Source organism: Aegilops tauschii, chromosome 1 (genome assembly GCF_002575655.3).
Source record: "Aegilops tauschii subsp. strangulata cultivar AL8/78 chromosome 1, Aet v6.0, whole genome shotgun sequence".
Taxonomy (NCBI): domain Eukaryota; kingdom Viridiplantae; phylum Streptophyta; class Magnoliopsida; order Poales; family Poaceae; genus Aegilops; species Aegilops tauschii.
In genome coordinates, this window is record NC_053035.3 from 71,136,995 (window position 1) to 71,209,083 (window position 72,089).

A 72,089-nucleotide genomic window follows, 5' to 3' on the forward strand; every position below is an offset into this window, starting at 1 on the left:
TGGCCACAGAGGTTTCCGTACTGCCGACGAGGTCTCGCACGGGTAGCAGCATGACCTTGAATTCGTCGGCGCCATCGTGCCCCCCTCCCCCAGCCGGAGCCGGAGGTCAACAGCAACTCCGGCAACAACTGCGACTCCGACGGAAAACCGGTCAGTTACCTACATATATGTTTGTACCTTTTTTCTTCCTGATCTTGAGAATTGATTTCGAATGTCCTACATGTTATGCCATTTTTTTCTTTCAGATTGGTATGTACACAGATGAGGCTCCGACCAGCGCCACCGCCCGATGTAGATCTTGGACCCGGCTGTGCGGCCAGAAGCGCCCCCCTGGACCTGAGGAACTAGTAGAATCTCCGGCGGACCGCATCAGCGATCTCCCGAATGGAATCCTTGGGGAGATCATCTCCCTTCTCCCCACCAAGGATGGTTGCCGCACACAAGTCCTCGCATCTCGGTGGCGCACTCTATGGCGCACCACGCCTCTTAATCTCGACCGTCGTCAGCTATCTGTCGATGATGATTCTGAACTCCCCGGAGCCATCATCTCCTCCCACAGGGGCTCCGTTCAACGCATCTGCATCCCGGCATGCTACCTGCTGGACATACCCTGCACGGTGGCCGCCTGGCTGACATCCTGTCAATTCGATAAACTCCAGCAGCTTGAGTTCTACCATTACAGCGATAGGTTACCACCAAGAGTTGCATCTGTGCCCTCACCACTGATGCCCATCTCTGTGTTTTCCTCCTCTCTCCACACCGCCACCTTGACCCGATGCCATCTAGCAGACTATCTGGTACAAATGCTTCAACTACCAGTGCTGAAAAAACTTGCGCTTGTGTTGGTTGATCTGTCGTTGGCCTCACTCCACGGCATCATCCACTCTAGCTGCCCTACACTGCAACGTTTGGTGCTTGTTTTTGGAATAGGAATACATATCCCTTGTCTCAAAATAAAGTCGTCTCACCTGGTAAGCATTGGAATTCATTTTGAAGGATAGGAGCTCATCATCGAAGACGCCCCTTCACTTCAAAGGTTGCTCCTTAATTGTTGTTATAAACCTTCACAAATAACTGTGGTCTCTGCGCCTGAACTGGAGACCTTGGTGCAATTAGTGATCCGTTTGAATGGTTCGAGATGGTGTTTGCCTCCACACCTATTGTGGTACTGTATATTATTCATGTACACTTTTGTAATTTGCATTTTTCATTTGTGCGCATAAGTTAAGTATCATCTTGGAGTACACTTTCAGTGCTAATATTATGTTCTATGCTCAATGAAGCGCTTGTCCATCCTATCAGTGGTGGTGGATTCTGTCAAGACCTTATATATAATGTGGTGTTTTGATCTCAACATCATTATTGCCTTGCTGCAATGCTTTTCATGTCTGGAGAATTTGTATATGAAGGTGATGATTTCACGCACATTGAAAGCCCATATATAATGTACTATAATTAATCGTTCAGCTATCACTCTTTCAACATAATCTTTTTTATACATTAACTGTTTTCAATCTTCATCTCTATTTAGGCACTAACACATGGAGAAAAAGGTATATCCAATCGATGGTTCAAGAAGCACCGGGATTTTCTCAGATCTCACGATATTCGTTTGAAGACAGTAACACTGGAAGGATATGCATCCAACAATGCAAACACTAGCTTTGTCACATTCTTCATGTTGAATGCGAGGGCACTATTGTCCGTGAGGATTAAGTTTTTCAACAAGAAATTCTTACGGCTGCAGGTGTTGAACAACATAAAAAGAAGTTTCATGTGGACCTAAGGGCTTCTGATCATGCTCGGCTTCTATTTACAACAGCTTGTCATCATGGACCAGTAGAATTTCTAGCCGTTGATCTTGATTTTATGGATCAGACCGATCCATTTGATTATGACTGCCGAAAACTTTGGTTGAGTTAGATGTTATTGTCATGTTCAATCTGGATTTTGTCTAAACCTGATGAGCAATTAATCCTTGTGCTTTTGTACTGTTTGTTAGCTGGAGTTAGATATTGTTGCCCTTTTCAACTCGGCTTTGACCCATATTTTATTTCATACTGGGCCAATGGCTTGCCATTTCTTTAATTAAGACATAAATATTATAAGCATTCACAACATAGGCAAAGAACATCACTCTCGTGGGATCCTTGAGATCTTTGTTCATTACAGAACCGCAAGTTTTTAGTGCCCACCAGCACCCACAAACTTATTTTCAGCTTGCACACCAAGGACTGTAATTCTTAATAAGAAAAGTTGCATGGTAGTCACAGATTTGGATTTATCATTTGGGACCCACGAGGAAAAAGCCTATCCAGGGTGGTGCCGACTCGATAGTAGACATTGAGAAACCTGGTTTTAAAATGACTGTAAATCCAAAACTCGCCTCAAAATCATGAAACTTGGCATGGTGTCATGTCATAGCACCAACATGTTGTGGTAAAGAATTAGTCCAATTTGGGACAAGTTTTGGTACAATCTTCTTGCAAACTGGAGCTTCTCTCAAAAAGGCTCATGGTTCCGAGAGGGACCTTGTCACCTATGTGTGCGAAATGACATACGATGTCTCTTCCCGCCTTGATTTATTTTACAGAGGCAACATGCAACTATATATAGTAGCGTCATCCTAAAAATATGAAATTAATCACGGTTCGTTTTGCCTTTTTATGCATTATTTGAGTTTCATAGGCATTTTGGAACGTACTTTCGTGTGTGCAAAGGTCATGTGTGTACTAGCCACATATGTAATTCGATGTTCAATCTGTTTATAGAATCAAGTCCTTATACATGTTATTCTTCTGTAGACAGAGCAAATCACACGGCTTATTAGCAGCAATCGTCTATGTTATTATTGGTCTTTGCACACATTTATGATTACGGACCTGTTTGCCACGTATCACACACATCTTGTTCAGTTGAACCGTTTCCATTGTGTTGCCTCATCACACACAGTTCATCCTAGTGAAATGTATGCTGTATATCGCACACACCTTCATCTGGCTGCCTGTTTCTTTTGTTCCTCATCATTGCGAATAGTTAATTGAACTGAACCGTATGCCCTGCATCGCGCATGCAACTAAAATCTGAACTGTGTTTTATGCATCCTCCATCGCAAACATTTTGCACCTTTATTGACGGGTTTTTTACACCACCGTTTGTGATTATTGCATCGCACACAGTTTCGTCGAAGGGTCTCTGATCGTAGTGTCGCGTTAGCAGCATCCTGCAGTAGTGGCAGTATATATGCATGCGAACTAGAAAGACCCCCCCCCCCACACACACACAAAGAGAGAGAAAGAGATGGAGGGAGAGGGAGAGGGACCAACAAGGTTTGTGTGTTGGATGCGTGCGACAGAATTGAAGATTGTCGGCGAGAGAAAGAGAGAGAGAGAGAGAGAGAGAGAGAGAGAGAGCAGGAGTCCAGGAGAGGGGGAGGTCGCGTTTTATGCATCAAAGACTGATATAAACCATGTTTCGGTATAAACTTGCATTCAAATCAAATATTTAAATTGGAGAACATGTTGTCTGCAATCCACACATGAACAGAGATATGCGTATATCAAACAAGTTCATTAATTTGACTTTCAACATGTTCATGGAGTACTATAATACTGTACAACATGCTACTCGATTGAGGTGTTCAATTTTGGATTTAGTTCACTATTTTGACCTGGTGAACGAGCTATTTCATTGAATCGAGATATTTCATTTTGTGTGATTCCCATTTTTGAGTGGGTCAACTATTTGTCATATAGTAAATCGCTAGCAACGAGCATGTAAAAACACATTACTCCCGAGCATCATCTCTCCATCTAAAAAAGAAGTGGCAAGCTAATATTTCAAAATTTGATTCGAATCGACTTGGTAAGGTAGACGTGGATGCTCGTTCTCCCAAAATTTGAACGAACCGTTAAACACCCTCTGCTCGGTGGAATTCGCCCGAGCAAATAAATGGGAGACGCGAAATTACCGGCCTATGTGGGACACGCATCAATTGGCCCGTTGTACATCGAGGGTAGGTTCGTAACTTCATCCAAGCGCGCCTTCTCCTCGGCCGAAATGACATGTGCTGAATAATTCATAAACCATGGTCGGCAAAACACCCTCTCCTCGCCTGAAATAGCTCGCACCCACTATTTCAAAACACGCTCTCCTCGCCCGAAATCGCTCGCGCCCACTATATTTCAAAACACGCCCTCCTCGCCCGAAATCTCTCGCGCCCACTATATTTCAAAACACGCCCTCCTCGCCCAAAATCGCTCATGCCCACATTTGGGAGAAGCAAAGTTACTCTACTATCCCCGACCCTCAGTACACAGACCCAAGCCGAGAAGCCTAAAGGCAGGGGTAGAACTGTAACTCCCCCCCACATTTCAGACAAATGCGTACATAAGACATGGTTCCACTCCCCTCCCAATTCCCCATTCATACCTCGTGGGCGCCAAATCACCTTCTCCCCGGAAGCTCCCTTCTCCCGAGCCGTGAAACCTCAGCCCCTCCTCCATGGCGCCCCCATCGCACCAAATTCACAGCCGCCCTCCTCCCTAATGCCGGAGACGATGTCCATTTGTCGTCGTGCACTGGGCCGTGTGTCTCTTACTCCGTGCTGCTGGAGCTGCCTCAACGACGGCCGCGTGAACAGTACCGGAGCCGACTCACCCCCGCCATTGTTCACGGCGCCGGAGCGGCTCCAACTTCGGATCCGTCTAGAGCCCCGGTGCTGCTTGATACGTCTCCAACGTATCTATAATTTTTAATTGTTCCATGATATTATATTATCTGTTTTGGATGTTTATGGGCTTTATTATACACTTTTATATTTTTTTGGGACTAACCAATTAACCGGAGGCCCAGCCCAAATTGCTGTTTTCTTGCCTATTTCAGTGTTTCAAAGAAAAGGAATATCAAATGGAGTCCAAACGGAATGAAACCTTCGGGAGAGTTATTTTTGGAACGGAAGCAATCCAGGAGACTTGGAGTAGACGTCAGGGAAGCTTCGAGGTGGCCACGAGGCAGGGAGGCGCGCCTGCCCCCTGGGCGCGCCCCCCACCCTCGTGGGCCCCTCATGGCTCCCCTGATCGACTTCTTTCGCCTATATATGTCCATATACCCTAAAAACATCGAGGAACAGAAGAGATCGGGAGTTCCGCCACCGCAAGCCTCTGTAGCCACAAAAAAAACCAATCGGGACCCTGTTCCGGCACCCAGTCGGAGGGGGGATCCCTCACCGGTGGCCATGTTCATCATCCCGGCGCTCTCCATGACGAGGAGGGAGTAGTTCACCCTCGGGGCTGAGGGTATGTACCAGTAGCTATGTGTTTGATCTCTCTCTCTCTCTCGTGTTCTTGAGGTGCTACGATCTTGATGTATCGCGAGCTTTGCTATTATAGTTGGATCTTATGATGTTTCTCCCCCTCTACTCTCTTGTAATGGGTTGAGTTTTCCCTTTGAAGTTATCTTATCGGATTGAGTCTTTAAGGATTTGAGAACACTTGATGTATGTCTTGCATGTGCTTATCTGTGGTGACAATGGGATATTCACGTGATCCACTTGATGTATGTTTTGGTGATCAACTTGCGGGTTCCGTTTGTGAACTTATGCATAGGGGTTGGCACACGTTTTCGTATTGACTCTCTGGTAGAAACTTTGGGGCACTCTTTGAAGTACTTTGTGTTGGTTTGAATAGATGAATCTGAGATTGTGTGATGCATATCGTATAATCATACCCACGGATACTTGAGGTGACATTGGAGTATCTAGGTGACATCAGGGTTTTGGTTGATTTGTATCTTAAGGTGTTATTCTAGTACGAACTCTATGATAGATCGAACGAAAAGAATAGCTTTGTGTTATTTTACTACGGACTCTTGAATAGATCGATCAGAAAGGATAACTTTGAGGTGGTTTCTTACCCTACCATAATCTCTTCGTTTGTTCTCCGCTATTAGTGTCTTTGGAGTGACTCTTTGTTGCATGTTGAAGGATAGTTATATGATCCAATTATGTTATTATTGTTGAGAGAACTTGCACTAGTGAAAGTATGAACCTTAGGCCTTGTTTCCTAGCATTGCAATACCGTTTGTGCTCACTTTTATCATTAGTTACCTTGCTGTTTTTATATTTTCAGATTACAAAAACCTATATCTACCATCCATATTGCACTTGTATCACCATCTCTTCACCAAACTAGTGCACCTATACAATTTACCATTGTATTGGGTGTGTTGGGGACACAAGAGACTCTTTGTTATTTGGTTGCAGGGTTGTTTGAGAGAGACCATGTTCATCCTACACCTCCCACGGATTGATAAACCTTAGGTCATCCACTTGAGGGAAATTTGCTACTGTCCTACAAACCTCTGCACTTGGAGGCCCAACAACGTCTACAAGGAGAAGGTTGCGTAGTAGACATCACTGCTTCCCCATAGCCATCGATCGTCGCGACATCTCTGCTTCCCTGCCGCTGGTAGCCACCGCAACCACGCCGGCCTCACTAACTCGACAGCTGGAGCTGCCTACTTCACCGGGCCGCCAGATAGGTCGCACCCTCATCTCAAATCACTTTATTTAGGCGTCAGTTGTCTGAATTTTTATTATGGGCCAATCGATTCCCAATGGGAAGCAGTGCCCTTCGAGGCGGTGGAGCTCCTAGGCTGTCGGTTGGCTGGTGTCTAACGTAAGGGTGTGGGGGCGCAAGTTCGCCATGGAAGCAGCGCTTAGATGGCTATCTTAGAGTTGCATGGGTTGAAGGTACTGCCGTTCCCGGATCTGGATGACGGCGAGTCTTTGTGGATTGGCCCGGGGGCGGCGCAACCACGGCAGTGCAGTGGGGTGGAGAGCAGGGTTTTGGTCGGGGCCACGGACGGCGGGGGCAGACTACTCTGCCGGTGGTCGCTGGCTCTTCGGGGAAGATTCCGAACAGTGTCAGCCGGGAGGCACAAGACGGCCATCAAGCCATCCGGCGTAGATCGGAGAGTACCAAAATTAAATTAAATCGTGTGACCCCAATTTAGTCTTCAGTCAATAGACGTGTGACCACTCTCGTACCTTGTTGTTGATCTCTTAGGGTATTTCTTCAGATTAGAGAAATGTGTCGTTCTTAACATTATGCGTTTTTTGCATCTTCAGCCACACCGTCTTCCGACTCACCGCAGCTGCTCCAACAAGGGAAGCATACACCAGAAGGGAGCTATAGTCCCCACTCAATAGTTCCCTGCATCGAATGCGCGTGCCCGACATGGACAGCCACAACAACTGCAGGGCGATCGACAAGTCAGCACATGATGCTCGCTCCTATGGATGGCGGCTAGATAGGTTGTACCCTCATCTTACTTTTGTGCAACATTTATGGCTTTGTTATTCATCTAAGCATGGAAAATAGATTATCACATTTCACTGTATATTCATGCTGATCTCTTACGGGTCTTGTTCAGGAGTTAACGTTGTTCCACAGTTCAGCTAAGAGACTTGTTCTTTAGGTAACGATGTTCCATAGTTATCATCCATCAGCCAATGCTATCCCACGGGCTGGTGATTATAGTATTATACCACTTCTAGTATTATCTATGTTGTTCTTTAATACTTTTGTGTGCCATCTAGTTAATCTTGAGTACAAACGATACATATTCTGTAGCTTTCATCTGTGTTCTCCCTTTAGTTTTTGAGACCTGTTGCTGCTAGTTAACCCCAGTCCTACTATTTATGTCGTCTCCTACAGGCACTCATTACATAAATCTAACTACTAGTTGTCTTCCATGCATGTCCGATATAATTGCACTTAATGATTTATCCACAAGAACCTCACGGAGCAATGTAACGGCCAACAAACTTGACGTCAATGATACCCAATATGATGGGACATGTAAAGGCAGTTCTTCACAAGACTTGCAGAAAGATGATGAATCCTATTCACCCCACAAGGTCCTTTCTCTAACTTGGCCCTTGATATGGGTACAGGATGCATATAATGTCCTGGAGTGCATCTACTCTTTTGCAATGCCTTGTGCTTAGCCTGCTGATCATGCATGTAAATATGGCATGCCTTCCTGTTTTTCAGTACCTGTCCCATTCATGATAACATGTTTTCAAATTCAAGTACTGTCATTCTACTCTATCGCAATGCCATCTTCTTAGTTTGGACATCATGCTTCTGAATATCTTATGCATTGTTATTCATCAGTATGTACTTCATCTATCTACCATACCATGTTTTTTTTACATTGAAGTGTTGTTCTAGTGGTATCTTGCAATGCCATCTTAGTTTCCCAATCATACACGCATATGTTGCCTTAGTGTTTTTCTGTATGTATTCCACTAGCATACAGTTTTACATTCAAGTAGTGTTTTTTTACACTTTGTCCTGTTGTATCCCTAGCTCCTACATCATACTTCCTCCGTCCGGATTACATGTCGTAGAAATGGATAAAACTGGATGTATCTAGAACTGAAATACGCCTAGACCCATCCATTTATTTCCGGATGGAGGGAATACATGTCAATATGTCATGCCTTTCTATTCTTCAGTACCTATTCCATCTCTGGTGTAGCATGTTTTATAATTGAAGCACCATTCTTCTATATAAGGCATGCAAGGGGAAGACGGCTATGTTAAAATCTGAAGGGTTACAAACCAGGTCTTTGCAAAAGATCCAAACGCCAGGAGATAATAAACCAACTCCAGTTTTCATAGATACTGCTCCAGCACAGAGAAACCCAACTCCCACTGATAATAAGCAGATTCCAGTGGCCAAAGAACTAGTCCGCTCCAGTCCAGCAAAAATATGTCAACTCCATTCTAAGAAGCATGTGCCTATCCTCGCATCATGAAATTTTATAGCATTCCGATCATATTTTCTACATGTTTCTTACCCATCTCTCTTTTAGAAAATAAGCTTAAAGGATAGAAGACTTTCTATACTGGGATCATATTCGAGGAAAGTATCTTGCGGGAATTCTCTGTGCTCCAATGCTGATGTAAGTACCTGTTGTATATCCTTTATTTTTACATCGGCATGTCTTTTGTTAATCGGTGTGAATCCAACCTTTATCTGATCTAAATTCAGTTGTAGCAAAATGTTAAAGGTGACAATGTTGATTTTTGTAAGGAAAACTTCCTGGTAGTTTTGCATACTGAGATGCATGAGTGTACTATCTCATATCATGCACCTTACTGAATTGTAGTGCTGCTCTGGTTGCCCATTCATTCATTATGTCAATGTTGCTTTCGTATTACCTTACCTGGCTGATGATAGATGTGCCATATATATTGTGTTAATTTGGTGTAGGCTGGTGTGGTCTGGTTGCCCAAACGTTCGTTGTGTCAATGTTGCTTTCCTATTATCTGACCTGGCCAATGATAGCAATGCTAGTGTGTTAATTTGGTGCATGCTGCTGAAGATAAGAAGACAAACTCTGAAAACAGCAAGGCAACCACATTGTTTCTTTCCAATAAATCTAGGCCAGGTAATATGGCAATAACTCTTGATTAATTTGTTCGGTTCCCCTCCTAATTTATGTTATAATGCAGTGGTTGAGACACTCTCCACTGTCAATAATACAAGCCTGCCAAAACCGCCATCTGAATCTGTTCAGTTTCTCTGTCTCGAATGCAACGGAAAAAATGTATGTTTGTGAACCAATTAATGGCTGAAGCAATGATGGAAATGGTAGAGTAATTAGAGGTGCACATCGTGCGCAACAACAACTGATCAATGTTTTCAGAGACAGTGTAGCAAAGCAGCAAGAACTTGCCCACATGCTTGTGGGCATCATCCGCGCTGAGGTTACAGATTGTGACGTTGTAGATCGTTAGGTTCTATTCATTTATTTGCACTGGCATCAATCTTTGATTGCCTAGTGGATGTAATTTCCTGTAATATATGCTGGATGTGCAACGTTTTTCCTTGTATGCCGTACCTTTGCTTGATCAGTTTTGGTCTTGTGCATAATTGCTCGTCGTAATGGGCTCAAATTATCTAATTGGGCCTAAAGACATGTACGAACGTTACTGGGCCCATTAAGTTAATGGGCCGTTACCAGGCCGAAAGTTAATGGTCATCCCTCTTACCTCTCGGGTCATTAACAGGCCAACATTGAAGCGGGCAACAGGTGGGCCCATTTGATTTCACGGGCCGTTAACAAGCCGATACTAAGTTCCAGCTACATATGGCCCAACTATAGTGTGGGCCTTTAGCAGGCCGAAAGAGACAGCGGGCTCGTACTGGACCATGAAGAGCATGGGCCGCTAAGAGGCTGAAAGTCAGGTCGTACTGTAAATGGCCCAACTGTGTTGTGGGCCTTTAGCAGGCCGAAAGAGAAACCGGACTGGTATTGGACCATGAAGAGCATGGGCCGTTAAAAGGCCAAAACTCAGGTCCGATGGCAAATGGCCCAACTCACTTATGGGCCATCAACTGGCTGAAAGACACACCGGGCCAAAAATTGGCCCAACACTTAAATGGTCGCTAAAAGGCCGAAAGATGTACATCCTGAAAATTGGCCCATCCCTTGAATGGGCCGTTAACAGGCCGAAACCACATCAGGCCGATATTGAGCCCAAATATATAGCGGGCTGTTAACGAGCTCGAACTAATGATGGGCTACAATGGTGTCAAAACGTTAACGGGTCGTTGATGGGCCGAATAGGCACATCTCGTATGGGCCATGGGCTTAAATGGACCTGACACAAGTAGGCCTTATATGGGCCTGCATGCTAATTCTTACTGGGCCGGCCTTTTTCACCGGAATGGGCCACTGTTCGGCCATGCCACGTGTCGATCTATCATAGGCGCCTCCTGTCCAATGAGTGGATGACATCTGTCCCAATAGTGAGCCGACACGTGGTTCCTCCGGCCAATGAGAATTTTACACGTGGAAAATCCCCACTGGTCCGGGCTGTTAACGGGTTATCGGATCCAAACCAGAACCCGATAGCTTAACGGTGACCCGTTACAGTGGATGCCACGTGTTGGTCACCCTTGACGAAAGCACTTCTATGACACGCGATTTATCGTCATGGAAGTGGACACTTCCGTGATGACAATTTTGGTAATGTCATGGAACACTTCTACGACAGCACAGGTATGACTATCTTGATTCTGTCATAAAATCCTCATGGATGTACATGCATGACAGAAAACGTGACCTACTGTGACAAACACATATCATCACGGAAGTGTATTTTTTTGTAGTGCATATTGACCCCTATACCCACACGACTGAATATTCGAGTGAACCTCCAGTTGTCGTGTGCTATTCCTGTTGCTTCGCGATATGTTACAAATACCTGAGGTGAGATTTACTTGCATCCCCATGGATCAACAACTTGTCCACTATGCTAGTTACCTCGTTACCGGTTTTGTTCTCTTTTCTTGTTTCCGTGTTCCGGCATCCCTGTGATCAAATCACACTGTGTCTGGCCAGACGATGATGGATACCGTAACACCGAGATGGCCCGAGAATATCTCTCCATCGTCGGAGGAGCAAATCCCAATCTTGAGCTATCAAGTTACTTGACACACTTTTCCATGAACCCGTAAGCGCCGTAATAGCTACCCATTTATGGATGACGTTTAACAAACCCCAAAGTTCATGAAGCAAGTATGAAGAAACTCGATACTCTCATGGTCTAAGGAATTATGCAAAAATTAACTATCTCTGTGTTATTAACCATTAACTTGTGACGAATGTATCTCATAGCAAAATATCAATTCGGGTCGATTCAACACAAATGTTCTTCTAACATTGTGCCCTCAAAGTTGCTGGCATAGACAAGCCCATGATTAGGAAAACAGAACCATCATGCAACACTTGTGCTAGTCTTAGAGGCCAGACTAGGAATACATTTTACCATTTATTATTCCACACGTGCATATGAGTCTTCCTTCGAGCCTCGTGGTTATTGTAGACTCGAGAACCACAACAGTTATAGCATGGAACATAAACATAATTATGAACAGGGAGATAATCAATAACATTTATTATTGCCTCTAGGGCATATCTCCTACAGACTCCCACTTGCACTAGAGTCAATAATCTAGTTAATGCTAATGCACTTTACACCCATGGCACACTGGTGTAAAATATGCTTCACATGTGGTATAGCCTGATGTCCAACGGATCTGACAACTTCAGCTCCGTGTGTATCTTTGCATATCCTCGCGTTTTCACGCGTCGACAAAATTCATATTTTGTGTGGACTTGGCTTTGTATATTTGTGAACCATTGGTCGAAACCTGATTCCTGAGACTGAGCGATGGAGCAACTATGTGCAATAGTGTCCCATTGACCAAAGCCTTCTTGGAACCATACTAAGTTCATGAATGAACTATATGATTCAACATCTTTGTCTTTGTCGCTTTTAAAGCGGCAACATACTTCGCCTCTGTTATAGAATTCGCCACAACAACTTGTTTGGAACAATTTCCAACTAACTGCGCCGCCATATTGTGTGTTACACAAAACCCTCAATTTAAATTGAAAATCGCATGGAGAAATGATGAAGACTGTATCGATGTAACCTTTTACAACGAACTCTTCATGATCTCCACTTGCGAGAAAACATGTCATCGGTGCTACTTTAGTACTCAATGACCTTTTTTCACTGTTGTCACATGATCAGTACTTTTGATCACTTTGGTATCTATACTCGCAACAGCTTGCGAGTATTGGACATATCTGGTTGTTTTACATACCATGGAATGCATGATTAATCCAAATAGAGGAGTGTGTGGAATCTCCATCATGTATTTTGCTCATCGGTGTTTTGGGACACCGATTCTTGCAAAAACTCTTTCCATGTGACTTCGGCAAGAATCACTCCTTGTCGTTCCTAGTGCTAAATGGTTTTAGCATCCTGTCAATATGTATTTTTGCTCAACCCCATTAGGTAAATCTATCTCCATAGATCATTATGCCTAATATCAAGGCTATTTAGCCCAAGCACTTCATCGAAAAACTATTTTCAAATCAAGTCCCAATTCATGTCAAGAAATTTATTTCCAATTAACAATGTGTCAAGCACACAAGGTTTTCAGAAATATTATTATGCTCCCACTTACTTTCTTGAAACCACAAGCATCTTCGTTACCCATTGATGAAGTCAAACCCCTTTGACCATTCAATCAAAAGCGAAGATTCCAACTCCATTTTGCTCTCTTCTGTCCATTGCTGGAACTCTGAAGTTTGCATACTTAATAGCATCCTCTGGACCGACAAAATACTTTGGATTGTATCACATACAAGTCCTAGGTTGTATTTCCATTTCATGGAAATTCTTTTGTCATCCATGTTTCATATCTCATGTTTGAAATATGTATTAATTGCTAGTTTAACCCAAACCTAATTTAAGCATTGCTACGGTGAGACAATCTCATTGTAGTCAACTCCTTGGACTTGTTATTGCAACAAGTAGAGCTTAATGGATAAAACATTTTTATCTGTATCAGTTTATAGTCCCATTACAATCCGTTAGACTCTAAGTCTTTCGGAGGGTTTATCAAGATTTAAATCTTGAATCATTTATGGAAACTATCTCGGATTATATTGGCATTTAGCCAATTCCGAAGTCAGGGCCCATCAACGCTTCCTTGTGTATCGTAGGTATACTGTTGTCTAACAACAATATCTCTTTTGTGCACCTGAGAGGTTTGCACGAGCTTTGCCTACGTTGTTCAGCTGCAAGTTCGACCGAAGTCCATACATCTCATGTAGAGGCTTCCATGTCAGTTGCAGTAGGAAACTCTGGAAACACTTCCAAGGTTCCTTTCCTTTGACCTGATGACGAAGATACTTGTTATCTCGTCGAGTTGCACCGTCCTCCCACTCACCCTTTTGCGAGAACTATTCTCTTTAAAAGCATACCGTTTTGTGGCAAAATCCTTTGCCTCGGTATAGTGGTGGGGGAATACCCAATGACGTGGGATAACTTACAAAGTAGCACTTGTCTGATTTGGAATAGGTTTGTAACCTTTTACACAAGCCCCATATTCCAAATGTTAAGAAAAGATATAACATGGTTGGGCGTACCATACAATGTCGTCATTTCAATAGACCTGACGGAGCTCTTTTCAGTGTAAAAGCCGAAGTCTCTAAAGCATTACTCTTTAAAAGTGATAATGGCAAATTTATTTATGTCATCTTTGATCTTACCATGTCATAAATGGTTTGATTACATCTTCACAGACATTTCACTCATAGTGGTGTTCCGGGAGGTGTAAGTTATGAAACTTTTTCACAACTCATCAGACATTCGCTAAACTTGTAACTCAAATATTCCTTTCTGCAATCAAATTGCAGAAACATAATTTTCTTGTTACAATAACTTCTACTTCATTTTTGAAAACCTTTCGAATGATTTCAAAAGATCCAGACTTACGTCTCATCAAGGAAATATCCATATATCTACTTAAGTCATTTCTGAAGATAGATAAATCCACTACTTGCAACAACATTTATTGAACTACATACATCAAAATGTATGATCACCAATAAGTTTGTTGCTCGTTCCTTATGGCATGTGAACGGTATTTCAGTCACTTCACTTTTCAGAGGAAAGTTGCAAGTGTCAGATGATTCAAAATCGAACGACTTCAAAATCCATCATAATGGAATTTTTCCATGCGGGTTTCTCCAATGTGACCAAATGCAGTGCCACACATGTGTGGTATTCTCTTAGTCTTGCGACATTTAGCGTCAGTGTTATGGATGTATCATTTTACCATCAATATTCATAACATACATCCCATCTTGAATGGAAGCATGGCCTTCATGTTATTCATAATACTGAACAACAATTGTTCTTTTATGAACAACCCTTTTGCAACAAACAGTGTGCAATGGGCTAGAGTGTATGAAACTCTAAAATGAATTATGAAAGTAAACACAAAGGTAATATATTAATATCATTATTCTTAACATACATCTCATTCATAATGAAAGTATGGCCCTTATGTTTATTCACAATACTGAACATCAAAACTTCTCTTATGAACAACCTTCTTGCAAGATACCTTATGCAAAGGGCTAGAGCGTGTAAAGCTCTAAAATGAATTATGAAAGAAAATACATAGGTAATACACTGATGGAAGGTATAGTAACTTTTACTATGTTCCCAGCACATATAAAAACCTCATTCCTAGCTAGTCTTTTTAGGCCATAGTAGCTCTTACATCGATTCACAACATAATGCAATCGAGCGGGTATCTTTGTGATTAACTCACAATACCCAAGAATTAGTGATTAACATGTTTAACCATAATTCCCAAGAACTATATCTTTGACCAGCCTTCTATACATCAAAAACTTGTATGACATTCATACATGAGCTGGATATTCCAGTCTTCTTTCTTTCTGCCTTTATACTTCTAATAGTTTAAATTTTAGTATTTCTCCTACTCTCAGAAGAAGCATCGAACTTAAGAGTGGCGTTTAGCCCTGGACATCCTAGGGGTGAAAGTGTCACTAACACCCTTTTGGACATTCCCTTTCTCTTTAAGTGTTTGTTTTATTCACCATCATCACATGACAGGCGTTCTTCTGGATCCCTCTCCTAACAGTCAAATTCCCAGTAAACACTTTACTAATTCTTTGCAAACAAACATTGCTTTGTTTGTATCTGAAAACGATTTTGAGTTCCATGAATATCACATAACTATCCCAAACTTTCGAAGTTCGGTCTCGTGGAAGCAAACATTTTGCACTTGAGCGTAACGAAATTCTAGCTTTTGGATCGAAGGACGAGAGTCACATCATCCATAGCATTTGTGGGAGGATACTGAAAGCATGCGATAGGACAAAGTCCTTCTCGACACTCTTGAGGACATTTCTCACATTATGTTACCAACCGTAAAGTTTTAACTAGATATTTAACGGCTATTCAATTTTAACAGGGAAGCTGGAAACGCGAGCCATTCTTCTACAACTATTATGCAAATCACACCTAGACAGTGTTCAAAATTAATTGCACTGAGAATTAAACAAGTTAATTCTGCAGCGCGCTCCCACTCAAATCAATATCTCTCATAATTGATTGTGAGTGATACAAGATCCACATTTGAATTCAACGCCATTGATGTGGACATCACTGATGACGAGAATTTCAATTGGTGGGCAAACATGCCAATCACATCTCTATGACTCATGTTCATCTTTCGATGGGCGTGTTCCGAGCTCAGGACGATCAAGCCAGAACGTCAAGACAACCAAGTGATCTCGCTGCGAGGTCTGACCTCACCCGCCTCATTAATCGTTCGTACCCATGTGGACATGGCGCACCCCGAAAAGTTTGGTGCCGTGACGGTGCTACACTTGGGAGAACACCTAACTACTTGATATTTTTGTGAGAGATCACCCTAATAAAAAGCGACTACCGCGCAATCAAGAAGGGTGCATCATAAGGGATAAACATCTCAGGCAATTCATAATAGCATGATATGGTATAGCCCTTTCTGACATAGAAGTCTTTCATTCCTTTGTCTTCGACATTTGCGTCGGTGTTCACCTTCGCGAAGATTGCCACCACCTTGTCGATGCACCAGATAATATTGCTATCTCTATAGCTAATAACATAAGTGCATTACTTAAGGTTGACACGCAGGTCATTAAAGTGACAATCATATGGCTCCAGCCATCATGCCGAATCATGACACGCAGGTCATGTTAATCAATTTACATCATATAGTCATCTCATACATAATCAAATTATTATGAGCACTACTATACCACATCACATGCACATGCAAACCCTCCCGCAAAACCAAGTTAGACGCCTCTAATCGGTTCATGCAAAAATTTGTTTTTCGTGGCTTCTAAGGTTTCGAAGCAAACCGAAGCTACCAATGTCCATCATCAAGTATGATTTATTCAAGTCGCTAGAATAACTTTGCAGGGTGTATGAAACACGAGATTATAAAATCTCGAGCCCCATACTGAACTTCGTCATACGCATGACCCCCGTGCAGATCATATCTGCATTGCCCTTTTGTCTGTGAAACATCCATCTTTCTTTAACTATGGTGGAACCCAAAGAACTGTTAGCACTTCGTTGATCTGTCAATCAACATACTCATGAGCAACATGAAAGGATCGCGGATTGCCAGAACTTTGTGAGATTCCACCATGCCGTCAAGATCAGGATTATGCAAATTCAAGGGAAGCAATAGGAACATCGGGTAATAGATTTCATTTGCTACCCACACAAATAATTTTCAATAATAGAACTCATCTATTACCTAATTTTATTGTGCAACACCCATACATCTCTATGTATTCTAGTGAAGGAAATATGCCCTAGAGGCAATAATAAAGTTGTTATTTATATTTCCTTATATCATGATAAATGTTTATTATTCATGCTAAAATTGTATTAACCAGAAACTTAGTACATGTGTGAATACATAGACAAACAGAGTGTCCCTAGTATGCCTCTACTTGACTAGCTTGTTTATCAAAGATGGTTGTGTTTCCTGACCATAGACATGTGTTGTCATTTGATGAACAGGAGAATGATGTGATGGACAAGACCCATCCGTTAGCTTAGCATAAATGATCGTTTAGTTTTATTGCTATTGCTTTCTTCATGACTTATACATGTTCCTTAGACTATGAGATTATGCAACTTCCGAATACCGGAGGAACACCTTGTGTGCTATCAAACGTCACAACGTAACTGGGTGATTATAAAGATGCTCTACAGGTGTCTCCTAAGGTGTTTGTTGAGTTGGCATAGATCGAGATTATGATTTGTCACTCCGAGTATCAGAGAGGTATCGGAGAGATTATGATTTGTCACTCCGAGTATCGGACGGTGTCGCAGACAACCCTTCGGGAGGACCTTCGAAACTCGGACGGTCACTCGGACAGCCCTTCGGGAGGACCTTCGAAACTCGGACGGTCACACGGACAGCCCTTCGGGAGACACTCTTGAACTAAGACCGAAACTACGATCTCTCTATGGAGTTGCACACATATTATGTCATCTATCTGGCAGGGCTTCGCCGTCCAGAACTAGTTCCCATCGGAACCCAGACAACCTTTCGGCTCTACGAAACTATTTTGCTGGGAGGAAGAGAGAAGCCAGATCATTGCATGGCACTTGTATGTGAGAAAGAGTGAGTCTTTAGTCAGCCCCCTCCACCCCTATTTATAGGCCAAGCCCAAGTCAAAACCGGCGGATCTTGGGTAGGGGGTCCCGAACTGTGCGTCTAGGATCGATGGTAACAGGAGACGGGGACACAATGTTTACCCAGGTTCGGGCCCTCTCTATGGAGGTAATACCCTACTTCCTGCTTGATTGATCTTGATGAGTATGAGTATTACAAGAGTTGATCTACCATGAGGTCGTAATGGCTAAACCCTAGAAGTCTAGCATGTATGAATATGGTAATGAGTATTCGGTCCTATAGACCTAACCTTCTGGTTTATATAGACACCAGAGGGATCTAGGGTTACACAAAGTCGGTTACAGAGAAGGGAATCTTCATATTTGATCTCCAAGCTTTCCTTCCACGCCAAGGAGAGTCCCATCCGGACACGGGTGGAGTCTTCAGTCTTCGTATCTGCACAACCCATCAGTCCGGCCCATGGCTAACAGGTCGGACGCCCGAGGACCCCTTAGTCCAGGACTCCCTCAGTAGCCCCTGAACCAGGCTTCAATGACGAGGTGTCCGGCACGCAGATTGTCTTCGGCATTGCAAGGCGGGTTCCCCTTCCCGAATACTCCAAGATAGCCTTCGGACGCGAAGAATGTATCCGGACCTGTAACACAAGCACCACACATAGCCGCAGAGAGCATAATATTCCACGAGTCTAATCCACTGACAACTTTTTTGTAATGTGACATCACATCCGCCCGGTCATTATTCCGAACCGTTTTCATCTGTCGTTTCGTGTTTCGAGATGCGGTTTCCATCGGCACGTCTTGTCAAAGCAGAGATCTTGTCCCCTTATTACGGGATTCTTATCAACACGGACGTGGGTAATCCAACGGTCTCTCTTCTCCTCTGTGCTTTCTCCTTCTTCAGTCTTTGCCACCTCGAGCTCCAACACCTGGGTTTCAATCACCACAAACCTCAATCATGTCCGGTTCCAGCCTTCAAGGTCGGTGGGTGGCCTCCTCTGTTACAGAGGAGGATATCACAAAGCTCCGAGCGGCAAAATATCTGACCGTGGAAATCCTCCACCAACTCCCTACTAAAGGGCAGGTTATCCCTACCCCTAGATCTGGCGAGAGGGTCGTGTTTATCTCCCACTTCCTCCGAGGTTTAGGGTTTGCTCTCAATCCCTTTGTCCGTGGGCTCATGTTTTACTACGGGCAAGATTTTCACGATCTGGCCCCGAACACCTTCCTTCTCATATCGACATTTATCGTCACGTGTGAAGCCTTCCTCCGAATTCCTCCACACTTCGGCTTATGGCTCAAGACCTTCAATGTGAAGCCGCAGGTGATCGAGGGGAGACAGGCGGAGTGTGGTGGCACCACAGTGAGCAAGCTTACTAATGCTCCTTGGCTAAAAGGATCCTTTACAGAATCTTCGAATTTATGGCAGCGGGAGTGGTTCTATATCACCGAGCCCCGTGGCTCCAAGTGGGCTGCTGCGCCTGCGTTTCGATCTAGCCCTCCGACTCAGCTTGCGTCGTGGATTAATAAGGGGTTAGACTGGGGATCAATTGATGAAGTGAAAACTCTGCAGAGCCGCATCCGGAGCCTCCTTGAGAAGGACATCGATCTCGTCAACGTGGTCCAAGTAATGCTAGTTCGCCGGACTCTGACGTGCGAGCGCGACCTCTCCGTATGTGGGAGTTTAATCCGGAAGGACCACGGACACTTCAGCACTTCTTCGGCATGACGCACGAAGGGATGTGGAAGTTATTCTTTGGGAAACGGAAATAGTGGCCGGACACTACCGAGGACATCGGCCTCGACTGCAACCATCCGGATACCCCGGTAAGCGCTTAACTCCGAACACTTTATAATTGAGTATGCCGTAATATGTTACAAAGCAAAACTGCCTTTTCCCAAGGCTGGATAAAGAAAGCGGAGCGAATCAGGTGTTCGTCCCCCTCCCTGAAGACTCAGCAGATTCCATACTAACAAGGATGCTGGCCCCAGCACCATACCAGATGCCTGTAGAGGAGGACATAGCAAAAAGTGGGGAGACAAAAAGCGGCTCCCACCCCAAAGGTATATCAGGCACAGCGTCCGAGGGAATCAAAATTCCATCGTCCGAAGACAAAACTGAGGGAGAAGTCAAGGTATCTTCCCCCCGAGGTAATAAAAGGGCCGCATCCGAAGATTGGGAGGAAAAAGCTCCCAAGCGAGGCAAGATGCCATCATCGAGCGGCTCAGGCTCGGAAGGCGACGTTGTCGCGCAGTTCCATAATGAGGATAAGCCTCTAGCCAAATCGTAAGTTGAACAAGGGAGTTCTAAACATATCTCGTTCCTTTCCTACTACCAAGGTAACATTGGGAATATATATTTTGCAGTTCGGCACACCGTCCTCTTCAACAATCCTCCTCCTCAGGGGACCTTCTTCCGGAGATGATGGAGAGCGAAACGCCTCCACCAACTTCCTCGCCCAATAAGGCGGACGACTGTGAAGTGTCGTCCCGGAGGGTCTCTCCCGATCAACAAGCAGTGCGGGGGATGAAGAAGACATTTATCCGGCGGTGATGCCCCGGTCGCCCAGGGTTCGGGGGCCAACAATGAAGCCCCCGGACTATCTATTTTACAGCCGGAGATGATTGTAGGGATGAGCAAATGGGTTCCTTCAAAGGGAGGCCGTGCTCCAATGGCGGCTTCCGAAGATCCGGAAGCGCCGGACACTTTGACGAACATGCTGCGACAAGCGTCCGTCTCAGCGGAGCACCGTACCTTGATGGGTGCGGTTGTTGAGAGGGTTCAGTCCGCGAAGAGCGGATTGCACGAAGCCTTCACGAGCCTGCTAAGAGGCTTCGAGGTTTGTGATGTAATATTTCCAACTATGTTTATTTGCAAAATGCACCTGTATATAGGTAGTAGCCCCTGAGACTCGGATTGGCTTCCCAAGGGAGGCGATCAGAGGATCAAAAGAAATATGCTCAGGGAATAATGTGATTAATTGGAATACAGGCTATTTCCCCCTTGGTGACCGCCCGGACTACAGAAGTCGTCAAGCTTGAACGGAAGCTTGATATGGCGGGTGACGACATCGCGCTTATCAACAAGCGTCTTGATGAGTCACAAGTTTGGGGGGTTCATTATATACACTTGCTTATAATATAAGCGGGATGTGAAGGAGTGTATGCTGAAATATGCATAACTGCAGATGGTGCTGCTGCGGTTGAAATTCTTCGGGCGGAGCTATTCCGGGCCAAGGAACGGGCCCGGGTTAGTAATGCGGCTGCCGAAAAGGTATCGGCCGAATTGAAGGCCAAACAGGCTGCTCGGCGTCAAGACGAGGAGAAAATGTCCAAGATGACGCGTGAGCTAGAAGGTGCCGCTAGCCGCTGCAAATTCCTCGAGGAGGATAACAAAGCCAAAGCGGCTGATCTTGATAAGGCCTTACGAGAGGCAAAAGAAGTGCGGTCTGAATCTAGAGTGGCCCGAGAGGAGATCCGGCATGCTGGGGAGATCGCGGCTGGTAAGCCCTTTTTATTGCAAACTAAGTTCGGCGATCCGAATTATGCCCCGCTTAACCAAGTGTGGAGTTCTCCAGACGCGTTATTGGACTTGCCGAAGAGTGCTGCTGATGCGGCGCAGTTTTACCAAGCGCAAGAAAGATATGCAACGGAGAAGCTTCTCTGGTCGCAATTCGGTGCGTCGAAGCGCCCACCTTTGCTGAACGAACAGATGACCCAATGGGCCGAGCTTCACAGGCTGTCCGGTGCTGCCATGAAGGGCATCGTGGTCCGGCTGTGGCCAACCGAGCCAATTCCGGATAGTTATTTTGGTTTGGTGCAGCGACTTGCTGACACGGTGCCGCGTATCGATGCTGTGAAGCGATCAACGTGCATTGAAGGTGCACGGATGGCCTTTGCCCGTGTCAAGACATATTGGGCGAAGATGAAGGTCGTCGATGTTGCAGTGAAGAATCCACCTAAGGGCAAGGATCATCACGCGCCAGAGCACTATTTCGAGGATGTCTTAGAAGGTGCCCACTTAATAGAGGGTCAATGCTCGAAAGATGTAATATTTGAGTGAATTGTATGGGAGTTGTAGAAGACAATATTATGATAAGGCTAGTTTCTTTTTATTTTCGCATGAAAACTTTTATTCCTCCTGTGCGGCCGTTTTTGTAAAATCTGAAAGATTTTGAGTCGTCGGCTTCAGCCCCCTCGTAAAAAATACGGGGGTGTTCGGAAAAGCATTTGATCACTCGTAATCCAACGTCTTGGTCCATTAAGGAGGTGTCAATGCGGCGAACTAGGCAATCGGACTATAGGGCGTTAACACTTTCACTTAGCCATAGGAGTTTTATGGTGGGTCTATGATATAGCCCCTGGTATGCACGTGGCTTATTCCAATATGGTGCGTTGCATATGTGACATGAAGAAAAAGGTCCTTCGTATAATACGGAGGGAATCGCGACAGATCCCGATAAGTCATCGAGTGGTTGACCAGCTCTCGCTGCATCATGACAGTTAGTTTTCGGCTTTCTCTACTGAGGTGCTTGACCAGATGAACCGGAAGCACAATCGCAGTAGTTCTCCCTTTACTACCTTAGACGATAGAGCGGAACGTAAGGTAGCAAGCACAGGAGCCGGGCAACCCAACTATTGACCCAAGACATGATTCGGAGCTGATGCATATAAGGCCAAACTCGCGACGCCAAAGTACGCTATAGAGCTGTTCGGACTTTGTCGGCAACTCATTTGTTCTTATCCCAAGCCCCTGGCAAGTTATGCCGAGGTGTGTGAAACAACCAAAGGAGCAAAATTCAGTTCTTTAGAAAGAAGCGAATACTGGATACCAATTATGTTAACTGGGACCTGAGTGATATGCCAATCGTTATGTTTATAAATAAAAATGCCACGACCCCGGCTATTTGACATGCCAGGGTCGAAGGCTGAGGAAAAAAAGGCACCTTACAGGCTCGAAATATAGAGTGTGGTCTACAAAAAGTTATTTTGGACCTCTTATCGCACGTCTGCGTCGCCTGTCCTCGGTTAGGGGGCTCCTTTAACGGGAATGGCCCTTGGATGAATGTGCGAGCCCGAACCCAGATGGAGTCCGATAAATTACCATCCTTTGAGCCACCTGAAGTAAAGAATAATGAAAAAGGAAGAGTAGTTAGATAAAAAATAGAGGTTATGGGAGCACTTGCGGGCTCGTCCGTATTGTGTTTCCGCTGATGCCCAAGGTATCTTAAGTGCATAGTTATGTATGCGGGGTACAGATTTCGCAGGTATACGAGGTGGACGGCGAAAGCCAAACTGCTAGCCCCGCTCCGAATTTGGTCGATCTTGTTGAATGGAGACCGGTGGCTTAATGGCCGACAGGGTATGTGGTTTAGTAAGACCGCTTTGTACTTCGGCTGAGGTTGCCGTAGTATGATCCCTAGTCCGAAGAGAGTGCTCCTCCTACTCCCTTGTGGAGTTATGTGTCGTGAATACCATGTTCACTGTTTTTACTTTGGGGAGAAATTGCTTCTGACCCCTAGTATGTGGTTGGCGAGTCCCCTCGTTGTTGCTATCACCGGGCGGCCTCCTCCTCTTGTGTTCGGCGTTAAGCTTGTGGCCTGCTTGAAGACCCAACAGCTTCTGTTGGTGTGATTAGCTGGCTTATCGGGGTGGCTGTGAATCTGGCAGGGTCGATCCAATATCTTGTCTAAAGTGGATGGTCATCTCTATTTGCCTTGAATGGCTTCTTCTGCTGATCGGGTTGGGGACCGCTGAACCCAGCGTTGACCATTGTGTAGTGCGTTTTTTCATTATGTTTGTGCCTGCTGCGTCGCGGCTTGCCATTGCCGTCTCGGACTTCGGAAGTACCCGGGTCGCTGACATGGCTGCTTCTACGAGCGAGCCAGCTGTCTTCTCCCGCGCAAAAGCGAGTCATCAGAGCAGTAAGGGCTGGCATGGATTTTGTTTTTTCTTGACTGAGGAGGCGGGCGAGCTATTCGTCCCGGACGTTGTGTTTGAAGGCCGCTAGGGCTTCCGCGTCCGGACAGTCAACGATCTGGTTCTTTTTAACTAAGAACATAGTCCAGAGCCCCCTGGATGACTCTCTGGGCTGCTGGACAATATGACTTAAGTCGTCGGCATCTGGTGGCCGGACATATGTGCCTTGGAAATTGTCGCGAAAGGCATTTTCCAAGTCCTCCTAGCTGCCAATAGAATTTTCTGGCAGACTGTTTAACCAGTACCGAGCTGGTCCTTTGAGTTTTAATGGTAGGTATTTGATGGCATGGAGGTCATCTCCGCGAGACATATGGATGTGGAGAAGAAAATCCTCTATCCACACAGCGGGATCGGTTGTTCCATTGTGTGATTCGATATTCACTGGTTTAAACCCTTCTGGGAATCCATGCTCCATTACGAAGCAGAGTGGGTGTGCGGCCCCTCTATATTGGGCCACGTCGCGACGTAGCTCAGATGGAGTCCGTCTGTGGTTTTCGGCCCGGGCGTGACTGGGTTTGTCACGTCCGGATAGGTGGCCGTCATTGCGTGTCAAAGCACGTCCCCGCGATCCGTAGATCGATCTGGTATGTCCTATTCCATTGTCCGGGTCCTGTCGAAGGTCGTGAGTATAACCCCAAGCTATCTTTTCTCTATTTTTATGTTGCGGTGGGGCAGACTGCAGTTCGGCTTGAACTGTCGCTTTATCCCGACCGCGTGGTGGTCGGTCCGCTGCATTGTCCCGACCACGTGGTGTCGGCCGCATGGTGCCTCCTCGTCGAACTGAGGTAGCAATTTGCGCTTCGGTTAACTCTTGACTGGGCGCTTGAGGCCATATTCTTCGGCTGCCAGGATATCGGTCCAACTGTCATTGAGTAGATCTTGGTCAGCTTGAAGCTGTTGCTGCTTCTTTTTCAGGCTCTTTGCAGTGGCTATTAGCTGACACTTGAAGCGCTCCTGCTCGAGAGGTTCCTCGGGCACGATGAACTCCTTGTTGCCGAGGCTCACCTCATCCTCGGAGAGCGGAAGATAATTATCGTCCTCTGAGTCGTAATTTGTGGCCTGTTCATCAGGGCTAAGTTGCCCATTTCCTTGTTTCTCCGGTTCAAAAGTTATTCCAACAGGGTCTTAATTGTTTTCGGCATCGTCCAGAGTATTATCTTCTCCGGCGCCAATGTTACTATCTTTCGAACGATGCGACTTAGAGCTGCGCCGCGGACGCCCGCATTTGGGCTGTTTCTCAGGATGTTTATCCTCAACTGGATCCTTTTTACTGTTTGCTTTAGGTGTATCCACCATGTACACATCGTACGAAGAAGTGGTCGTCCAGTGTCCGGTAAATGGCTGGTTTTGGCCTTGCTCCTCATCTGTGTCTGTGTCCATACCGTCGACGTCTTCGGAGCCGTAATCGAGCATGTCGGTTAAGTCCTCGAGAGTGGCTATGAACTGGGTGGTGGGTGGGAAACGAAATTCTCCGTCATCAGCTTCCAGTTTGAACCGGATATAATTCGGCTGAGAATCACCCGCCACGGACAGATTTTTCAGTGAACCTAGCACGTCGCCAAAGGGCGAGTGCTGGAAGATGTCTGCGGTGCTAAATTCGAAGACCGATAACCGATCGAGCTCGGCGTCCGCGGACGTACGTGGTTCGGAACTTATAGCCGGGAACGAGTCCGGAGTTCCGGTGACACAGTTATCACGCGAGGCTAAGTCTGTGTGCGGCTCCAACGCCGCGGAATCTGCGGCCTCCGTGGCGGGGTTGAGCCTCCCGTCCTCGGATGGCGCGATTTGCTCCGGATCTAAGGCCAGAGTAGTTACAGGAGCTATCTCCTGGATGTGGTCCGATGACAGATTTAAGTCATGTTCATCGAGGTGACCGGAGCGGCTGCCGCAGTCTCGAATCCGTCGAAGATCAAGTCTCCACGGATCTCCGCAACGTAATTCAAGCTCCCGAATCTGACCTGGTGGCCAGGGGTGTAGCTTTCGATCTGCTCCAGACGGCCAAGCGAGTTGGCCCGCAGTGCGAAGCCGCCGAACACAAAGATCTATCCGGGGAGGAAGGTTTCCTCTTGGACAGCGCTGTTGTAGACGATTGAAGGAGCCATCAAACCTCTTGGCGACGGCACAGCGGAACTCTCAATGAAAGCACCAATGTCGGTGTCAAAACCGACGGATCTCGGGTAGGGGGTCCGAACTGTGCGTCTAGGATCGATGGTAACAAGAGACGGGGGACACAATGTTTACCCAGGTTCGGGCCCTCTCTATGGAGGTAATACCCTACTTCCTGCTTGATTGATCTTGATGAATATGAGTATTACAAGAGTTGATCTACCACGAGATCGTAATGTCTAAACCCTAGAAGTCTAGCCTGTATGAATATGGTAATGAGTATTCGGTCCTATAGACCTAACCTTCCGGTTTATATAGACACTGGAGGGATCTAGGGTTACACAAAGTCGGTTACAGAGAAGGGAATCTTCATATTTGATCGCCAAGCTTGCCTTCCACGCCAAGGAGAGTCCCATCCGGACACGGGTGGAGTCTTCGGTCTTCGTATCTTCACAGCCCATCAGTCCGGCCCATGGCTAACAGGCCGGACGCCTGAGGACCCCTTATTCCAGGACTCCCTCAGTGGCTTCTCCAAGAAGCCAAGGGGAAAATACCAAAAGGCCCTCAAGGTGGCTTCTCCAAGAAGCCAAGCAAAAAGCACTTTCACTATTAATTCATGACGACATTTTTCAGCGTCCGTTCGAACCGAAAATATTTATGTGGGTCTAGAACATTTCCAGTACCCACTAAAATAATTTTCGACGCGTTCCGGAACAATTCCGGATTAGTGATTTTCATCTGCGAAAAGCAAACGAGAATGCGTTTTCACTATTCATGAAGACAATTTTTTGCATCCATTAAATCCGAAAATATTTCTGTGGGTCTTAGAATAATTCCAGTACCCACTAAAATGATTTTGGATTCATTCTGAAACAATTTCAGATTAGTGAATTTCATCTGCGAAAAGCAACCAAACAGGTACCGGCAGCTCCGGAACATTTCCGGTTTTTATCCCGAAAAATTCCCAGAAGTTTCCAGAATAATTCTGGCACCCTCCAAGAATTATTAGGCATGTCCCGAAACCAATTTAACTTAATGGTACACCCCGAAACAACTTTTCAGTTTTACGAAACTATTTCACTATTCTCTCTCCAGAACTCTTCCGTTGTCTCCGAAACTTTTTCGGTGAATTTCTCTCAGACTCCCTGTCTAGTCAGCAGATAGATGACCCTTAAGCGTGTGACCCTATAGGTTCGGTGAAGTATAGACATGACCGGAACCCTTTCCGATCAATGATCAACATCGGAGCCGTGGACACCCATATTGACCCCTATGCCCACACGAATGAATATTCGAGTGAACCTCCAGTTGTCGTGTGCTATTCCTGTTGCTTCGCGATATGTTACAAATACCTGAGGTGAGATTTACTTGCATCCCCGTGGATCAACAACTTGTCCACTATGCTAGTTACCTCGTTACCGGTTTTGTTCTCTTTTCTTGTTTCCATGTTCCGGCATCCCTGTGATCAAATCACACTGTGTCTGGCCAGACGATGATGGATACTGTAACACCGAGAGGGGCCGAGAATATCTCTCCATCGTCGGAGGAGCAAATCCCAATATTGAGCTATCAAGTTACTTGACACACTTTTCCATGAACCCGTAAGCCGACGTAATAGCCACCCATTTACGGATGACTTTTAACAAACCCCAAAGTTCATGAAGCAAGTATGAAGAAACTCGATACTCTCATGGTCTAAGGAATTATGCAAACATTAACTATCTCTATGTCATTAACCATTAACTTGTGACGAATGTATCTCATAGCAAAACATCAATTTGGGTTGATTCAACACAAATGTTCTTCTAACATTGTGCCCTCAAAGTTGCTGGCATAGACATGCCCATGATTAGGAAAACATAACCATCATGCAACACTTGTGCTAGTCTTAGAGGCCAGACTAGGAATACATTTTACCGTTTATTATTCCACACGTGCATATGAGTCTTCCTTCGAGCCTCGTGGTTATTGTAGACTCGAGAACCACAGCAGTTATAGCATGGAACATAAACATAATTATGAACAGGGAGATAACCAATAACATTTATTATTGCCTGTAGAGCATATCTCCTACAGCTTTGCAACTTGGTGTTGCTATGCTGTTGTACGATTGGACTTGTTTCCACCAGAATCGTCACACTTGCTCGATACAGGCCTGCCTCGAGTCCCGTTGGCATCTGCAACTATTATGCCCCGCTTACATGCACCTGACCCGGCATTTGAAACGACCCCCTAGCATAGACCTAATTAGAGAAAGTGAAACCATAATGATTATGAACAATACAATTGGAAACATCGACAAACGCAATTACACTTGTTGTGGCAACATGTACCGCTTTGTCTGGGCTTCGCCAATGCAATGGTACGTTCATTTCTGCTTCTTCTGTGCGATGGCCATAAGGGTCTTTCAGGAGTTCTCCTACGTCTCCCATGACAAATAATTCAGTATGACAGTCAACAACAGAACCCCCCGTGGGAGTTCCTTGTTGGAATTGCGGGTTGTCGGTGCAGGCACCAACATCCTCCGTTGCTTTTACTGCATGACATCTTTCAGATAGTTGTTCATCGCTGCCGAGATGAACAGCGGTCTGCTCATTACCATCTGCATCTGCATTACCGTCACCAGCAAAGTTCGATATCGGGGTGGGTTCACCTGGTGCTTCAGTATGTAAAGCTGGTTCAATGCGCGGAACCATCTGCGTTAATGAAAAATCGTCACAACACAAAAAATACAAACAATGGGGCATCAACACTCACACAATGTTAGTGATTACCTACAACAAGGAAGTTTTCGGAATCGGGGCTCCGCAGACCCAAGGAAAGGTTCAAACTTAGGGGCGTGCTTGCTACTCCTCACCTCGCCCTGTCAACTACGCCCAACCTCGTGGCCAAGCTCCTACACAGTCCGGCCGAGGAAGAAGGACGAAGAACACAACAGTTTACCCAGGTTCAGGCCACCTTGCGGTGTAAAACCCTACTCCTGCTTTGTGGTTGGATTGCCTCATGAGGAAGGATGAATCAGTGAGTACAAGTTGCCTCGGTAGGCTTATGAGCGGCTCCGGGCTTGAGGGGTGGATGAACTATCTCTCTCTAAGGTGGTGCTCTAGCTATACTTATACTAGCCCGGTCCTCTTCTCCCAAAGCTCTAGGCGGGAAGGGAGTCCACAACGGCCAATTTCGAAGGGGAACAAAAAGTACATCTTATCCCGACGAAAGGTGGTCTTCGCCTGCAAAGCTTCTGGCAATGACGCGCAGGTGGGCTCGGTGATGACCTCAGTCTTGACGAGCCCGCCGTCCTGGTCTTGTTGCACCAAAGAGGAAACCTTTGGGGCCACCTTGGGAACCCACGCGTTGGCCTTGTTCCTTTAGCACCAAAGAGGAAAGCCTCACTGTCCGCGCTCTCTGGTGCTACTTCTTGAGCTTGCATTGGTTTTTCCCTTGAAGAGGAAAGGGCGATGCAGCAAAGTAGAGATAAGTATTTCCCTCAGTTTGAGAACCAAGGTATCAATCCAGTAGGAGATAATGCACAAATCACCGAATACCTGCACAAACAATCAAACAACTTGCACCCAACGTGATAAAGGGGTTGTCAATCTCTTCATGGTTACTTGCAAAAGTGAGATCTGATATAGATAGATAAATGATAAAGTAAATATTTTGGTATTTTTGGTTTATAGATCAGAAAGTAAAAGATTGCAAAATAGTAGATCGGAAACTAATATGATGGAAAATAGACCCGGGGGCCATAGGTTTCACTAGTGGCTTCTCTCAAGATAGCAAATAATACGGTGGGTGAACAAATTATTGCCGAGCAATTGATAGAAAAGCGCAAAGTTATGACGACATCTAAGGCAATGATCATGAATATAGGCATCACGTCCGTGTTAAGTAGACCGAAACGATTCTGCATCTACTACTATTATTCCACACATCGATCGACTCCTGCCTGCATCTAGAGTATTAAGTTCATGAAGAACAGAGTAACACATTAAGTAAGATGACATGATGTAGAGTAATTAACTCAAGCAATATGATGAAAACCCCATCTTTTTATCCTCGATGGCAACAATACAATACGTGCCTTGCTGCCCCTACTATCACTGGGAAAGGACACCGCAAGATTGAACCCAAATCTAAGCACTTCTCCCATTGCAAGAAAAACCAATCTAGTTGGTCAAACTAAACCGATAGTTCGAAGAGAATTACAAAGATATCAAATCATGCATATAAGAATTTAGAGAAGATTCAAATAATATTCATAGATAAGATTATCATAAATCCACAATTCATCGGATCTCGGCAAACACACCGCAAAAAAGTATTACATCGAATAGATCTCCAAGAACATCGAGGAGAACATGGTATTGAGAATCAAAGAGAGAGAAGAAGCCATCTAGCTACTAGCTATGGACCCGTAGGTCTATGATAAACTACTTACGCTTCATCGGAAGGGCAATAGAGTTGATGTAAAAGCCCTCCATGATCGAATCCCCCTCCGGCAGGGTGCCGGAAAAGGTCCCTAGATGGGATCTCATGGGTACAGAAGGTTGCGGCGGTGGAAAAGTGTTTTCGTGGATGCCTCTGGTGGTTTGGGGTTATATTGGAATATATAGGCGAAATAATTAGGCCAGGAGAGTCACGGGGGGCCCACAAGGGTGGGGGCGCGCCCTCCGTCCTTGTGGCCGCCTCGTGGCTCCTCTGACTTCATCTCCAAGTCTCCTGGTTGTCTTCTGGTCCAAGAAAAATCATCGCGAAGGTTTCATTCCGTTTGGACTCCGTTTGGTATTCCTTTTCTGCGAAACTCAAAAACAAGGAAAAAACAGGAACTAGCACTGGGCTCTAGGTTAATAGGTTAGTCCCAAAAATAATATAAAATAGCACACTAATGCATATAAAACATCCAAAACAGATAACATAATAGCATGGAACAATCAAAAATTATAGATACACTGGAGACGTATCAGCTAGCACCGGTCCTGGCGAAGCTCATCGTGGCTCGCGTCACCCACATGCAGCGCGAGGTTGGCTTGGTGACGTCGGTGTATCCGCCCGCGAGGGGGCCTCAGGGGGCCGCCTGGGGGGGGGGGGGCGCTCCACGAGAAGGACTCGGGAGATCCTCGGTGTAGTGTGCCTCGCGGGTCTTGCTTGAAAAGCCTCAAAGATGGGTTGTACTGGGCCCGCGCTACGCGTTGTGCCTTGGGCCGCAGGCAGACGGGCCTGGGTACCCCCAGTCTCAGAGCCCCGACAGTAGCCACCGGGCCCGTGGCGTGCACGACCCGCCAGTTGGAGGGGCGAAGCGGCGCGGAGCCCAAACCGCCTGTGGGCTAGACGCGACGCGTGGCACTCGACGGGGCGTGGGACGCCCCCACTTCGCCACGATGCCTCGGCAACTTCCCAGGCTGACATAAAGCCTGTCGGGCACTGCGTGGTGCCATCATTGCTCTCCTTGTATTGCGTCTTCCTCATCCTGTTGCGATCCCCTTTCTCCTGCGCGAGGTCTCTTTTGTTTTTCTTTCCTTGCACTTTGATGACATGGGCCTCGTGGGGGCATGTAAGAAACTTTGACGTATCCCGTCTCCGGTCTCACCTCGCCTCTCAGGGAACCTCCCCATCGTCACCGCCAACCGCACCACCCCGGCCTCCCCGATCTCGGTGATCACCTGTTGCCTCCTTCTCACCTCGGCGTCAAGCCGCAGATCAACCTCATCGGGATCTCTAGATTTGTTCCCCTGCTGCCTGGTGACTCCCAGATCTATTCCTCTGCTCCTCCCCACCCCATGGTGATCTCCACTTATGCAACCTCCAGAAATATTGCATGTAGATGTACCGTCCCGACCTCTATTCGGTGCTTCACAATGTTGCCCATCGGATGAATCTGCTGTCGGAGTCGGACCCAACGCCACGAGAACCTGCAACGGCTTCCAACATTTTATTTGTAAATTTCTGTAAGTTGTTGACTGCCAACCTCCCCTGATTGAAAATTGAAGGTATTGCACTGCGTCGATCTTCCCTATTTTTGTGTCTGTCCACAACTTTAGTTCATGTAAGCCCACATAACTCCAATTAGGTTGATGATATTGATATGTACATTACAAATTGCAGCACCCAAATCTTGAAAATAGATGTGCTATTTTTTTCATAACAGGATGCTTCCAATATGTCACATCTATGTTGTGGTAGCAACAGATTTTGGTTTCAGACTTCATGCTTCATAGTTCGGTCTTATATATGTGCTCGTAGCTTCTTTCCCCATGTATATTTCTAATTCATGTCAGCCTTTTTTGTTCTGCCGAGGAGGTGGCCGGGAGTCGTGCCAACGCTGCAGAGGAGGTTGATGTTGGTTGTTGGCTCCGGCGTCCCTTCTTCGCCAGGACGAAAGGACGACCGTCAGTCAATACGACATGTTGCATACATGTCGTACTTTTGCATCCTCAGTTTGTATATATTCTGTGAGGAACCTTCTAATTTAGTGTGTTCAGTTTTGCTTCGTTTCCATGCTTCGTACTGCGCCCTCATGCTTCCTAAACTTCAAATATATTATGGACAAAATGGCTATCTTCATGATTTGAGTCTGAATGACCATGTACAAATCTTTTGTTATTCCCACTTTTTAAAATCTATGCTTCCACTATGCAGATAATGTTGGATTGCATGATATGATGCATCCAAAATTTCATGCTTCATACATTTAATTAATTTGCTTCATAAGTATCATAGTTGTGTTTCTTCAACAATTTGCTTCATATGTATAACATATGTGCTTCTACAATATTTCGGGTTGCTTTATTTCGGTGCTTCCTATTTGTAGTCAAATCCAACAATCATGCTTCCTGAAGTTCTGCAAGGTCGACGGGAGCGGGAGAAAATGTTTTGCAGATCGTGAGCATGCCGTGGTGGTCGATGGTGGAACAACATGTGGAATAAGATCGACAATCTCAGTGGCTAATGTTCTTGTCATCGGCTTGGAAGCAAACGAGCAAGATGCGCCCTCTGCTACCACGGGTTAAGAGTGTCGCCCCCCTCCATGGTGCCATCCTCACTGCTCCCCACCCACTCTCGTGCCTCGACGACAACATCACCTCTTGACTTCTGGGGGAGATAATGGATTCCGTCAAGGCTAGGGCGGACATGGTGGATGAAGCAGTGCAAGGCGAGACGGGGATGGAACCACAACTGCTATGAAATCGCTAGTAAACGAAAAAACTACAAGCATGGCATATGAAAATCATGTGCGAAAAATAAAGGAAGCACATCACTTGACAATGTTTGGAGAAAAAAATGCTATGGATTATAAAGCATAGTTTGTCATTTCTATTGTTGGAAGCATCAACTCCATATGATTGAAATAAAAATGAAGCATTGTTTGTGGTGCCTAGAAATAAGTTTTCTCCCAAGGGAAGCAAATATTGCCTCGCACGTCGAAAAATAATTCTTACATTGAGGCAAATATCAGTTGTATTGGAAGCAAATTTTCTAAGCAATGGAAATATTTTTTGGCACATTGGAAATATAACGAATTTATTACCATGTTGGATTTTTTTGTTGGACAGAAGCACTAGCACTGGAAGCAAATTTTAGTAGCACTAGAAACAATTTTTTGTTCGGTGGAAGTTTCTGAAAAATAAGATGGTATAAAAAGATTGTAAATTAAAGGGAATTTAAATTATAAGAGTGATATTATGTGTAAGAAGCAACGATTTATATGGAAGCAAGATACTAGAGGGACCTATGTTGGAAGGACTATTAATTAACTTGCTAAAATCCAGTGGCGGAATTACGGGTAATCAGCATTATTAGTTTCAGTTTTGGGAACATTCAAACGGAAGGAGCGCTGCTTATCTAACGGGTGCATGGGATCCAATCCAAGGACTGTCTACTGGTCCGATAGAATGCTAGGCATCAGTAGTCTGATGCCTAGCGGTTTCCTGTAATGTATTGGTTGTTTTGTCATAACCCTTGCATGTAAAAAGTTAATACACATTAAAATATGTGATGGAAAGTAGAAGTAGTAGAAATGAGACTTATAAAACCGAAAAACTGAAATTTTGAGATGAGTCGTGTAAACCGGAACGGAGGTAGTAGTAGATTAACTCCGAATCGACTGGGGGAACCGGTGGCAAGCCAAAACCTCCAAACCCAATAATGGCGGGTTCTCCCTCCCCATTTCCAAATCCCAAACCCTAACCCCCTCCCCACTCCCCAACCCCCACACCCGCAGTCCCTTCCCAGTCCCACATTCCCACGCCCCCCACCCTCGGCGCCGGCGCAGATGGCGCCGTTGGTGCCGAAGAAGAAGCGCAAGGTGAACCTCCCGGAGAACGAGGAGGTCGCGGCCAGGATCTTCGGGAAGCACCGCTCCATGGCAGCGCAGCAGCCGGGCGGCTTCCCGGAGCACCAGGCCCGCGCGCTCTCCGCCGCCTACACCGGCGTCTGCGCCGCCAAGGAGCCCGTCCGGACACCCGGCGACCTGGCCCGTGTCACGTGCGCATTTCCCCGCCCCTCTCGAACTGTTTACTCTTACGCTGTTGAGGCGAGCCTAGGTTTCGGTCGATTTCGGGTCATGTGCTTCGGGTTGGCGCTGCGGTCACATTGCTGCTCTAAGACGAACGGGTCGGTTTATGATTTGGGCGCCTTAGCTCTGGGATCTTAGTTTTTGTTTGGTGGATGGATGTAACGGCTTAGTCCTTAGGGGATTTTAGTTGTGCCCATTTGGTCTGAGCATGAATTCTCGGTTTGGATGGCTATTGGTCTGTGGAATCATAAGTTTCAGTTCAGTTCCCCTTATGTTTGCTCATCTGCTGCGTCCGTTGATTTGCTGCAGATATATGCTGAAATCGATCTAGGTTTACCATTTTTATATGGTGAGGTGTATTTATATCCATCCCTTTAGGGTTGCCACTCTACTTGGGATTTGCCTGCAAGTAGATAACCAGACAAGTGGTATAAGTTTATATATAACAGCATGGCTTTAGTTTTGATCCATACACTATAACTCTTTCCCTTTGATTTTTCTTTTGTGTGTTGAATTTAGAGGCGGAAATCGCACACTAGATTGATGTGTGGAATGTATCTAGTACCAACGGTTGCTTTCTACATTGAGTTGCATCGATTTTTGAAAAACTTTACATTTTCTGAATTAGTTTAATCATTGCTGTTGCTTCTCTGGTTCTATTATTTTTGTCAGGGGAGTTGGAGGTTGGGTTGTTGACGTCATGGAAGACTCCTTTCCAGGGTCCAGCCTTGATTTGTCCCCTCCGAGAAGTAATACACCAGGAGAAACGGGTAACAGTTTTCTTGATTGCTCACGTGTCCTCTGGAATCTGTTATTCCTTTTTCATCATCAGGATGACAACAAGTCTTCTTCCCCTTCAGTTTTATCAATGTCAGTTCTATGGAAACAGGTTTATTGTTATATCTTAAAGGGTACTGTCCTTTTAACAAGGAAGAAGAACACACGAAACAAACCTTATGTGCCACGGATGAAATCAGCTGCTTATGCAATAATGATCACACTCTACAGGTATGATTTTTTTTAGGGTGGGGGGTGGGGGGCTATCTTACCTAATTTTTTGTTGTTCATGCTGCAAAATTAGTGCAACCTTAGTACAAAGGGCAACATTTAATCAGAGCAAAAGGGAAAAGACACTTGAATATGCAACAGCAGATATTGACAGTTGTTTTCCCCCTAGGGAAATGGAAAAAAGGGAAGGAATTTATGATGAGGCAAGAGCTTATTGATGCTGCTGAAGCCAGTGGTCTGTCACAATATGCAATAGGGTACAGTTTCAGTGACTCAGTATATGCCACGGTTGCTGATTTCATCTGATATTTTAGTGCATCACTAACTGTCTATGTTGTATTATGAGCAGCCCAAACAACAGTAGGAATTCTCGGAATGACGGTTACAGTTTCACTGGATGGAATAGCATGAAGATGTTAACAAATAAGGATCTGGTTGAGAAAAAGAGTAATCCTGCAAAGTAATGTACCATGCTCATCCTCATGTTAATGTTATGTTTTTCCGTCATTTATTAAAAAAGGAATTGGATCTTTTAGGGGAGTAAACCCAATACGTTTTATACTCACGTATTAGAGCACAAGTTTTATTACCTTCACATCACTGGCTATTGCTGTATAATGTACTATTGTGGCCCTGCTAGCTACTGGTTGTGAACTTTTTACTTGGCCTGATCTTTCTTAAATGATAAAGTGATATTTTAATGGACTCAAACTCAAGGAGATACCAGAGCTATAAAATATATCACTTGTATGCATGAACTTGACTCTCATTAGAGGGTTCATAGGGTGCTCACGTATTTAAGTATGATTGTGTCTGCACTAGGTTATCCGATTCATGCTCTTGCGACACTCACCGGATATAAAATCCTCTCACATGTTTTGGTCTGTTGTGGATCGGCTGGATCAAAAAATGCGGCTAACCTCTGGTGTGCTTTTGCTGTTTGGTACATGTGTTCTCTAGTAATTTAACTTGTACTCCCTCCGTAAACTAATATAAGAGTGTTTAGATCACTACTTTAGTGATCTAAACGCTCTTATATTAGTTTACAGAGGGAGTATCAAGAAACATTCCTACTTCAGTTTTTTCTCTTGATCAGAGAAGTTTGATATAGTGCAGCAGTGAAGTCATATATATGCTAGCAGAGTATCAACATCTGATAGTTTGCTAGTTGATGCTTGTGGGCACCTTAGGTAATATAATGCTCTCTAATCTTTTGAGCTAATTAAGAAATGTGTCTTTTAAACATACAACTCTGCGGTGGTATATCATCAATTTTCTATCGATGGAATAGAAGCAAGCATGTCCAATTCTAGCTCCTTTGAACTTATCTGGTCCACAATATGAACCTGAAACATGTTTACAAAAATCTTGCACATGTGGCCATTTGGGAATGTTCCAGATATATGCCAGTTTGTTACATGAACCAGATCTTGCTCATTATTTTGGTCCTACAGTCATCTCCTTTATTTCCACCCTGAATACAAGCAGAAGCTCACCCTGTTCAGTTTGCATCTCCTTTTTTCTCTCTGGGGCTTTATTTGCCTAGCACACACATTCTGTTGAGATACCAAGCATAGACTTGGGGCTTACCGTATAAGTTTGCTGTAGGTATTACCTAACAGAAAAAGGCAAAGAGACAGCTCGCGATTGTCTCGCACGGTCTAGATTGGACGGTCCTGCAGGACCTTTAACGGCGGCCGGTCATCCTGCAGTTGTGCTCAGCGATTCAGATTCTGATGAATATGACGGCAGCAGTCCCCTGATAGGTATTAATAAAGTTTTCTACTCATGCAGTATGAATTTCCAGATAACCGATTATTGTACCCCAGCAGCACTATAATAAATTCCTTTTACTCAATTGCAGGTTCTGAAAGAAGTGGACTTCCAAACTCAAAAGCAGGCAGTTCCAGTTCCTTTGGTATCAGCATGCTTTCTTTGCATATAACATGATGATATATTCCATAAGCAAAATATTATTCCCCGCTGATCTTTGTAGTTAATGCCTTTTTTTTCAGACAACGGCCATGCTACTAATTCTCCTCTTTCATCTCGAGGAATGTTTGGACAGCAATCGTTTAGTGCAATGGTACACTTGACTTCCCCTTTCCGTACCCTTCTTTTTCAAATGGAACATAATGCAACATTTTCTTTTCTAACGTCAGAGTTCTGCTGAAATGTCTTTACTAGCTATGCCATCTCATCAATCTAATGAAAGTTTTCTGAAAGCTTATGAAGTGGTGCTGATATTGGATGATCGAGATACTTTCGGGTCTTTATGATCGTATCTTACTCATGAGTTGTATTTTTTAGTTGTGTCTGATATTTAAGTAGGATCATAACAAGGCTGTCTTAGCAAATAGACAATATATTTAGGCACCCCCCCCTCCGAAAAAAAACATCTTTTGAGGAGGGTAAGTAACTGAAGATTGGGAGTATGTGTACCTAGTCTCTCTTTCGCATGACCTGCAAGGGATTCTATTCTTCATGTTAATATTATTTCTGTTTAAATAAGATGGGCAAGGGATTTCACATATTTATCCACTTACTGCTGGAATTGTGAATTTTGATGACACTTTGATTCGTTATCTTGTGTTACTTCAACTGTTTAACCTTCTGCTTCTGTATATAAAATTTAGATTCTGTATGTTGTTTAATTAAATTATTTTCCAAGGAAACAGATTGATTATTGTTGCACCCAATAGTTTTTTTATGTTTTATTTAATCATCCATCTATGCATCAGAATTCAGTTCTCTTATGATTGCTCTCTTTTTGTGCAGGCCCCGTTCCAGAAGAAAAGTTGTTGATAATATACGCTCGCAGTTTAATATTCCTGTAGAGGTTAGTTGGATTGAGAGTTATGTGAACTCTCTTTGTTTAACCCTTCTTGCCCCTTCCTTTATTGTATCTAATTCATGAGTACTCCTCTGGGTGTTATCCTTGTTCATTTCTTCAGACAACCAAAATACACTGCTAAAAGTCATTATATGCATCAACACGGTTCTAAATTAAATGCCCTGTACTACTGGATTAATTATCTGATATGTTTGGCCGCTGTCCCACTGTGCTGATGATTGCTGGCTGCACTCTTTTCTTGCTTGTGTGCAAGGAGACAGCATAATAATATTAACAAAGTTGCTTTGCATGGATTGAACTGTTCATATAATGTGCCAAAGAAAATTGTGCTGATCCTTCTGTTCGAACCATGACATCCAGGTTAAACACTTGCCTGTTGGAGATGCTCTTTGGATTGCTCGCCATAAAGAACTTGACACGGATTATGTTCTTGATTTCATTGTTGAAAGGAAAAATGTGGAGGATTTACTTGGCTCAATTAAAGACAACAGATACAAAGATCAAAAACTAAGACTGAAGGTACCATCTGAAAATAGCTTTGATTTTTTTCATTAATATTATAAACCTTCCATCTTAACTTTCCCAGTTCTTCATGCTTTCAATTTCTCACTGATAGTAAAAAAGGGCAGCCCGGTGCACGTAGCTCCTGCTTGCGCATGGTCCGGGGAAGGGTCCGACCGCTTTGGGTCTATAGTACGCAGCCTTTCCCAGTTTCCCTACATTTCCGCAAGAGGCTGTTTCCAGGACTTGAACCCGTGACCTCATGGTCACAAGGCAACAGCTTTACCGCTGCCCCAAGGCCCCCCTTCCAATTTCTCACTGATAGTGATAATTTTTTTTGTATTGTAGATTACCATTTGTTTCTTGTGACAATCCTGATCAGCAGTTGTGGCAACACAACACATTGTTTTGGTCATGTTGCAAATAAGTTGATGGGCATAGTCATTAGCCTGTTTGGTGGCACAGGTATGGAGGGATCTCTAAACAGTTAGATAAACTTTTTATTTTGACGAAGAGCAGCAGCGCATCGGATCTGTGCTTCTTTTTTTTAGATGAAGAACTTTGTGATATCTTGTTTATTTTAGATTTCAATTGGGTTCCAGACATGCTGAATATGAAAGGAATGTTTCCCTGCAACATGCTGAGTGTCTTTTGACCAGCCATGTTTTATGCCCGCATGCTATCCCCTGTGATTTGATGTTGCTTGAGTCTAATCTTAGCCGAGGAGATTTTTTTCCTTATTCTTTGTTATCATTAATTGAAAAGCATAGCCCATATTTGGGTATGAGATGATGAAGGACGATGTAGCAGACATAAGCTTGAGCCTGTAGATTGAGCATCTCTTCCCAAAGAAACTGTATTTCTTGTCCATATATATGGGTTTGCTGTGGTTATTTTAGCAACAATACGGCATGATACCTCCATTTGTTGTATCCTTTGCAGAAATGTGGGCTAAGGAAGCTAATATATCTAGTTGAAGGGGATGTAAACACTGTAGATGGATCAGAGAGCGTTAAAACAGCATATGTACTCTTCTCATGAGCCTGGACGATCATGTTAACCCCTGAATGGCAGTGCTTTTTTCTCGTGTTTAACATTATTAAGTATCATTCCTTCCGTTCAGGATGTCAGTTGTATGCCCTATTAACTGCTCCATATGCCTTCTATTTCAGCTGCTTCACTACTGAGGTTCTTGGAGGATTTGATGTCCAAAGAACCACTGGATATGCTGACACTGAAAAGAAATACGGCCACCTCACGGGCTCTATAATTGATTACTACAGCAGAAACTTCTCTGCTGGTGCTGATACCTCTCGACTTTGCCTGACCTACGACGAGTTTGTGAAGAGGTGTTCTGACCTTGAGAAGGTCACTATGAGCGATATATTCGCCGTTCAGCTTATGCAGGTAACTGGGCGAATACGGCCACCTCCACCAAAGTTTGTCGGGTAGTCCATTTCATGCAGTAGTTTTCTCATTTATTGTGCATGTAAATCAGGTGCCACAAGTGACAGAAGAAGCTGCTCTTGCTGTCACGAGTCTCTACCCCACTCTTCTCTCGCTTGCTAAGGCGTACACCATGCTTATGAGTCCTCTTTTCCTTTCAACTTATACAATGTTCTTTACATATACAACTTATACAATGTTCTTCACATATACAACTTATACAATCTTACTTACTCATTGGGACAGATGTGACCAATGTATGTACACACACATCCTTAGCTGCTCCTCGTGCTATTGATGTACAAAACAATTCAACATGTCTGTAGAACTAAAAGTTTATCCTTGTAACTTTGAAGGATGGCGATAGGTGCGCCCAGGAGGAGATGCTGAAGAACAAGAGCGACATGGTCAACGCGGGGGCTAGCAAGAACATTTTCAAGCTCATCTGGGCGGAAGGATGAACACCCCGTACTTGACCGGTCTTTTGGTCACGGGCGTGGTGATTTCGGCCGCCAACGCAAGTTCTGAAGGAGAAAACAGGCAGGACCGTTTTTGTGCTGTGCCTGGTGCCTTGGAGAAGCGAAAAGTCTCTGAACTTGTAACCGCCACCTAAGAGAACGCCTTAGCGTAGCCTCACTCCCTGTTTAAAATACTACTCCGTCGTAGAATTGCATGCCCCAAAATTATGGAGTCGTCGTGTTAATGTAGTGCATTAGCGCTTCGTGTGTATATATACACAAATATTAGCTCTTGACTCAGTTGCTTGGATCATGTCTTGTCTTGTGTTATCTCAACCTTGCTTGCATGGAAGCAGACAAGGCAGGTATTAGAATTTAGACTGCTGGCAAAGTGACGTAGACTCGTTAGACCCCATGGTTTTTGTCTTTTTGATCCATGTGCTTGATGGAACCTGAAAGCGTTCTTTGGTCGGCGGCATGTCCATGTTCTGCAAGAACGACATGATGAGCAGATTCTGTTTTGTGAAGATTGTGGTGTTGAGTTCTGTGAAGATTGTGGTGTTGAGGAGACGATTGAACGTCGTTGCTTCCTTCCGGTCAGGATCCCTTCTCTTCATTCGGATTCATGGGCTGTAGATATTATTGATGGCAATCAAGTTTTAGAACAGAATGCTGCTCTCATTTTGTGCGGGTGCTGGACGATTTGGACTGAAAGAAACAATAGAAGACATGGAGAACTTCAAATGGGCCATTGATACCATCCACCATCTAGCTGCGCTAGTGGGCTCGAAGACGACATGAGAACCGAGGGAGAAATCGGTCTGGATATGCCCCGAGATCATCAAGGTCAATGTTGACGCGAGCTATTATGAGCAAGATGGCTATGGTAGTACGGGAGTTGTTCTTCAGAACCATATCGAAGCACTGGTTCGGGCACAAGCAATTTTGGTATCGGTTTGCACAGAATGCAAGCACTATGGAAGCCTTGGCGCTTCGTGATGGCATTCGTCTTGCTCTTGGACGTCCTCAAGGTGAGCATCGAAAGTGATGCTCAAGATGTTGTGCGAATGCTAAACGAGGCAAAATTTTCAAGAGCAGACCTGGCTCCATTGTCCATATCAACCGAAAAGCAAATGTGGACGCGAGCTCTAGTTTTCAATCTTGCTCCATTGTCCATATCAACCGTGAAGCAAATGAAGCGGCACACAGGTGTGCCAAACAGGCTAGTGAGGATTGTAGAAGATGTATCTGGGTGAATTGCACCCCTGCTTTTTTTCTAGGATGTATTCACACACACTGTAATCCTCATGAGTAATTCAATATAGCCTGTTGTTGCAAAAAAAAAGTTCGACCTACTCAGAGCATACATTTGTTGTCATTCAGGTGGTGATCTTACGGAGAGGTGCCCTTGAAGTGCAGGGGCATGAGACATGAAAGAACCGTAAAAAAAGAAATCAAAGAATCGTAGGCCATACCGCTGCGCCTAGCGGGAACAGACTGCGGCCCCTTGGGTCCAGTGGGAGCTCCTATAGGGCACCTTGTTGAGCTTCTTGGCGCCCCACTCATGGGCCGCCCCAAGAAGAAAATAGCCCTCGACTGGTTTCCTAGTTCCCTTGATCGCGTTGGACCGGTCGCGGTCGACCAGTTGACTTTTTTTTGTATGTTTTTCTAAAAATAGTGAACTAAAGAATGTTCATTGTTTTTGAAAAAGTTCACAAACTTAAAAAAGATCACGAATTTGAAAAAAAAGGTTGATCGAATTTGATTTTTTCACATATTTAAAAAAAAGTTAATTGATATGAAAGAAGCTCATCGAATTGGAAAAAGTTCATTGAATTTGAAAAAAAGTTCATCAATTTTGGGAAAAAGTTCACAAAAATCGAAAAAAGTTCATTGACATTGAAAATAAGTTTATTGAATTTGAAAAAATGTTCATCAAATTTAAAAGCACTTCATTAAATATGAAAATATATATTCAAATTTAAAAGAAAGTTCATCGAGCACCCCAAGCACGCACCTTCAGAATCCGCACAGCCGCCGCAACCCTGCCATTTGCCCACGCCACCGGCGCGCCCGTTTGACTCGCTGCTGCCGCGGCCCCGGCACGATGCCGCATTCCGCGTTGCGCACGCCATCAGGAGGGAGAAACGCCCAGCCGCCGCCTACACCCACCGGGCTTTGCCCGGCGACAGGAGGGGAGGAGAGGCGATGAAGGGAAGGGAAGCGGCGGAAGCTAGAGCGGGCGAGACGAGTTTTCGATCAACTCGGATACGTATCCTACCTATTCTATCCGGGCCAAAAAAAATTACACTGAAGTTGGTGCTAGCGAAATGAGTACGTCGAATGTTTTAGTTCCCTGTGCATATATGAACGTGGCGTTTTTTTTTTGGGGGTAGTGGTAGCATTTGTTTTCAGCTCCAAAAAAGAGCACATTTGTTTTCACCGCTCAGTCAATAAAAAAAAGGAAAGAGACACGGCAACGGCACGCACGGGCATCAATCAGCTGCCTGGAAAACTCCCCGTTCCGCGTCCGCCCCCAAATTCGAGACGCGCCGCCGCCGACCCCCGCTCCACTTACCTTTCATATCCTTGTCTCGGAAAAAAACTTGCCTTTCATATCCGGCAAGGACAAGGCTCCGCCCGCCGCCACCGCCTCCGCCCCGGCTATAAAGCTCCGCCCTTTGGCCGGCCCGCTCCTCCTCTCTCCGTCCGGGCCGCGCCTCTCGCCTCCTTCATTCGTCCTCGCCCGTCCGGGCCGCGTGGTGGTCTCCGTGCCCGCTCGCGCCCTGCTCCCTGTCCTCTCCGCCTGCGGGGCCGAGCCGCTCCCCGAGGACGCGGGCGGGCGACCGGCGGCGGGGGCACCGGCGTCGTGCGCCAGCTGCGCGCGCTCGTCCTCGACTCGTGCCTCTCCTCCTCTCGCGTCCGGTGAGGTGACTCGTCCTCGGTTCTTGCCTCTCCTCGTCTCGCGTCTGGCGAGGCAATTCGTCCTTGATTCCTGCCTCTCATAGTCTCGCTTCTGATCCTATGTTGCTCGTCCTCGCTCGATTCGTCCGTTTAGAGTTGAAGAATCGCGTCTGATTTGTTTCATTCAGTTTTGATCGTCCTCGGTTCGTCTGTTTTCAAGAAGCGCGTCTGATTTGATTGGTTATGCTCGTCCACGATTCGACCGTTTAGGTAGAAACCGTGTCTGGTTTGATTTGCTCGTCCTCGCCGCCGTCGTCAGTTCAGAGTCGCGTGTGATTTGATCCTTGCTCGTCCTCGCCGTTGCCTTGATGCTCTCGCGTGTTCTTGGGGCCATCTTGTTGGGGGTCTGCGACTCTGGGAGGAAGCGAGCGGTCGGTCGGTTTGGGTCACCGTCTTGTTTGCGAACTAACAAGTCCGTTTGAGAAACTTCTGTTCCTGCGTTTCGTGTTCGCGGTAGAGCTATGGTTCCTGCGTTTCTTGTTTGAGAAACTTGTGCGTGCGCTTCTGTTATCTGACGATCCTGCGTTTCGTGTTGGCGTCGGGGCGACGGTTGCAGGAACGATCGGTTCTAGTTTCGAAATTGGAGCAGTGTCAAATCGGTTCCTCAGTTCCATCACTTGTTGTTTGTTGGTCTCAAACTCATGCGCCCTTGTGATACTCTGGTTGCCCTCTGTCGATTCTTGTTCTACCGGCAGGCGTGTGTGCTCTCATCCTAGATGCAGAGAATCCTGTTCTTGTATGTTACGGTTGTTCTAATGGTGTTCTTTTTAACCGGTTTCTTGTTATCATGCTTTGCTTATGTTCCCATATGGCACAATTGATTCATTGTTGTTTGTTGTTTGATTGATTGCCCTGAGATGGATTGCTGTTTGTTGTTTGACTGATTGCCTTGAGATGGATTGTTGCTTGTTGCTTGATTGATTGATTGCCTTGAGATGGATTGTTGATTGTTGTTTGTTGCTGTTTGTTGCCTTGAGATGGTAGATGTTTATATGGCATGATTGATTCCTGTTTGTTCATGGTTATTACAATTGATTGATTGATTGATGGCTGTTTGTCGATTGGTATCTAACTTTGGTATTGCCAGTTCCTGATCATATGCAACAGACCTAGCACTATTCTTTTTTCTGAACTTTTTTGTGATTATGTCTTATGTGGATATCATATTCTTTTTTTGGTATTACTGTTGTCTAGTCCTTGGAATAATGCTTTTCTAAGTATTTAAGGTACACACATGTTGATCTGGACATATCACATTTGCTCTTTATTGTGTTGCTAAGGACACTGATGGGTTGAATTGGCATATACGCAGGTATATTTACATTCTTTACGTTTTGCGAGCTGATGCCTGTAGTCTCAAAGCATTTATTTACCTGATATTTGCATGGATGTTTTCATGATGGCTAATTTGATTCATTATCGTTGTTCTGATGGTGTGCTTCTGGTGGTTTAACTGAAGCCGTGGATCGCTCGTCAACCTGGTATGTCTTTGGATGATAATCCCTCTCGAATTTAACTCGTTCCTATATTTTACACAATGTTTATCTCATGGCCGGTAATGGTAACCTTATGAATGCATATCCCACATTTTAGCTAGTTATATAGTAACACCATACTTCCTTGGATGATGTTCTGTATATGCAAGTGTGGTGAGCTGACATATTGTGTCGGTATCTACCTACGCAGCTGAGCTCTTTCTGGATATGACAGAGGTACAATATTTACATCCATGGCAGAAGGTTCTTAACCCTGAACTCATCAAAGGTCCTTGGACTCAAGAGGTTTGGCACTGCACTCCTGACTTCGCTCGAAAAAAAAACCTTTTGCACATTTTATAGTTATATTTATGATTATGATATTTTTTCTACAGGAAGATGACAAAATTATTGATCTTGTAAGCAAGTATGGACCAACAAAATGGTCTCATTGCAAGGGCCTGCAGAAGGACCCTCCCACCTCAGTGCAGGTGATTTTTCCTCTGCCCCGTTTGATTCCGTCTAGATCTTGCCCCGAATTGTATTGCGTCTGGATGAGCGCGCCGTTGGCGTGGTCTGGTTGTTAACTGTTGTTACGGGTCATGGGGGTTAGGTTGTCGATTATTTAGCTGTGCTCTCGCAGTGCTTTTAGGTTTGCTGGATTGATTGGTGAGGATACTGCTTATGAACTGTACATGGACTACTATTATGATTGACTCATGTCAAGTGTGTGATGTATCTTCTGAGCAGGTCATTAAAAAAACCCTTGGATTTTGTTTTGTTAGGTTATAAAGTATGCCAACCTTATTACAGTTTACAGTCAGTACCACATGGGCAGAACATGCACCACCCTGTAGCACTATATGATATCTTAACTGCCATAACCAAAAGAAATTAAAACCGCCAAGGACTTCACAGTTTATGGATAGTTAGGCATGGCTAGCACTATATAAGAAACATAAACAGTACCAATCTAATCTGTTAGGCATGGACTAGACTATTTAAGAAACATAAACAGTACCAACGAAATCAATAGGGAGAATTTTTGAGAGTGAACTATGTTTTAGGAGGTGAGGTGGCAATGGTCACCTGTATTCCTTAGTCTATTAACGCATACCGGAATAAATATAATTACTGAAGCAACTTTATCTTTGGTAATGTTGTTTAAATCTGATTTGAGAAACACGAACAGTACTAGCCTGATCAATAGAGAGAATTGTCAAAAGTGGCCTCTGTTTTAGTAGGTTGCAATGATCACCTGCTTTCCTTGGTTTATCAATGCATACTGGAAGAAATATAATTACGGAAGCAACTTTAGCATTGTAAATGTTGCGTAAATCTGATTTGAGAAACAAGAACAGTACCATCCTAACCAATAGAGGGAATCATCAAGAGTAGCTTATGTTTTAGTAGGTGAGGTTGTAATGGTCACCTGTTTTCCTTGGTCTATCAATGCATACAGGAAGAAATATAACTACTGAAGCAACTTTAGCATTCATAATGTGTGTAAACCTGATCTGTGTTTTTGTGGAGAGTAAGTGGCTTCAGTGGATGTCTTGGGCTCCTGGGTGACTTGATGTTTTTTAATACAGCAGTTGGTTCCACTTACCTCTTGAAATTAAGATCAATGAACTTTGAATTATTCTAATCATTGTAGTGGGCGTGTATATGATGGATAACCCTTGATAATATAATTTCATGCCTAATTCTGAACTTGCTCACACATAACTAAAGCTGGCCGCTGTTTGATCTCGTAGCAAATATGACTTGTTTCTTACTCATACTTGACTAGCTTCATACAAATGCTTGTCTGACTGTTGTGTAATACTGTATCACTTTCCTTTTATTCGGGCAGGTCCTGTAAGTGAGGACATGTTCCACTAGCAGACCACTATCATGGGACCCTCGGACAGCCCGTTTACTGGTGGTCTATTTTTGGTGAACATCCATTTCCCACTGGATTATCCCTTCAAGCCCCCGAAGGTAATTTCTGGTGTACTGAGCTAACCTTTGTAAAAAAGAGTTCATATTGATTCTATGATATTGGAATTGCTGTTAGACAAATGTCTTGGGGGTCCTCAAACAATTAGTTTGCTGCTGCTTGCTATCTTATCTATTTTTTTCTGACATTCAGACATGAACATATTTCAGGTCTCTTTCCGCATCAAGGTGTTCCAGCCAAACATCAACAACAACAGCAGCATTTGCCTTGACATTCTCAAGGAACAGTGGAGCCCGGCTTTGACCATATCAAAGGTAATGATCTGCATTCCTAGCTTGGTTGTTCCATTTTTTGCTTAAAGCTTGTTGCTGATATAAGCTTGGTTCCTTCAGCAACTTAATCTCACAAATTTTTTTCATTTATGTTTCTCTAACATTTACCCGTCTCTGTTAACAGGTCCTCCTGTCAATCTGTTCGTTGCTGACGGACCCCAACCCCAATGATCCTCTGGTGCCTGAGATTGCTCACATGTACAAGACTGATTGGGCCAAGTATGAGTCCATGGCACGCTCCTGGACACAGAGTACACCATGGGTGGATGTATAGGCAAGCAATGTCGAGAGAGGTATTCTTTTGATTGTTCTATTTTTATGGTTTGCTGAAATGCATTTTCCCCCTGGGTGGGATGTTTGCTAATTTCGAAACACACCGGTTACTTCCATTTGTGTACTTTATTTGTTCTTAGTTCTTCTCACCTATAGCTAAAGCCAAAGACGACAAACCAGGTGACTTATTGGAGTTGCAGGACTATAAATCATCGGTAAGTTTCTATGCTTTCAAATGGTCAGAGTTTGAATTTTGATCAGTTTGTCTGACTTGTTTTATACCGAATCCTTGATTCCTTGATAACTTCGATATACACACATGAATAATTACTTATGCTGTTATGATCATAAACTGATTTCTAAGTATCTTTGACTCATATGATGCTTATTACATAACAGGTCATCTGAATCTTCATTTGTAAATATGACTGCTGGTGCTGCCGATGATGTAAGCTACTTTTCTTGCTTCAAGAATAATAGAAACATCATTTGCATCACACTCACATTTTAAGTTGCTCATGTCATTTCAGGCTAGCCATCGGCTTGGAACTGATGAGAGACAACCGATGTTGCCAACTTGAAACATATATTTTTTAGGTATGAATGGCTTACCTCTCCTCCTCTCGCGTCTGGTGAGGCAATTCGTCCTCGGTTAGTGCCTCTCCTCCTCTCGCGTCTGGTGAGGCATTCATTCCTGATTCCCTCCCTCCGACTTTATGTTGCTCGTCCCTGCTTGATTCATCGTTTAGATTAGAAGAATCACGTCTGATTTGTCATTTTGCTCGTTCTCGATTCGTCTGTCTTGAAGCGCGTCTGATTCGACTGATTTTGCTCGTCCTCGATTCGTCCGTGTAGATAGAAAATCGCGTCTGGTTTGATTTACTCGTCCTCCTCGTCACTTTAGAGTCGCTTGTGATATAATTTTGCTTGTCCTCGCTGTCGCCCTGATGCTCTCGCGTGTTCTTGGGGCCGTTTCGTCGGGGGTCTCCGTCCCTGCGACTCTCGGAGGAAGCGGGCGAGCGAGCGGTCGGTCAGTCTGGTTTGCGAGCTAAAGTTTGTTTGAGAAACTTCTGTTCCTGCGTTTCATGTTCACGGTGGAGCGATGGTTCATGTGTTTACTTGTGCGTGCGCTTCTGTTATCTGACGATCCTGCGTTTCGTGTTCGCGTCGGGGAGATGGTTGCAGGAACGATCGGTTCTGGTTTCGAAATTGGAGCGCTGTCAAGTCGGTTTCTCTGTTCCATCACCTGCGTTGTTCGTCCGTTATTTCCAGATCTCAAACGCATGATCTTGATACTCTGGTTGCCCTCTGCCGATTCTTGTTCTACCAGTAGGCGTGTGTGCTCCCATTCTAGATGCAGAGAATCCTGTTCTTGTCTGTAACGGTTGTTCTGATGCTGTTCTTTTCAATTGTTTATTGTTATCATGCTTTGCTTATCTTCCCATATGGCACGATTGATTGATTGTTGTTTACTGTTTGATTGATTGCCTTGAGATGGATTGTTGTTTGTTGTTTGATTGATTGCCTTGAGATGGATTGTTGCTTGTTGTTTGATTGATTGCCTTGATTGATTGCCTTGAGAAGGTACAAACCATGTAGGCCGATTGTTTGCTGTTTGTTGCCTTGAGATATTACATGTTTATATGGCACGATTGATTGCTGTTTGTTCATGGTTATTACAATTGATTGATTGTTGTTTGTTGATTGGTATCTAAGTTTGGTATTGGTAGTTGCTGATCATAGGTAACAGACCTAGCGCTATTCTTTTTTCTGAACTTTTTTGTGATTATTATGCCTTCACATTGCACTGCTCCCAGATCCATATTGACATGCCCACGCTGTCTGATGAGGATAAAGATGTAAGGAACTCCTCCCAAGAATCTCTCTTGCTCCTTGTATCAACTTGGCGACTTGATTTACATGTTGAATTATTATTTTCGTGAAACTGGAGCTCCTTGCTGTAACCCAAACAAACTATAATTACACCAATTGGGAGCAGCTTGTGTAATTATAGTTTGTTTGGGTGCAGTAATGACTTTATGAGCAGGCACCACTTTCAGGTTATGAAAAAAAAGGGGAAAACAAGATTGACTTCCTCTCTCTTTCTTATACAAGGCATGCAGAAGATGTGCGGCAAGTAAGAACTCATTATGTCGATATTTAGAGTGTACTACTTCACAGTGCCATCTTTCCCAACAGATTGAATTTTTTTGTATTGTTATTTTGTTGAATAGTATCACATATTTGTTTGCATTTCATACTTTGGGAAAATGTTCCTAACGTTGATAGTATTTTTCCTGCAATAGGCGCAGGAGTTCCTCTCAAAGTTGGGTGATCTTAGCCAAACTCTGATTTTTGCCAAAATTGAGAATCTGGAGGTAATTAACATGTATTTTTCTCTATTGAGCTACTTTGTTCGTTCTTTAGGTGTTCTTATTTCAGAAACCGTTGTTACTTGTGTTGTGGACAGAATGACGGACAACCTAAGGCCTACTCGTCCGGAGGCAACTGATGTGGCAAACGCAGTGCTGGACGGTTAGTTTTTGCCTCTTGCAGATATCTTATACTTTGGTGATCCTGTACAGCTGCTTATTACTGCACCCAAACAAACTATAATTACACAAGCTGTAACATGAAATCACAATTGTTTTGTTCAGGTAGTGATGCCATTCTCCTTGGTGCTGAGACTCTCCGTGGGTTGTATCCAGTTGAGACTATTTCAACGCTAGGCAGAATTTGTGCTGAGGTGAACTTTCTTTTGGAGGTCTATGTTCTCTTGATACAGGCCTGTTTGGGAGAGCATTTGTTGATAAGTTCCCTTTTGTAGTTCAAATCAGGCTTCAATACTAAAATGTTACAAATAAATACTATTCTTCCAAATAGCCCCTAAATGTGTTCTCAACAAGTATATCTTTGGCACTCTAATGGAATCTAATGGAAATTCACTCCTTCCTGTCTTTTCTCTCTTCATATTTGGTGATATATTTTCATGAATTGTTTCACAGGCTGAGAAGGTCTTCAACCAGGATTTGTACTTCAAGCGAACCATGAAATACGTGGGAGAACCCATGACCCACATGGAGTCTATTGCTTCCTCTACAGTGCGTATTTGTTTCTTTTCATTTTCCAACCTTTTGTTAGCGTTTACAGGGGAACAATTTCTGTCTTCCATTGATTGAATATCAGTCTGTGACACTTGGGTTTATAAGTCTGAAATAGTTCACTACCTATTTGCTAGGTGTGGGCTGCTATTAAAGTTAAGGCTTCGGTCATCATTTGCTTCACCTCATCCGGATAGGAGAAAAAGAGTATTTCTTCTTATAGGCGCTTCACCTCATCTTGTAGTTTAATAGAAATTGATTCATATATTATGCCGTATCGAGTATCTGCAGGCTAATTGCCAAGTACAGGCCCACCATGCCATTCCTCGTCTAAAAACAAATCAATTGAAGTGGAGCTTCACAAGCGCATTTGAAGTATGTGAACAACCTGTTTCCTTGTAACCTTTGTATTACCACGTGTCTAATACATCCATATCTAGACAAATCTAAGACAAGTAATTCAGGATGGAGGGAGTACTATAGAATTTTGCCCGATAAGAAACAGTATTGCTTATGTTGGACCAAGACTTGTCTCTGGTGTTTGGCAGTGTGCCACTGTTATAACTCATATTTGTTGCATTATCTTCCTGCAGGCAAGACAATCACTCATAGTTAGAGGCCTCTTTCCCATGCTTGCCGATCTACGTCACTCGGTGAGTTAACCTGCCCTTCATCTGTTGGCTACATTAACCATTCTTTGGTGGTTCTTTTCAATTTTAGAATACATGGCCCAGTATGTATAATATGAAAAATAGGAACTACCTATAAATATCAACTCCCTTGTTCTAAACATAAAGGGAATAGTGGCGGTTGGCATTAGTGCATATTCCCAATATGTGAAAAGTGGATGCTTTACATACACCATGCCAATGAATTAATTCTGCTTTTAGGGTTTTTGCTTGCATCATGTTCTACTTACAAATGGAATAAACACTAGACTGCAGTTCACTTTCGAACTGTTGGCAAGTCATCATAAACTTGGTTAATTAGTACATTATTTCGAACTTGACTAGTGGTAGGCTGGTGTGTTTATTCTGTATAATATAAACGCAATACGCGAGCTTATAAGCTGGTGTGCACCAGTGAGGCTGATGTTTGGAGGTTTCATCTTGCATCCACCTTGAATTATTTGGTAGCTACAATTCCTTGATTTGGACCCAACAAGTAAGAAGCTTGGCTTGCCTGGTGATTTGTACTGACTTTGTTTCTCTGCCCTGCAGGCCGAATCTACTAGCACTAGAAATGAATCAGTGTTGAAGGTTGCTCTTGACCACGGCAAAGCATCCGGTGTGATCAAGTCGCATGGCTTACCTTAGCCAGAATTTCTATAAGAATGTTGCTCATGTTACATGCCTTGCTTTCTCTAGTAAGTAGAACATGAATACATTTAACATTTCTTTTATGTCCGTATGCGTACGCTCACGATATTTGAATTACAAACCAAATTCTAAATAAATAAGCATGTGTCTCTGTGCCTACAAACTTGTGGGTATTGATGAAGATAATCACTTAATCAACCTCTAACTAGCTTCCTATTTTCAGGAACGAAGATCTGGATCACCCTCGCCCCTCTAGAGAAATCAGTTTACTCATTCAGTTCTGGAAATTCTTTATAGCTTTTTGAGTTTACTTCGGTCTTGCATGTATTAGCTTTCTGTTTGTGCCCCTGTCTATGTATGTTTCTTGTGTGCAAGCGCTCCATTCTGTGTGTGTGACTGTGTGTGGCTTGACTCTGTGTGTGTGGCTTGACTGTGTGTGTGTGTGACTGTGTGTGTGCTTGACTGTGTGTGTGTGTGTGTGTGTGACTGTGTGTGCTTGACTCTCTGTGTGTGACTGTGTGAATGTTGCATTTGCTTGATGGTGTGGCCTGTATGCTTGAATGATGATTGGTGTGGTTTAACACTGCCTTTGCCGGTCCCAAGCCCGGATGTGAAAATGTGGAGGGAGCTGCATTTACCTTCTGAATTTTGTGGCCGATGGCATTCTAGTTTACTTAGATGGTTAGCTTGTTAATTAGTTTGTGCATGCAAGACTTGAAATCTAGCTGATGTAGTGTTTAGTTTTTGTGCATGATAAATGGTTTTGTTGTGCACCTTTTTAAAGATGTGGCCCGTTTTCCCCTCTATTTTCCTCTTTTGGATGTTAACTACAATTTGCTGTGTTTCTGAATTGATTATCTGTTGTAAGATATGGTTAGCATATATAGTTCAGAGATAAATGTCTTTGTGTGCAGCAGTTGTCATACATTTTATTCGTTCCAATGGTGATTTTACTATTAGTTTTTGTGTGCTGGAACTCTTGCGGAAGTTCTCTGTACCCCAGTACCAATGTATATGTATTTCAGTGTCATTTTGTACTATAACATCACTGAAGCCAGTGGTATATTTGAGATGAGTGATGTGATTAGATTGTACCAGACATGCGACTGCAGGAGCTCAGTGTATGAGTATGCACCCCGCGACAACCGCGACAACAATTATGTAGTTACTTTAACATGACTAGCTCGTTACTTTTGAACAATCAGGTAGTTTACAATATGCAGTTTTACTTGTATTTAGGAATGGAGCTTCTTCACTTCCTAGATGCATCAGGTTGTCCATGTTGTGTGTTCAATTTTTTTGATTCACCTTTATTTTCATTTCAGCAGGTTGTCCATGTTGTGTGTTCTGTATGGATTAGACGTTGTCTGACTACTTTATCTTCGATGCCGCGGCCCCTCATTGGGTCTTTAGTACTTCTATGTGTTCAATTTTTAAACCCCATTACGTGTGATGCTCCTTGTTTCTGTGTAATTTGAACCTCTGGTTATGCTCTTGTGAGTTGTGAGCGGTGTCTCTGCTCATGTGGACACACATGATTTGAACTGCGATTTTGAGCTGTGATTCTGCTAGTGAGGTAAGCATGATTTCAGCGGTGTTTCCATGTGGTTTTGAACCATGTCTGTGGTATGATCTTGTGAAAACGTTGCGTGAATATTTATTGCCAATCGTGTGTCGTGCCAATACTGCCTTTGGTTGATTGTGTGGCTTGTTGCTTAGCTGAGTGATTGGTTGTAGTGTTTGCTATTTTTTTGTGTTTAGTAGTTTGTAGTTTAACACTGTCTTTGCCGGTCCCAAGCCCGGATGAGAAAATGTGGAGGGGACTGCAGTTAGCTCCTCTGTTTATAACTTTCACTGTCTCCAAATATTTTTCAATGAATAGTAGTGAATGAAGTGAGTAGAAGTCACACAATGTGGTGGCAAGCTTTGGAACATCCTTTGATAAAAAGGATAAAGAACAATAAAAAAACTCAAAATTAAAAGATTATAGAAAATAAAAGTCTCAAAAACAAAAAAAATACTCAAAATTATATAAGTTTTTTTAAAAAATACTAAAAAAATAACAGACTCAAAATTATAGAAGATTCGAATAATAGAAAGACTTAAAACAATAAGCAGACTCAAAATAATAAATACTCAATTATAAAAAGACTCAAAAACAATAAAGACTCAAAAGTATAAAAGATTCAGAATAATAGAAGACTTAAAAAATAATAAAAGACTAAAAATAATAAAAGACTAAAAATAAATAAATAAACTCAAAATAATGGAAAGACTCAAAATTATAAAAGTTTCAAAAAAAAATAGAAGACTCAAAAACAATAAAAAAGACTCAAAATTATAGAAATACTTGAAAACAATAAACAAACTTGAAGTTAAAAAACTCAAAAACAATAAAATACTCACGATTATAAAAGATTCAAAATTATTATGGCGTATAAGTAATTACCATGCCAGCACTAAATTAATTACCTACGACGTTGATAGAAATACAACGCAAGCATTAGATTGTGCCTGGTCATTACAAATGGGCCAATTTGTGGCGTGTTAGAAAAAAACAACACGAACACTAACTAAATGGGCCAATTTGTGGTGACGTTGCAAATATGCAAAATGCCACGCCACCACTATTTGAAAAAAAAATAGTGATGGCGTTTGTTGGAAATGGTGTGCCACCAACTAAAGTTGTTTCTAACGACTGTGATATGTAGCAAACGTTCGGATCTGCCAATAGATCCAAACGATCGATCCCCCACCTTCGCAAGGCCAAGTGCGCGTAGCGCGCGAGGCCGAGCCGTCACGACAAGGCAACCTGCGATTTTTTTGCGTGAGGCAACCTGCAATGGCGACGTGGCCCAGCTCAGCGCCCCCTCACGTGACCCTTGCCCACACCCATCACGCGCCACCACCTCCCCTAAACCCCAACTTTCTTACCTCCAGAGCAAGAAAAGGCATCAAACGCTCTCCATCGACCCCCCTCCCTCTTTCTCTCTCCCTAGCGACAAACTCAAGGCAGCGAAGGCAAAATTCATCTCTGTCCCCTACCCCCCACCACAACCCCGATTTGATCCACCAATTGCTACACAAACCATGCAAGGCACCTGAGGAACTGAAGTTACCACCTGATCTTGCCTTGAACTACCACCAGGGACTCCAGATCTTACCAGGCGTCCAGAATCCAGCAAGAATCCAGATGGATCAGGTACATCTAAGCACTCCTACAGTATCTGAATTTCAATCCAGTCCAAACTAAAGGCAAAAAAGAAAGACACAGAACCAAAAAGGAAGAAAAAGGGGCCATTTTCCTATTTTATCATACTGTGTGCATAGAATCTACCAGGCAGATAAGAATCGGTTACCAGGGGAAATGACATGAGTTATCAGGGCATACACAGAATTATTTCTTGAAAAAAATGCAGCTCATTTTCAACTTATTTCACAAAAACAGTGAAATTATGCTACAAAACACTTGTTGTATGTAAAAGAGAAGTCACAACACCCCAACTGACTCCATACTTGTTACAATTATTGTATAGAGAATCAAAGCAAAAAAAGCTACCACATTTTTTATACAAAGTATCTTCAGGAAAAAATTATTGTAAAGTTTTGTCATTTGTTACCATGCCAACATGGTGCATGTTACCACACATTTGGAATGCAAGTTACCATCAAATATAGTATAACTAATTTTTGCAGCAAGGAATGGTGTTGCCAAGTGGAATAGAGTCCCGAATGAGTAACAAATTGTTACCTGTAGAAAAAATGATAATATCCATGCCAACTCAAAAGAATCACAAAAAAGTACAAAGATAAATATTGCTGTGATTGATATATGTAAAAATTAGTGTTTTAGTTGTGTGACTGATGCTATTAACATGTGTAAGCAGGTGCTTCAATAACATGTCGGAAAACCACGGAGATAACACAAATGTCATAGAGAGTGATGGACAAGAGAAACAACATGATGATGATGCACGTACGACTAGCTTTTGGTTCTGCCAACGTCAACCGCCAAGTGTCAGGTAAGAGACAACTCACTTACAAAAGTGTCCACTCTATGTCTATGTTGTACACAGAACGTTATAAAGTTATCAACTTTACATATGAAAAATTAACATGGAATGTGCATAGTTATTACCATGCTGTATTTTGGAGCTACCAGGCTTCCTACATGTAAATAACCATGCAGTGTTTGCCATTGTTTTACACCAATTTAGGAAAAAAAAACAAGCGCTGCATTTTAGGGTTGACACCAAACACATGAAGCATGCAAAAAAAGAAACAAACAACAATAAAAAGGTCACATTTACTTGAATTACTAAACCAACAAAAGGAAGAAAAAAAATGTTTCATCAAGTGTTATCATCACAGCATACTGCAAGTTACCACACATGTTCAATACAAGTTACCACCAAAAATGACAATTCATGTTTTGACTGACCATTTCATGTAAAAAATATGCAGGTGCTCCACCTACATCTAACCAGAGGATCCATGAGCCAAAGAAGGAAGAAAGTTCTAGCATGGGGGGGGGGGGGTTCTTTGATGTATCGGTCAGCGATCCAGCAATTCCAGAAACAGGAGCGCTGAACACTGATCAAGGAGGAGTTAACGCTGAGGCATACTCCACACCTAAGGCTCCTGATACAACAATGAAGTTTGACACTTTTGAGGAGGCTGTTGCTCACTACAAGCTATATGCACTCAAAAATGGATTTGGGACAAGGATAGGGTACACAGGACCACTGAAGGACAACATAGTGAGCAGACCACTCCTGGTGTGTGTGGGAAAGGCGGCAAACCAAAGAAGGAGGAGGTGCTGGATGTACTGAACCCAGAAGGCATCGTGAAGAAGAGAAAAAGGTGGAAGATTGTGAGGACTGAGTGTCCAGCCCACCTTTATCTTACGCACAAGGATGCGTGGTGGAGAGTCAAACGCTTTGACGACAACCACAACCACCCACTGATAAGAAAGCCTTCCCTGACAAAATTTCTAGCATCACATCGGAACATTCCCAAAGACGAGCATGATTTCTTACGGATTCTGCACGAATGCAACATAGAGACCGCGAGGCAAATGCAACTAATTTCATGGTTTTATGGTGCTGCTGAGAATGTACCATACACAACATAGGACCTTGCAAATCAGCTCGCCAAATTTCACAAGGAGTACCGTAATGCGGACGTGGGGAACACGATTGCATGCTTTGAGGAGCTCAGGGCAAAGGATCCATATTTCTATTGGAGAATGAAACTTGATAATGAAGACAGGGTGGAAAACATGTTCTGGATAGATGGCGCCCCACGCAGGGCATACGCAAAATACAACGACATTGTGTCGTTCGACACAACGTACATGACTAATATGTACAAGATGTCGTGTGCGCCCTTCATTGGCATTAACCACGGGCAATCAATCCAATTCGGTTGTGGTTTCTTTCAAAACGAACTTACAGACAACTTTGTGTGGATGCTTAACACATTCTTGCATGCGATGGGTGGGGTCGCACCAAAGAACATAATCACAGATCAGGACTTTGCCATGAGGAATGCTATTGATGAGCTGTTCATCGGGATAGTACACATAAATTGCAGATGGCACATTATGAAGAAAGCATAGGAGAAGCTTGGGAGGCTAATGGCTGATGATCAACCACTGAACAAAGCATTCAAAGATTGTGTTGACAACAACTTGAATGGTATTGTATTTTCGCACAACACACTCCACTCCCATAACCGCAAACTACCTATTTGTGCCGCGATATCCAAAGTTACCATGCTGAATTATAATAAATTACCACCAATAGTACCCATTTTCCCCACATTTAGAAAGGAGGTTTCATGTGAAAAATTGGACTGCTATGGTACCCGAAAAAAGTTACCAGCACTCATGTTCTTAAGTGACCATGACCACTTGAGCATGTTTACTATGTAGTTATAGTTCCCCATTCTACATGGACTACAACCACCTAGTGTTGCATGAAGTTATCATGTTAAGTACATCAAAGTTATCATGATCTGTGCAATTGAGTTACCATCTCTTTAACTTTTGAATGAAGTGGAAGAGTTATATGAGCTAGATTCACAAACAGTTGTTTGTTCAATATATCATAACTATGTGCATTAGGGAAGTTCCCCATTCTGCATGAACCAGAACCACATACTGTTGGCCGAAACAAGTTATCGTGTTAAGTACATTAGAATTATCATGATCTGTGCACTAAAGTTACCATCTCCTTGGTTTTGAATGCAGTGGAAGAGTTTGAGGAAAAATGGTGGATGATCATGTGCAAACTGACAACAAACATTTCCACTGGCTATGGGAAAACAGGGAATGCTGGGTCCCGGTGTACTACGTCAACCCAAATAACTCGCTGGTCGAATTTGCAAAATAGTACACTGCGATACAGAAGAAGGTGATGGTGAGTGTGTCAAAAGAGCACCTGGAAACAGTGTACAAAGAGGTGGAAACATACTCCTTCAACCCGCTCGAGTAACAGGTGCGGGGCCTCTACACGCATAATATTTTCTCCAAATTCTAGATGGAGGTGAAGGTAAAAACTTGCTACAGATGTGACACATTGCAAGATGGGTCATTCAAGGTTGGCTCAGTTAGAGGAATCATACCAAAATATGGGGATAGGGACTACCATGTGCAAGCAAACAAGGATGAAGGGACATATTCATGCACTTCTTGCAAGTTGAGCGAGATGGTATACTGTGCACACATGTGTTACGAGTGATGGACCAGATCAGGGTGTACGAGATACCCGAGAAGTATATTCTAAAGAGGTGGACTTGGGATCAGGAGGAAGATCTAATCAAGCTTGATTTTGAACAACCAACAGTTAGTAAGAGCATGCCAGAGCGGGGGGGGGGGGGGAATGTCATGCGATATACGTTAATGCTAAGGGAGTTCAAGGCAAGAGCCAAGGATGCTTGCCTCACAAATGATGGGGCCAGGGTGGCCAAGAAGCACCTATATACTTTCAAGGAAGAAATGAACATGCTAACGAAAAGCCAGCGTAAGAAGGCCAGAAAGGACAGGGAAGGAGCTAGAGGATCGTTCCAATGAAAACAAGATCCATGTTCTAGTCCAGTGGTCGCGACGAGTGAAGTTGTCCATGTCGAACAACAAACAAGCATACCTAACCGATACGTCCATTTTGCATCATGATTTCCTACTGTTATTTATAATGTTTTTATGCATAATAATGCTTTATGGAGTAATTCTAATGCCTTTTCTTTCATAATATGCATGGTTCACACAAAGAGGGAGAATGCCGGCAACTGAAAACAATCCTTTGAAAGGTTTGTTCGGGGTATCTTCACCTCGACCAGAAGCACAATTTGTTGCCCCTCAACCTACTGCAATTATTGAAAATATTGGTTATGAAATTCCTTTGGGTATGATAGAACAACTGCTAGCTAATCCTTATGCAGGAGATGGAACCGAACATCCTGATATGCACTTGATCTATGTGGATGAAATTTGTGGATTATTTAAGCTTGCAGGTTTGCCCGGAGATGAAGCTAAGAAGAAGGTTTTCCCTTTATCTTTGAAGGGAAAATCATTGACATGGTATAGGCTATGCAATGATATTGGATCCTGGAACTGGAACCGATTGAAATTGGAATTTCACCAAATTTTTTATCCTATGCATCTAGTTCACCGTGATCGCAATTATATATATATATATAATTTTTGGCCTCGTGAAGGACAAAGTATCGCTCTAGCTTGGGGGAGGCTTAAGTCAATGTTATATTCATGCCCCAATCATGAGCTCTCAAGAGAAATTATTATCCAGAATTTTTATGCTCGGCTTTCTCGTGTTGATCAATCCATGCTTGATACTTCTTGTACTGGTTCTTTTATGAAGAGGACTATTGAATTCAGGTGGGAGAAAGAATTAAATGCAACTTTGAAGATTGGGAACTCAACGAAGGTAAAGAGTCAGGTATTAAGCTTGAATTTGATTGTGTTAAATCTTGTATGAATACCGATGCTTTTCACAAGTTTTGCACTAAATATGCACTTGACTCTGAGATAGTAGCCTATTTTTGTGAATCATTTGCTGCTCATGTTGATCTGCCTAAGGAGAAGTGGTTTAAATATCACCCCCCTATTGAAGAAGAAATTAAAGAACCGGTCATGGTTAAAGATGAAACTATCATTTACAATGTTGATCCAGTTGTGCCTTATATTAAAAAACCACCTTTCCCTATAAGGATAAAGGAACATGCTAAGGTCTCAACTATAGTTCGCAAAAGTAATACTAAAGCACCTAAACCTTCTGAGAAAATTAAAGTAGAACCTAGTCCTCCTATGGTTAAAGATCTCCTGGTAGAAAATATTGATGGGCATGTTATTTGATGTCTATTATGCAACTTTATTCTTGTAGACACGTGTTGGGCCTCCAAGCGCAGAGTTTTGTAGGACAGTAGCAATTTTCCCTCAAGTGGATGACCTAAGGTTTATCAATCCGTGAGAGGTGTAGGATGAAGATGGTCTCTCTCAAACGACCCTGCAACCAAATACAAGAAATCTCTTGTGTCCCCAACACACCCAATACAATGGCAAATTGTATAGGTGCACCAGTTCGGCAAAGTGATGGTGATAAAAGTGTAATATTGATGGTAGAAATATATTTTTATAATCTGAATAAATAAAAACAGCAAGGTAGCAAATAGTAAACGGGCACAAAAACGGTGTTACAATGCTTGAAAACAAGGCCTAGGGTCCGTACTTTCGCTAGTGCAACCTCTCAACAATGCTAATATAATTGGATCATATAACCATCCCTCAAAGTGCGATGAATAATCACTCCAAAGTTCCTATCTAGCGGAGAACATAAGAATAAATTGTTTGTAGGGTACGAAACCACCTCAAAGCTATTCTTTTCGTTTGATCTATTCAAGAGTCCGTACTAAAATAACACAAAGCTATTCTTTCCGTTCGATCTATCCTAGAGTTTGTACTAAAATACCACCAAAGCAAATTCATATTCATAATACTCAATCCAACACAAAGAACTTCAAAGAGTGCCCCAAGATTTTTACCGGAGAAACAAAGACAAGAACGCGCATCAACCCCTATGCATAGATTACCCCAATGTCACCTCGGGAATCCGCGAGTTGAGTGCCAAAACATATATCAAGTGAATCAATACGATACCCCATTGTCACCACGAGTAAGTATTCAATTGCAAGACATATATCAAGTGTTCTCAAATCCATAAAAGTATTCAATCCGATAACAACGAAATATCAAATGGGAAAACTCAATTCTGCACAACAAGATAGAGAGGGGAAAACACCATATGATCCGACTATATTAACAAAGCCCGCGATACATCAAGATCGTGACATCTCAAGAACACGAGAGAGAGAGAGAGATTAAACACATAGTTACTGGTAAAACCCTCAGCCCCGAGGGTGGACTACTCCCTCCTCATCGGGGTGGCCGTCGGGATGATGAAGATGGCCACCGGAGATGATTCCCCCTCCGGCAGGGTGCCGGAACGGGGTCTAGATTGGTTTTCGGTGGCTACAGAGCCTTGCAACGGCGGAACTTCTGATCTAGGTTAACCCAAAGGGTTTTGGAATATTTGTGAATTTATAGGGTAAAGAGGGGGTGCGGGAGGCCACCGAGGTGGGCACAACCCACCTGGGCGCGCCCTGGTGGGTTGTGCCCCCCTCGGGGCACCCCCAGGTGCTGCTCTGGCCCATCTTGGATGTCCTAGCCCATAAAAAATCTACATCCAGTTTCGCGGTGTTTGGACTCCGTTTGATATTGATTTCCTGCGATGTAAAAAACAAGCAAAAAACAACAACTGGCACTGGGCACTGGGTCAATAGGTTAGTCCCAAAAAATGATATAAAGTTGCTATAAAATGATTGTAAAACATCCAAGAATGATAAAATAACAGCATGAATACTTCATAAATTATAGATACGTTGGAGACGTATCAACATCCCCAAACTTAATTTCTACTCCTCCTCGAGTAGGTAAATGATAAACAAAATAATTTATGAAGTGTGAATGCTAGATAAGTGCACAAGTTTGATCAATGGCAATTTCAATCACTTTTCCTAGCATCATAACAACAATTTTTTCTTATAAAACTTCTCATGTTATAGTAGCAACCAATTCACATGTTAGGGTTCAAACAATGAACTCTCTTGAAACTCAACAGCCTATGTTCTTAGTCATCAAGCAATTGCAATTAGACTTATTCAACATAGTTTAAGTAAGAGCTCCGCATACTCAACCATCATATAGTCTTCTATGATTGCTAACACTCACCGCATACACATGAGCAAAACGTTTCAACCGGACACATAGAAAGATAGGGACTTATTGTTTTGCCTCCCAACGTATTCACCTCAAGGGTGATGTCAACAATAATAACTCGCTACCCATATTCAACTGGACATATGTGCCTAGATCTTTCCTCATGACATGAGAGAAAAATAAAAAGGAATAGAGAGAAAAACTTTGACTCTTTGCATAAAAGTAAATATTCAAAAGTAAATGATAGGCCCTTCGCAGAGGGAAGCAGAGGTTGCCATGCGCTTATTTTTTTGTAAGCTCAACCCCTTAGTACAAAAGAATGTCACGTTATATTGCCCCTTATGATAGCAACCTTTATTATGCAGTCTGTCGCTTTTATTCTTCGCCATCACAAGTTCGTACAACGCTCAATTTTCTCTTACACTAAATGATCTAACACTTTTAGAAGCAATTTTTATTGCCTTATTGCACCGATGACAACTTACTTAAAGGATCTTGCTCAATCCTTAGGTAGGTATATTGGACTCTTGAAAATAAGATTTGGGTTTAAGGGTTTTTGGATGCACAAGTAGTATCTCTACTTGGTGCAGAATTTTTGTCTAGCAAAGATGAGGGGCAAGCACCACATGTTGAAGGATCTATGACAATATAACTTCTATGTGAATATGAACAAACATAAATCATTACGTTGTCTTCCTTGTCCAACGTCAACAATTTTGGCATATAATATTTTGATGGGGGCTCACAATCACAAAAGATTTTCAAGATAGCGTATTTGCATGTGAAAGTTCTCTTCCTTATACTAATTATTCGTGAATTGCTTGTATGACCAAAATTGTGATTGTCAAGCCTCAAAAGATTTCATTTTCTAAACCCAATGTGAAGCTACCACTAGGCATGATATGATTTCAACTTCATGACACTCAATTTCTTCAACAATTTACTCATAGGATATAAGTGAAGCACAAGAGCAATTCCAAAGAAAAGAGCTTCGTTGACGCGATGTGAATGCTGCTTACTTAGCCTCCTTGGCAACTATTTGAGGACTCTATTTTATTTAAAAACTTTCAGATCTAAGTATTTTATTAAAAAAACAAGTAAAACAAAACAAAATGACATTTCAAGGATAGCACACATCATGTGAAGAAGCAAAAACTTAGGCTCAACCAATACTAACCGATAATTGTTGAAGAAGAAAGGTGGGATGCCTACCGGGGCATCCCCAAGCTTAGATGCTTGAGACTTCTTGAAATATTATCTTGGAATGCCTTTGGAATCCCCAAGCTTGAGCTTTTGTGTCTACTTAATATCACGGTTTTCCTAAATCTCAAAAGCTTCATCCACACAAAACTCAACATGGACTCGTGAGATAAGTTAGTATAAACCAATGCAAAAATCTTATCATTCTCTACTGTAGTAAATCACTAAAATTATTATTCAACATTGCACACTAAATGCCTCTGCATATTTAATACTCCTATCCTCAAATAGAATCATTAAACAAGCACACATATGCAAACAATGCAAACATAACAGCAATCTGCCAAAATAGTACAGTCTATAAAGAATGCAAGAGTATCAATACTTCCCTAACTCCAAACATTATGAAATTCTACCACACTGTAGAAAATTTATCAGAGCTTATTATGCAAAAAGTTTCAACATTTTATCACACTCTGACTTTTCTAGGGAATTTTTGCAACATCAGTAAACTTTTTGTTTTCAAACAGCAACATGTAGACTTGCAAAATAAGCATGGCAAAGGCTATCAATGCCACTTTATTGAAATAAAAGATGCAAAACATTATTCTAGATAACAGAAAACAAATCCTAACAAAATAAAATGACGCTCCAAGCAAAACACAAATCATGTGACGAACGAAAACATAGCTCCATGTGAGGTTACCATTAATGTTGGAGATGAAAGAGGGGATGCCTTCCGGGGCATCCCCAAGCTTAGTTGCTTGGATGTTCCTTGGATATTACCTTGGGGTGCCTCGGGCATCCCCAAGCTTAGGGTCTTGTCACTCCTTATTCTCCTCATATCGATATCTCACCCAAAACTTGAAAACTTCAATCACACAAAACTTAACGAAACTTCGTGAGATATGTTAGTATGATAAAGAGCAAACCATTTCACTTTGGTACTGTCAAAGACAAGATTCATAATTGTTTCCACACAATTCCTACTGTAGCATATTATTTCCACAATTTATATTGAGCAATATAAGCCATAGAAACTAGGAAACAAGCAAACTATGCATTGAAAACAGAATCTGTCAAAAACAGAACAGTTTGTAATGATCTGGATAACTACCATACTTATGCTACTTCAAAAATTATGAAAAAATTAGTACCACGTGAGTAATTTGCATATTAAACTTCTTCAAAAAGAATCAACTCAAAATCACTCTTATGTTAAAAATGAGACTTATTTTCGTGAGCACAAAAGTTTCTGTTTTTCAGCAAGATCAAAACAACTATCACCCAACATGATCCTAAAGGCTTTACTTGGCACTTTATTGAAACAAAAGCAATAAAACATGATCAATACAGTAGCATAATCATGTGAACACACAAAAACAGTAGGTAAAAGGGTTGGGTTGTCTCCCAACAAGCGCTTTTCTTTAATGCCTTTTAAGCTAGGCATGATGAGTTCAATGATGCTCGCATAAAAGATAAGAATTGAAACATGAAGAGAGCATCATGAAGCATATGACTAGCACATTTAGGTCTAACCCACTTCCTATGCATAGGGATTTTGTGAGCAAACAACTTATGGGAACAAGAATCAACTAGTATAGGAAGGCAAAACAAGTGCAACTTCAAAACAATCAACACAGAGAGAAGAAACTTGATATTACTGAGATATGTAAGAGCATAAGTTCCTTCCTGATAATAATTATCAGAAACATCATGAATGGATTCAACAATATAACCATCACATACAACACTCTTTTCATGATTCACAAGCATAGAATATTTATCACTCTTTATGGCATACATGTCATCATAATAATCATCATAGATAGCAACTTCATTGTCATAATCAATTGAAACCTCTTCCAAAATAGTGGATGTATCACTAAATAAAGTCATGACCTCTCCAAATCCACTTTCATCAATATTGTAATAAGCTTCAACACCCTCCAAATAATGGGATCACTACTACCTAGAGTTGATACTCTTCCAAACCCACTTTTATCAATGTAATCATCATAAATAGGAGGCATGCTATCATCATAATAAATTTTCTTATCGAAAGTAGAAGGAATCAAAGGATCATATTCATTAAGCAAAGCATCCCCAAGCTTAGGACAAGCATTATTTCCAGCAAATAAATCTTCAAACATGTCATACTCATTAAATATAGCATCCCCAAGCTTGTGGTTTTGCATATCATCACAATCATTCTTATGAATAGCATGAATGGCACCAATAGTATAGCAAACATTATTATCATATTCTTCCAAGCAAGTGCTAAAAAGATTTTCATTATCATAAGGGATATCGTTGTCTTCCCAATCATAATCATTACAAAAAGTAGTAGGTATCACAAAATCATACTCAATATCATCATCCTCCATCAACATATTTGATTCACTTTCATGAGGCACAATGGTGATAGGAGCAACATTATTTGGGAGAGATACCTTTTTACCTTTATTCTTTCTTCTTTTCTTCTTCTTCACCACATCATGTGTAGGTTTAATTAATTTCTTTAAGCTTCTTGTTGAAGAGATTGATTGGATAGGAAGCTCCTCCTCGTTACCTCATTCATCATAATAAACACTAGGAGGGTATTGGGAAACATTTCCCTTTTCATTAGTACTCTCTTAATACTCCATCTATTTTCTTGTCTTTAAGTAGTTGGCAATATAAGGATTCTCAATGCAATTTACCGCACAAAACATATAAATTTCTTCTAGATCAAAATCAAGAAATTTCTCGGGATTTGGAAAACCCTTAGTTATACGCTTCATTTCTTCATACCCCAAAAGAAGACTAAGCTCTTTATGATGCTCAAGGGTAATCAAGTTATCACAATTTTTGGACACGATTTGATCATGAAATAATTTGCAGTGGAGATTTAAATGACCAAGTTCATTGCAAAGTTCACAAGGATGGCAAAAGAATTACATCTTTCAGCACAATCATCTAGCCTTTCTTGCAACTTTTTTGTTTCTAAATATTTATGCTTCTTACAAAATCTATCTTCCCTTTTTGGTGTGCAAAGGCACTCCCAATTCACTCCGCAAAAAGTGACATGCTTATAAGAAACATTTTTGTCATGACTTGTGCAATCATCATTAGCATTTTGGATATTCAAAGAATTCACACTAACAACATTGCAATCATGCTCATCATTCAAATATTTTGTGCCAAGCATTTTATTGACTTCCTCTTCTGACAATTGAGCACAATTTTCCGAACTATCATTTTCAAGAAAGATATTATAAAGATCATCAATAATATGATGCAACCTCAATTCCATTTTTTTGTAGTTTTCTTTTACGAACCGAACTAGTGATAAAACAAGAAACTAAAAGATTCAATTGCAAGATCTAAAGATATACCTTCAAGCACTCACCTCCCCGGCAACGGCGTCAGAAAAGAGCTTGATGTCTACTACGCAAATTTATTCTTGTAGACACGTGTTGGGCCTCCAGCGCAGAGTTTTGTAGGACGGTAGCAATTTTTCCTCAAGTGAATGACCTAAGGTTTATCAATCCATGAGAGGTGTAGGATGAAGATGGTCTCTCTCAAACGACCCTGCAACCAAATACAAGAAATCTCTTGTGTCCCCAACACACCCAATACAATGGCAAATTGTATAGGTGCACTAGTTCGGCACAGAGATGGTGATAAAAGTGTAATATTGATGGTAGAAATATATTTTTATAATCTGAATAAATAAAAACAATAAGGTAGCAAATAGTAAACGGGCACAAAAACGGTATTGCAATGCTTGAAAACAAGGCCTAGGGTCCGTACTTTCGCTAGTGCAACCTCTCAACAATGCTAATATAATTGGCTCATCTAACCATCCCTTAAAGTGCGATGAAGAATCACTCCAAAGTTCCTATCTAGAGGAGAACATAAGAATAAATTGTTTGTAGGATACGAAACCACCTCAAAGCTATTCTTTTCGTTCGATCTATTCAAGAGTCCGTACTAAAATAACACAAAGCTATTCTTTCCGTTCGATCTATCCTAGAGTTCGTACTAAAATACCACCAAAGCAAATTCATATTCATAATACTCAATCCAACACAAAGAACTTCAAAGAGTGCCCCAAGATTTCTACCAGAGAAACAAAGACAAGAACGTGCATCAACCCCTATGCATAGATTACCCCAATGTCACCTCGGGAATCCGTGAGTTCAGTGCCAAAACATATATCAAGTGAATCAATACGATACCCCATTGTCACCACAAGTATTCAATTGCAAGACATATATCAAGTGTTCTCAAATCCATAAAAGTATTCAATCCGATAACAGTGAAATCTCAAAGGGGAAAACTCAATTCATCACAACAAGATAGAGAGGGGAAAACACCATATGATCTGACTATGTTAACAAAGCCCGCGATACATCAAGATCGTGACATCTCAAGAACACGAGAGAGAGAGAGAGATTAAACACATAGCTACTAGTACAAACCCTCAGCCCCGAGGGTGGACTACTCCCTCCTCATTGGGGTGGACGTCGGGATGATGAAGATGGCCACCGGAGATGATTCCCCCCTCCGGCAGGGTGCTGGAACGGGGTCTAGATTGGTTTTCGATGGCTACAGAGCCTTGCAACGGCGGAACTTCTGATCTAGGTTAACCCCGAAGGGTTTTGGAATATTTGTGAATTTATAGGGTAAAGAGGGGGTGCGGGAGGCCACCAAGGTGGGCACAACCCACCTGGGCGCACCTGGGCCCCCAGGCGCGCCCTGGTGGGTTGTGCCCCCCTCGGGGCACCCCCAAGTGCTACTCTGGCCCATCTTGGATGTCCTAGTCCATAAAAAATCTACATCAAGTTTCGCGGTGTTTGGACTCTGTTTGATATTGATTTCCTGCGATGTAAAAAACAAGCAAAAAACAACAACTGGCACTGGGTCAATAGGTTAGTCCCAAAAAATGATATAAAGTTGCTATAAAATGATTGTAAAACATCCAAGAATGATAAAATAACAGCATGCATACTTCATAAATTATAGATACGTTGGAGACGTATCAGCATCCCCAAGCTTAATTTCTACTCGTCCTCGAGTAGGTAAATGATAAACGAAATAATTTATGAAGTGTGAATGCTAGCAAAGTGCACAAGTTTGATCAATGACAATTTCAATCACTTTTCCTAGCATCATAACAACAATTTTTTCTTATAAAACTTCTCATGTTATAGTAGCAACCAATTCACATGTTAAGGTTCAAACAATGAACTCTCTTGAAACTCAACAACCTATGTTCTTAGTCACCAAGCAATTGCAATTCAACTTATTCAACAGAGTTTATGTCCAAGAATGATAAAATAACAGCATGAATACTTCATAAATTATGTGATGAAGCTGGTAGAATTGCCAAACCTGATGATAAAGATAAACATAGACCTGTTGTTGGCATGCCTGTTGTCTCAGTTAAAATTTGAGATCATTGCTATCATGGTTTATGTGACTTAGGTGCTAGCGTGAGTGCTATTCCTTTTACCTTATACCAAAAAATTATGAATGGCATAGCACCCGCAGAAATAGAAGACATAGATGTTACTATTAAACTTGCTAATAGAGACACCATCACACCACTTGGGATCGTTAGAGATGTTGAAGTCTTGTGTGGGAAAATAAAATACCCTACTGATTTTCTAGTTCTTGGTTCCCCACAAGATGATTTTTGTCGCATTATCTTTGGTAGACCTTTCTTGAACACCGTTAATGCTAAAATAGATTGTGAAAATCAAACTGTCGGTGTTAGCTTTGGTGATGAGTCTCATGAGTTTAATTTCTCCAAGTTTAATAGATAACCTCATAAGAAAGAACTACCTAGTAAGGATGAAATAATTGGTCTTGCATCTATTGATGTGCCTCCTACTGATCAACTGGAACAATATTTGCTAGACCATGAAAATGATATGCATATGCATGAAAGAAATGAAATAGATAAAATTTTCTTTGAACAACGACCTCTGCTCAAACACAATTTGCCTATTGAAACTTTAGGAGGTCATCCTCCACCTACATGTGCTCCTGTGTTTGAATTAAAACAATTGCCTGACACTTTGAAATATGCTTATCTCAATGAGAAAAAGATATATCATGTTATTATTAATGCTAACCTTTCAGAACATGAAGAAGAAAGATTATTGAAAATTCTGAGGAAGCACCGTGCTGCTATTGGATATACTCTTGATGATCTTAAGGGCATTAGTCTCACTCTCTGTCAGCACAAGATTAACTTCGAACCTGATGCTAAACCCGTTGTTGATCATCAACGACGTTTGAATCCTAAGATGAAATAAGTGGTAAGAACTGAAATACTTACGCTTCTGGAAGCAGGTATAATCTATCCCATAGCTGATAGTAGATGGGTAAGTCCCGTTCATTGTGTCCCTAAGAAGGGAGGTATCCCTGTTGTTCCAAATGATAAAAATGAACTTATTCCACAAAGAACTGTTACTGGCTATAGAATGGTAACTGATTTTAGAAAACTAAATAAAGCAACTAGAAAAGATCATTACCCTCTGCCTTTCATTGATCAAATGTTGGAAAGATTATCTAAGCACACACACTTTTGCTTCCTCGATGGATATTCTGGTTCTTCTCAAATACCCGTTTCACAACCTGATCAAGAGAAACCCACCTTTACTTGTCCTTTTGGAACTTATGCTTATAGACGTATGCCTTTTGGTTTATGCAATGCACCTGCTACCTTTCAAAAATGTATGACTGCTATATTCTCTGATTTTTGTGAAAAGATTGTTGAGGTTTTCATGGACGATTTTTCTGTTTATGGAACTTCTTTTGATGATTGCTTGAGCAGCCTTGATCAAGTTTTGCAGAGATGTGAGCAAACTAATCTTGTCTTGAATTGGGAGAAGTGCCACTTATGGTTAATGAAGGTATTGTCTTGGGGCATAAAAATTTCCGAACGAGGTATTGTGGTGGATAAAGCTAAAGTTGATGCAATTGAGAAAATGTCATGTCCTACAAAATTTCTGAACTGGTCATGCTAGTTTCTATAGGAGGTTTATTAAAGACTTCTCTAAAATTTCTAGGCCTCTTACTAATCTCTTACAAAAGGATGTTCCATTTGTTTTTGATGATGATTGTGTAGAAGCCGTTGAAACACTTAAGAAAGCCTTAACTTCTGCACCTATTGTTCAACCATCTGATTGGAATTTGCCTTTTGAAATTATGTGTGATGCTAGTGATTATGCTGTCGGTGCTGTTCTAGGACAAAGAGTTGATAAGAAATTGACCATTATTCATTATGCTAGCAAAACTCTAGACAGTGCCCAAAGAAATTATGCTACTACCAAAAAAGAATTTGTAGCAGTTGTGTTTGCTTGTGACAAATTTAGATCTTATGTTGTTGATTCCAAAGTAATTTTTCACACCGATCATGCTGCTATAAATATCTTATGGAAAAGAAGGATGCTAAACCTAGACTCATTAGGTGGGTACTCTTGCTACAAAAATTTGATTTACATAATACTGATAGAAAAGGAGCTGAGAACCCCATAGCTGATAACTTGTCTAGGTTAGAGAATATTCTTGATGACACACTATCTATTGATGATAGCTTTCCTGATGAACATTAGCTGCAATAAAGTGCATCATCCAAATAACATATAAAAATCCTATGGGTATGTCTCCCTATAAAATGGTTTATGGAAAAGCTTGTCATTTACCTCTTGAGTTAGAACATAAAGCATATTGGGAAATTAAAGAACTTAATTATGTTTTCAAACTTGCCGGTGAAAAGAGGTTATTTGATATTAGCTCAGTAGATGAATGGAGAATCCAAGCTTATGAAAATTCCAAATTGTTTAAAGAAAAAAGTTAAAAGATGGCATGACAAAAGAATCCAAAAGAGGGAATTCAAAGTTGGGGAATTTGTTCTTTTGTACAACTCTCGTTTTAGGTTCTTTGCAGGAAAACTTCTTTCAAATGGGAAGGACCATATATTATCGAAGAGTTTTATCGCTCTGGAGCTATCAAAATTAATAATGTTGAAGGTACTAACCCGAAGGTAGCCAATGGGCAAAAATTAAGCACTATATCTCAGGTACGCCTATTAGCGTTGAAACCAATATTATTCAAACCATGGCACCAGAGGAACACATCAAAGAAACCTTCCTGAACACTCCAGAATCCTAGAAAGAGGAGGTACGTGATACGGTAAGTAAACGGACTCCAA

General features: G+C 42.7%; 3 protein-coding genes across 3 annotated transcripts; all 3 read left to right on the forward strand.

Annotated features, from left to right (window-relative positions):
• The first annotated feature begins 34,302 nt into the window (after window positions 1-34,302).
• On the forward strand, window positions 34,303-41,388 carry LOC109786307 (crossover junction endonuclease MUS81). Its single transcript, XM_073504786.1, has 10 exons — window positions 34,303-34,682; window positions 35,386-35,483; window positions 35,574-35,721; window positions 35,891-35,924; window positions 37,586-37,639; window positions 37,884-37,990; window positions 38,500-38,560; window positions 38,936-39,094; window positions 40,019-40,483; window positions 40,575-41,388. The coding sequence occupies exons 1-9, from the start codon at window positions 34,471-34,473 to the stop codon at window positions 40,115-40,117; spliced, it is 972 nt and encodes a 323-aa protein (XP_073360887.1). The 5' UTR covers window positions 34,303-34,470; the 3' UTR covers window positions 40,118-40,483; window positions 40,575-41,388.
• On the forward strand, window positions 40,130-40,983 carry LOC141027642 (crossover junction endonuclease MUS81-like). The gene is made up of 4 exons (XM_073504787.1): window positions 40,130-40,483; window positions 40,575-40,665; window positions 40,769-40,779; window positions 40,879-40,983. The coding sequence occupies exons 1-4, from the start codon at window positions 40,130-40,132 to the stop codon at window positions 40,981-40,983; spliced, it is 561 nt and encodes a 186-aa protein (XP_073360888.1).
• Window positions 41,389-43,508: 2,120 nt separating the features above from the next.
• LOC109786309 (pyruvate kinase 1, cytosolic) lies at window positions 43,509-52,760 on the forward strand. Its single transcript, XM_073508509.1, is given in 19 exon segments — window positions 43,509-45,256; window positions 45,404-45,425; window positions 45,631-45,725; window positions 45,815-45,910; window positions 47,275-47,402; window positions 47,571-47,675; window positions 47,818-47,961; window positions 48,123-48,181; window positions 48,366-48,414; window positions 49,784-49,832; window positions 50,033-50,103; window positions 50,273-50,501; window positions 50,624-50,712; window positions 50,972-51,067; window positions 51,205-51,222; window positions 51,359-51,442; window positions 51,661-51,720; window positions 52,288-52,433; window positions 52,610-52,760. Coding segments are annotated over 15 exon segments (1,326 nt in total). The 5' UTR covers window positions 43,509-45,256; window positions 45,404-45,425; window positions 45,631-45,725; window positions 45,815-45,861; the 3' UTR covers window positions 52,384-52,433; window positions 52,610-52,760.
• The last annotated feature ends 19,329 nt before the right edge of the window (window positions 52,761-72,089 follow it).

Excerpts from the sequence above, each read along its gene's own strand:
- LOC109786307 (XM_073504786.1), top strand. The coding sequence starts at position 34,471 with ATGGCGCCGTTGGTGCCGAAGAAGAAGCGCAAGGTGAACCTCCCGGAG. Across the intron at positions 35,722-35,890 it reads ATAATGATCACACTCTACAG|GGAAATGGAAAAAAGGGAAG; the intron begins GTATGATTTTTT and ends TTTTCCCCCTAG. Across the intron at positions 37,991-38,499 it reads GATGATCGAGATACTTTCGG|GCCCCGTTCCAGAAGAAAAG; the intron begins GTCTTTATGATC and ends CTTTTTGTGCAG.
- LOC141027642 (XM_073504787.1), top strand. The coding sequence starts at position 40,130 with ATGTTAACCCCTGAATGGCAGTGCTTTTTTCTCGTGTTTAACATTATT. Across the intron at positions 40,484-40,574 it reads TCGCCGTTCAGCTTATGCAG|GTGCCACAAGTGACAGAAGA; the intron begins GTAACTGGGCGA and ends CATGTAAATCAG.